General features: G+C 37.7%; 1 pseudogene across 1 annotated transcript; it reads left to right on the top strand.

Annotated features, from left to right (window-relative positions):
- The first annotated feature begins 14,233 nt into the window (after nt 1–14,233).
- Nucleotides 14,234–47,157, top strand: LOC311606444 (glutamine--fructose-6-phosphate aminotransferase [isomerizing] 2-like; annotated as a pseudogene). The gene is made up of 3 exons: nt 14,234–14,245; nt 15,916–16,040; nt 45,169–47,157. The product of its transcript is annotated as a glutamine--fructose-6-phosphate aminotransferase [isomerizing] 2-like (transcript).
- Nucleotides 47,158–72,089: the final 24,932 nt, after the last annotated feature.

Here is a 72,089-nt window from a genome sequence, read left to right as displayed (position 1 = left end):
ACATTCTAAAATAAACATGTTTCTTGGGGACATAAATCTAGGCTTCAAGATGTCATTTTGTATTTGCTGGTAGAGAAATCAACATTACTGTTAATCAGATCTGGTAGCAGCATCAACTGACACATCTGTCCCCATAAATCTGGTTCCACAAATCTCTAGTCAAAACCCTGGTTTTCCAAATGTCTGCTCTTGTTTATCTCTCTACTCAGCTGAACAGAGACAGAAGGCAGGGCTCCTCACTCTTCTGCTGCGTAGTTATCGAGATGATCACCTCCTTTTGTGGGAATGCTTAGACTGAGAAGGACCCATGTCCTTCACTTGAATTCCTGGACATGTAAACTCTGTTTTGAATATTTTATATTCTTTTATCCTCACCATGGACATATGCATTTTTACTACCTATGGAGTTTTATGCCATTCCACAGATAAGGACGGGGGTCAGAGTTGCCTGACAATTTTGCCATTACTCTGTTGTCCCAGATAATCATTATTGCAACCCCTTTCTTGGCAAAGTTAATATTTCATTCTCTTCAACCTTACAGCTTTTACTTCTTCTGAGGGAGGACCTTTTGGCTAGTCTTTCATTACAAATTCTGTACATGACTCTGTTTCAAAAATCTGGCAAACTGTAGTCATATTAAAATCCAACAGCAGACATTAACGTTGAGACCATCGTAAATGATGGGGTAGAATGCTATTAAACTGATGAAATGGAGAGAAAAATTAAAGGGAAAAAGTCTCTTTTATCTGGTCCTCCAGAAAAATGCTCCTGTTATTATTAAAAGAAGAAGAGGCCTGCGGTGGGGATAAAAGGTGATGGGCAGAGTGCTCTGGAAAAACTAATGAACAGAACTGGTGGAATTGTCAGAGTGGTTTCCTAGACAAAGCTATAAATTCTAAGTCTCTCCCCTTTCATTTTCATAATACATAATGCCTCTGGGATGTCTTTATAAGATAAGAACCTTTTATTTTTCTAGTTTTAAAAAACATTATAAAATAATGGCAAAGTACTTTAAAAATGAGGAAGAAACTCCTTGCTATATACGTGTCACTCAAATGCAGTTAGCTTCATATGCACACATATGTTTCTTTGTATACAAAACGTAATTTGTGTTCCATAATATCCTTCATAATATCACAAAATAATTACATATACTATTCATAAGAAACCTCCACTATATTATATATCATTTATCTGTGTCAGTTAGACTTACTTACTATGCAATGGGACCTATATTTTATCTGTAATGGAAAAAAGTGAAACTCCTTTTCTTGTGAGAGGAATGAAAATAGTTATCACTGTGCTTGTGGGTAGTTTGTCTAGTAAAGCTGCAGGAACACTGATTTAAAGCACATATAACTATTCAGGAACTGAGTTAAGATAATGAAAAGACATGGATATATGCATAATTTCATATACTACTGTAGAAATGTCTATAATTAATCCCATTTAGTAATATACAACTATAGTTTGAATTATAAAATGTGTCAATAAAATGCTTATTTTATATAACTATCCTTGATGAGAAAAGTGAGGCTGGTAAGACACTTGTTAAAGGCCAAAGGTTTGATATGGATAGCCTGAGACTTTCCTTGAAGGATAGATAGGATTGTGTTTTAAGCCATAAACAAGAATACTTATAAACAGCTTTTCACTCACCACTGTACCTGGTACCTTTGCTCCAACCACTTGGCCTCACAGTGCTGATCTTCCCCCTGTCTCCTCCATCCTCCCAGAAATCTGAGTCTGTTAGTGGGGAACCTCCTAGGTTGGGTTGGGGGAAAGATCCTGAGCTAGCCCAAGCCTGAATCCTCTGTAGGGATTATTCACTGACACCTCATGCCTTCTGTGATCCTGGTGCTAGGGTGTGGCTAAGGAGAGCTGTTCCCAAGAAGAGAAGCAGCACAGTTTCCTACGGAATTCCATGGCACTGGGATCCCACAATACAGAAGACATACTGGTGACTGCCTCACCATACACATGAAAGCAGTTCCCATGAATAAAACAAGCAGTAACAACACACATGTGCGCGCGCGCACACACACACACACACACACACACACACACACACACACACACACGCTGGATAATTGGAATAATTTATATTCATCAGATAATTGGATCTTAAGTATAAGTTAATAATAAATTTAGAGAACTAAACAACATGTTATAAACCTCTATTATACAAAAGAAATCATACTTAGGAAGAAAGAAAATCTTTTTAAAAGTCTGATGCAGGTCTGGAGAGATGGCAGTACTGCTAAAGAGTGCTTACTGTTCTTACAGAGGCCTGGGATTTGGTTCCCAGCACCTAAATGGGGATTTACCATCATCCTTAACTCCATCGGGGTATCTAGTGCCCTCTCCTGGCCTCTGTAGGTACCAAGCATGTCAGTGCACATACATACATGCAAGCAAAACACTCAGAAAATAAACACATGAAATAAAATTGAAATGGCACAATCCATTTATCCACAAAGACTCAAATGGTATATACTCACTTATATCTGCATATTAGCGCAAGGGGCATGTCCCACGAAAGCCTTCACTTACCAGGAAACTGAGACAGAGGAGAGGACATTCTAGTGGGACTCTAGATGAGAGAATCATGGGAGAAAGGCAAAGTAGAAGGACCCAGAGGGTCCTAGAAGCCTACAAGTAGAACATTATGATAGGCAGATTTGGGCCCAGGGGTCCCGCTCAAACTAAGGCACCAGCCAAGGACAATACAGGCGGTAAACCTTAAGCCCCTACCCAGATCTAGCCAATGGACAGAACACTCTCCACAGTAGAGTGGAGAGTGGGATATGACTTTCTCACATACTCTGGTGCCTCACCTTTGACCATGTCCCCTGGACGGGGAGACCTGGTGGCAATCAGAGGATGGACAGCAAGTTACCAAGAAGAGACTTGATACCCTATGATCATATAGAGGGGGAGGTAATCCCCCTCAGGAACAGTCATAGGGGAGGGGAATAAGGGGAAAAAGGGAGGGAAGGAAGAATGGGAGGATACAAGGGATGGGATAACCATTGAGATGTAACAAGAATAAATTAATAAAGGAGGAAAAAAATTATAAAAGTAAAAAAAAATTGAAATGGCAAAAAAAATGATGCTTTTTAATTAAATAAAAAGGAAAAAGTTAAATACAAATGAAATGCAAGAGTAATACATGTTTGCCATAAGGAATTTAAATTTATCCTATACATTATTGTTACCTGCATGGTTGTCTGTGCCAGTTTTAGGGAAGAAACTGCAAATACAAACTGCGAAGAGTGTACATACTTCACTGAATAATATTAATCATTATATGTCTACTTAAAGATGTCAAGTTAGAATGGGTTTTGGCTCCATATTAAAAAAAACATGTAATCCATAGAAATTCCCAAATACATTTGAATGTTATTTTTACATTCTTTATTGAGTACAGCTAAAGAGGCTACTGAAAATGTAGACTTTTTTTACTCACAATGCTACATTCCTTGATTCAATGAACCCAAGGTAGAGTGAAGCAAAAGGTCACAATTTGAAACAAAATTCTCAGGCCCTTCTGATACAGGTCATCTGCACACTCTACCTCAGAAACACTGTCCTAGTTACTAGAATTAAATATGCAAATGTGTATTAAACACACACACACACTATATAATCATTTTGAGAAATATGCATATTCAAGAATATATGATATATGTCATTATACATCATAAGTTTATACAGCCATAATGCACACATGTTACTAAAATGGCATATTCATTATGTAGATACTTCTGATTATTCTATTTTCTTAATGTAATTATGTTTCTGTACTTCCTTTCAATCATATTTTCCAATGTGCTGCATAATTGTGGTAATATATTTTTTTCCAATTTTAAAGAAGATTTTAAAGACAAAAATAGTCATTAAAATATTTTTTTCCTGCCTTCCAGCTTTTATTCATTTTTTTTCTTTAACTGGGTAGAGAAATTCTTTCACATTTATTTTATTTACACCTGTTACCTCAACAGAAATAAGATAATGTCTACATTGCATGTCTGGTTCTGATATTTTCATAGTAAAGTAATAAGGCAAAACATGGGTATTCACATCTATAAAGTGACCTCACAAATGCATTCCTTGGGGTTGATGCCATGACTCGGAAGAATAATAAAAGGAGGGTACATAGTAAAAGTCCCACAAGTATATAGGATGATTACATGTCTTCTTCATGGGTAATCTACAGTCTGGCCCTGGAGGCATCTATAGGCAAAAGAAGATCATTGTCATGGGAAGAGCAGTGGAAAGACTTTACAGAACTGAAACCTTTCAGAAAAACAAAAAGTATACACTGACCTCAATGAGGGAGAGAGAGAGAGGGGGAGAGAGAGAGAGACAGAGAGAGAGAGAGAGAGAGAGAGAGAGAGAGAGAGAGAGAGAATCTACATGACCCATGAGAAGAGCAAGACAATCTTAAGAAGGGCTTGGATATCACTATTGTATGGACAGTACACTGGGGTAAAAACTATGCATAGACATTGATTCACAAAACCTGAATGAAATTATTGGCACCACTATGAAGTTATTGTCTAAAACTCAATAACTAACTTCTACACTGTGGATGTCCTGACTTTCTTTGTCTACGAAATGCTTCAGTGAAGCTGCAGCCTCTGAGGTAAGGAATTATCTAATGTAACATTTGGCACAAGATTACTCAACAATTATTTCATTTTTGGTTTTTTTTTTTAAATACAGACACTACTTGTTTTTCTCTTTACTTTTTCCTGGCATAGAAACTAAGGTCCTCCTAATAAGACCCAAATATGTTTACTCATTGTAAGATATGAAGACACACACACACATGCATACACACATGCTCACGCACATGCAGGCATGCACACATACACAAACATAGAATAATAGGGTATTTCTAGGAGGTCCCATCCACAACTAGAGTTGAGAAGAGATAATTGCAAGAGACAGGTGAATGTAAGCAGCAACTCTGGGAGCTGTAAAATGCATGACCCACAATTTTGCGTGGGATAGGAAACAGAAGGCATGTATTAGGACAACACAATTTTATATCACCTCTTCCTTGGCCATGGCCTGCTTTCTATAGGGCACTTCTCACAGCACTGTTATCCAACAAACCATTGTCTTCCCAGGTTCCCCCGTGGTTACTGCACACTAACTTATTAGCCCCTGGATCATGAAAAGAATGACAGTTCATACATTTATTAATTTAATCATATGATGGCAGATGTGTTCTCTGGTTAGAGTGAATTTGACTCAAATATCTTCTCATTTGTACACAACTCCCTGCTCTAAAGATGCATCCCTTCAAGTGATGGAGGTCCTTCAAGAAGACATGGCTTAGATAACTAGTCAGAGTGCATGTGGGAGATATAAAAAATGAAGCAACAACAAGAGACAATGGAATAAGTTTTGAACACCATCTTCTTCCAATCTCATGTTATCCACCATGGGAGAACTGAGTAGCCTTCTTTAGTATTAATGGAGAATTCATGTATGTAGGCCCTTTCATAAATTCTACCATGGAATACAGGTGAACCAAACCTTGACAGATGCATAAGATAAAAAGCTTTTCATAAGATCACATCTAAGCATGACTTTCATCCCAGCATTTAATCTATAATAAAACTGACACCTAAATATCTGGATGTACTACTAGGTAAAGGAACCATTGATTTGCAACCATGGTGAATGTTATATTCACTTTGAAAAGATAGCCTAGTCCTCAATTCAAAATTTGGAAGACAGACAGATATATATATATATATATATATATATATATATATATATATATATATATATATATATATATACACACACACACACACTTGTAATCTTAGTAAATAAACACAGTAGGCAGTTACATAATTCTTGGATGTTCAGAAGAAATGTTATATAAAAACAGAAATCACATGTCTTTTTATAAATTGACAGCGTGTTATTATAGGCAATACTGTGACAGAATGCCTGGCAGAAGCAACTTAAAGAGAAAGGGTGCATTCCACCTCATGGTTCGTGGTAAGGAAGGCAGCAGTTCACAGCCGGAGGCCTGAGGCAGCTTCAGAATCAGAAAGCAGTGCCTTCAGCTTGGAACCAGCATAGGCTAACTCTGTCATCCTAACTTGTATTCCTGCATCTAAGATCTAGGAGCCATGGCAAAATTTTCATGATCTCCTGAACAAGCACCACCAGCATGAATCCAAGCATTGAGGCAGACAAGCCTGTAGGGTCACTTCACATCCAAAGTTGCACGTAGAGGTAGGAGTTTTTAAAGTTGTTCGTACGTACATAAGTTAATCTTGTTTATTACTATAACATTGGTTTCTACTGTATTAAAAGATATCTAGAGGAGCTTGGAACATGGCTTCGTCAGTAAAGGACTTGCTCTGTCAACATGAATTTATGAATTCAGATCACAGAATCCACTTAAAAATTAGGCACAGTAGTACAAGCCTACAATTCTAGTGCTAGTGAGATGGAGACAGAGATATCCCCAGAACGTGCTGCCTAGCTAGTTTTTCTTCGGATCAGTGAGAAATACCTGTCTTAATAATTAGGTAAATAAATGAATGCATATGGTGGAAAGCAAGAAACAGATACCTGACATTGATCCCTCACCTCCAAGTGCACTTGCATCTAGGCACACTACACACTCACACACACATGCACACACATGTGAATACACACACACACACACTCACACACACATGCGCACACATGTGAATACACACACACACACACACACACACACACACACACAGTATCTAGAGCCATGGGATGGGATAGAAGCACAGGTTTGAGTAATGTCCTTAATTTCAAAATGCGTAAAAGCTGACATCATAATTAAGTTGCTCAGGCTATTTGACCACATCCACAAAAATCCTGGTTTTATAAATAAAATGCAAACTTAAGAGTCTTGAGTTTCAACAAGTATTCATTTCATAGACTTAATGTGAATACAAAGGTCAATTAATTTCAGATATGTTGTGATTGGAAATTTGTGTTATTTATGTTATTTCCACATTTCTTTTTATTTCAAGCTAGTCAGCTCCATGCGCAAAGGTTATGAAACAGTAACTGTGTAATTCAGTATAAAGATGTGGGAATGTTACCAAAATGTACATGTTCTTACTGTGTGTTCATGCATATGTATTATGTTCTAATTCATAAGTAAAAAACAACATTTTTGAAAGCTTCTCTATTCCCTGATTGGGACTTTAACTGTCTATGCCTGTTAGCCTTACCTGAGTTTGGATTTGACTGTTTACTCTGTAACATGCTCACCTGTCCCTTACCTGCCCACTTTCTGTTTCAAGGCCATCTGCCCCTACAGCAGCTTAGTTTAGATATTAGCTGCTGGTGCCTTGTCAGTGCCTCTAATTAACACTGCTAGACGTTATGCCATGGCTGAGGTAACTCTGCTATCATGGACCCCTACATAAATATAAATTCTTGTCTTCTCCAGATTTATAGGAAAAAAATGTGAGGCCATAATTAGTTCTTGGACTGATAGAATTGTGCAATTATAGACTTCAATATCAGCAAATAAAGGAATCCTAAATGATTAATATTATGAGCTTCTACTTGTTCTGTTAGCCATAAAGATATTGTCTTCTTTCAAATATGTCAAAATCCATTGTCTAATAGTTTATAAGCTAGGTGGGGGAAACTTGAGTTCTTTATTTATGGTTTCTAAAAAAGACATCAGCAATGTGTTGGCCTTTTAATACATATTCATAAGACATGAGAATTTACTCACCTCTTAGGGAAAAATAATGTTTAGACTTTTTAACTTATCTCCCTCAAAAATCAGAATGGAACAGGAGAAATAGTATTCAGTGTACTTACTAATCTTGTTTTACCTATCAATTGTCCATCGCAATTTGAATTCTAGGGAAACTTGAAACTTAATGAAAGCCCCAGATGAAAGGAAATGCGGCACTTCCTCCCACATCCTTCTGACAGTGGCTAGCTGAATGAGGAACTACACTCTCCCAGACTCATGCATATTCTTACATTACCTGTATTCAGATTTTGTCCTCCCAGTAGACGCATGTGGTAAATAATTCATAAACTATATTCACAATCTTCTGCCAATTAATAATGCAATAACTGAAGCACAGAAATAGTCACCATAAGTGTTTATTGGTAATAGATATCGTAGGAGAAGTTTGGGGATATAAAATTCATATAGAAGTCTTTAAAATAAAACTGAAGGAAAAGGTGAATGCCACATCATGATTCTTTTAGAGAAACTTCCTAATCTAATCTGAAACAATAACTTACAGACAATTGCATTTCAAGTGCTGAAATCCATAGACGTATTTACATGTGATATTTGTTAGTTATACTGTATAAACCATTTCCTCATAATTTAAGAATTATACAAACATTGTACCATTTCTGAAGCAAAAACATAACTAGCTTCATAATAAATATGAAAGCGCATACACAATTTCATTGCTTTACAACAAAAGCAGCAAAGCCAAAAAACTAAGAAATAGCTTTTACCCTTTTACCTCCCCTATGGAACTCCACCTCCTTATTGGATCATCTGAGCTGCCATATAATGAATGGTATAGCTCATATCTCAATGCATCTTTCATCAATCTCTCAAATTTCTGCCTCTTAGATTCCATGTCCATGAGAAATTGAACTGTGATTATAATTTTGTCACAGGACAGAGAAGGATATCTTAAATAGTCTGCAATTGTCTGTAATAGGCTGTGCACAAACCCAGTGTAGTTATACTCTATGTGTACCCAAAGTGAATTACAAAGATTTAAATTCTATAATCCCAAATCCCACGTTAACTATAACGGTAAGGGCAGAGCCCTCCTTGTGCTACCTTTAAATCTTGGAACTGTAGGGTGCATAGACACCCTTGTTTTCTGAGCTCTGCCAGACTCGCCCCACCACAGTGTGAGAAATTTACATTTACTGTGATGTAATATACAAGGAAAGGTCCTCCATTGAGATGCTTTAGTAAAATTCATGAGGCTAAGAGAAGACAGAAGAAATAGGCAATCAAGCCACAGCCACAACAGTTGACTGGATGCAGAGGAAGAAAAAGCAGCCAACAGATCCACTTTGACAATTAAGTGAGATCAAGTATAAGTGCTTGGAACTTCAGCGGCAGCTTCTCGCTTACAGCAAGATCGAGACGGGGAAAGTTTCTAGACTAAGCATTGAAGAACGACGATAAATGTTTTATGCAAAAAAAAACAGGAGGCAAAGGGGTGTGTAGTGGGAAAGTTGGTTTATTTAAAAACTCAGTCAAGTCATTGTTTTTGTTTAAATTTTTTGTAATTGTTTTTGTTTTATTTTATTTTTTAATGCCAGAGTCCAGAGAGTAACAGTGGGACTGGGGGCCTGAGGAATAATGCTGCAGCTTCTGTTCGCATCTGATGCTCCTGGTTGGTGTTGGTGTTGTGGAAATTGGAGATATCCTGAAACAAAGACTGGACTTGCCCCAGGGAACCCAGTGACCCTAACCAGCAGTAATTAGATAAAGGAGCTATACCTGCTCTCCCCACTGATCCTCTTTCTCTCCTCCCTGGTGTTGGAAGGGGTTGGGGTAGAGAAGGGAGGAAGAGGTACAAGGAAACCCAATATAATTGATTAAAAAATAGACACCAATAGGGGTGGATGTTTAAAAGGGAAAATGCAAGTTCTATAAATGCAAAGGTAGAAGTTAGTGTGGTCCAACAGTAGTTTTTTATCCTCCAGAGAAGAGTACTCCGAGATACAGATGACAATGATGACAATATGCTGTGACTGGAATGTGGTTGCTTTCCTACAACTCTCAGCTTAGAAGTTAGCTTCTACTCTGAGGCATTAAAGAGGTAGCAGGGAGATGATATGGCTAAAGACACCGTACACCTGAGTAATAGAACATGGAGAAACCAAGCTGGTACATACTTAGAAGCCTTATCTCTTGTTTGTGGTGCTACTACGAGGGGAGAAAAATAATCTTCAGTCTCATGCAGCTATGCACACTGCATGCTACATATGTGGCTGACATTAGAAGATATGCCAACCGGTGCAACAGTGACACAAATTATATTAGAGTGATCAATCACTTTCTGCTTGGAAATAAGCCTATTTCATGAAATGGAACCCATACATGCCACTAACAAAAATACCAAGAATCTGTGGCTAGACAGATCATAGGCCCTAGATTCCTTTTTTTTTTCTAGATGGTTGTAGTACAGAAATAACTCCTAATGACTTAATACTATACCTACAAATCAGAACATTTCTCACCTTTTATGAGAGAAACATCTCCTTGATGTCAATGGCAGTTATCAAAGAGATGCCCCCAAAATGGTTAGCTCCCAGAGAATAAAATACTATAGAGTACTGACCGCTAATTAAGACATCCACCACTAATCCTTCTCTTGGAAGAGAAAAAAAAATCCTTCCCAAAGCAGAAATCATTGCATGCTGGAGGTTGGGGAGCAAGGAAATTATTTTAAAAGGGCATGAAAGAGACAACAAAATATGTCAATATAAGATTAGGAATGAAGGAAGTTAGGATTGAGAGAAGAAAAGAGAAATACAAAGAAATGATAGATTGTCACTGAGATTTAGGACGTAATTAGCAAGGTGGTTGGAGCTGAGTGGATGGAGGACAATAAAAGCAGAATAAAGAAACCTCAAATAAAGAAACCAGGTTGAATAAAGGAATATAAATAAGAAGAAGAATGAACATTTTATTACCTGCATTATTTAACACTTGGCCAACAGCTCAGACAGCAATTCGAGGCACTCTCTACGCTTCCTACAGTTAGTACATTAGCGTCCAGTTGTAAAATTGATGTTCTTCTTTATGTCTTCGGAGAGTAAATGAATTGTGAGGCAGGTACTAGTGGTCAGTGCTGATATGGGAAATCCTCTGCCCTGAACCATTTATATTCACACATATTGGATTCTCAGCAAGTATTTGTTCTTGAGTGTATGAACATGAATCATAAAGTTGATGAGGTGATCTAAGTTAAGTACAGCAGCCATGACCCACATCTGCTCCCATCTCTTCTATAGGTAGAATCAGCTCTGAGAGCAAGCATTCTTGCTGCTTCCTCGTGATTATGAGATTTTGTGTGGGATGTCTAAACATGGCATTGTTCACAGAAGGGGCCAGAGAACTCTCCATTGGAGCAGTAGGGGTCCTGTTTTCTATAGAGCTTTCAACAGCCTTTCTGATCTCCAACCATAATATGTCATTAGCATCATCACTAAATAATAATAATAATAATAATAATAATAATAATAATAATAATAATAATAATAATAAAACAACATGGAAGAATGGCAAAGTTGAAAGATCCAGAGGATCCTAGAAACCTACAAGAAGAACATTATGATAGGCAGATTTGGGCCCAGGGGTCCCGCTCAAATTATGGCACCAGCCAAGGACAATACAGGCCGTAAACTTCAAAATCCTACCCGCATCTAGCCAATGGACAGGACATTCTCCACAGTTGAGTGGAGAGTGGGGTCTGACTTTCACACATACTCTGGTGCCTCATATTTGACCAAGTCCCCTGAATGGGGAGACCTGGTAGCTCTCAGAGGAAGGCTAGCAGGCTACCAAGAAGAGACTTGATACTCTATGAACATATACAGGGGGAGGTAATCCCCCTCAGTCACAGTCATAGGGGAGGGGAGTAAGGGGAAAATAGGAGGGAGGGAGGAATGGGAGGATACAAAGGAAGGGATAACCATTGAGATGTAATATGAATAAATTAATAAAATTTTTTAAAAAAAGAAAAACAACAACAACAACAACAAAACTTCTTCGGATATTGAGATAGGTCTTCTGAGGGTCAAAGGTTTTCTCCCCTGTGACTCATGAATCCAGTGGAAATGATAAGAGGTTGACTGGGGCCCCCACAGCAAATCTCGCTTATCTTAACACCATAAGGAAGTGACTTAGACACAAGTGAGGCTGGCTTCATTCTGCTTTCTCTTTTGTCTCCGTTGGTTCTTTTGTTCTTTTCCACATGGCCAAATTTAGGGTCTGAGTCTTATCTAAAGGTAGATAATGACCAAAATGGTTATCTAAGAAAGTGAAGTCTCAAAAGATGTTTGTCTACAGCAGACATGGTAAATAGCAGCAGATGACACCGGAAGCACGGAGAAATTTAAAGTTGTTTCCAGGAATGGTGGGTTATCCTCACCAAGAGCAGCTCATACATGACTTTAGAGATTGGGAAATAAGGCACAGAGACAGTAAGGGGTAGAGGGGAAAATAAGCAATGAGTGTGGGACAGAACACAGGCTGTAACTATGCAGGTTCTGGACCTACAGGCTTCTGCAGCATCTTGCTAGCCCTGACTTATTGGCATCTAATAGAGTTACAGACTGAAGACTTTTCCACATGGGATCAGGAATGCCACACTGTCTTTTCAGTGAGTTTCCTTGGAAATGACACCTGAAATGACAGACTGTGATTTACTAACTCAAAGTATATAATGTCCCTGACAACTGATCCTTTTCGCAAAAACTGAGAAAAACAACTACAAAAAACAAACAAACAAACAAAAACAACAACAAAAAAACATACTTTCATGAATCAGGCACCAATAGAGGTTAAATTGTGGCACATTTTTAACAAAGGCTCTTCCAAAACTACAGTTATTCTTCTGCCTTTGTTTATCACACAATTACAGTCACTTATATGAAAGGGAGATGTGAGGCAAAAGAATTGTGATGCTTTTCACAATGCACCATGCATACAATGGTTTCATTTTTGATATTTATAAACTTTGGTAAAATAATATCATTCTGGTTCAACAGATAAAAACATAGAGTTAATGCCGTAAAATGGATAATTATATTACTTGTAAGTCACATCCTGGGATATGACAACAAAATTAATGTGTCGGTTACCCCTTGCATACTCCTTAAGTGTTGTTCTATAGGAGTACAGGTGTTAAGGATAGGTACACTATGAAGTGTAGGTAATTAGCATGGTGCTTTGACTATGCCTTAGAATATTTGAATTTTAGGGAAAGACTTGCTATCCTGCTAGCAGGTGAAAGTAGCCAAGTACTTCTAAAAACTCATAGGATGAATAATTGCACAAACACTGTCCTTCTAACTCTGTTCCTTGTGTTATGAATCAGGCATCCGACATCACCATGGTGGCCTCCACATTTTACACAGGGGTTAAGAATCATTTTTAAAAGTTGATTCACTTTCAGTTTGCAAACTGAAAAAAAAAATATGAATAAGAATGAAGAGAGAACCTACTCAAACAGCAACTCTCTTTATTAAAATGTGCAAAGTAAATTCTGAAACCATTGTATGTTTGCAAATATCAAAATCAGGCATTCCTGCTCACAAGCAGAGCAGTCACTTACTCATTAGGGGAGAAGGAGAGTACTTGCATCCTTGCGTGAGCGGGTCAGGCTCCAGGCAGGTTGTGGGGAGAAACAAGCCAGAGGCAACCTTTCTGCATTACAGTTACTGCAGAGAAAGGCTTTCTAAATGCTACTCTTCTCTTTACATAGGAGCATGTCCCCTCCCATTAAAAAGGATATTCACTCAGCTTTTCAGGCATTAAAATATTTGTAGAAGCTCATATATCATAAGGCAAATGTTTGCCCTTTTCTACCGTTGTTTTCCTTGGGAAAAAGGAAAAGTTGAATGAACCTGAACACTTGGTTAAAATTGTGTTTCTTCAAATTGCTATATCTTAGTCTTTGACATTTTATCAGTACCAGGCATAGAAGAAAAAAAATGTTCTCTAATAGGATAGGATTTAAAAAGAAGAAGCCGCAGCCTCGTCATTATTACTGGCACAATAGAAAGGCTCGCTGGAATCAGCCACCGGAGCTATGGTGGGGCTCGAAGTTAATTACATCACCTTAGACAATAACTTGGTCTTTGTGGTTTCAGTTATCTCGACACACAGTTGGCTCCATTTTTTTTGTTGTTGTGTAATGTCCCATTAATCACAGCTACATGTGTTCCCTGTCATGTGATTCATCATCTTATCCCGCCTGAAACCACTTCCATTCTCCAGGACTCAAGATAAACCCCTAATTTAAAGTGGCAGTGGCCATCCTTGGCTATCATAATGATGTAGCGTCAGTGAGGAGGGCCAATGGCAACAGGCACAAACCCCAGGCCTCTCAGTCGATTCAAATTATCCCCAGTGATTGCATTTGCCCTCTGGAACAGAGATCAGGTGTGACAGTTAAATGGTGAACGCTTCGAATGGAGCTGAAGGTATGTTGGAGTTTCATAACTTTCCTAAGCACCATTCATTTAAAACAAAAGATGGCAGAGTAAAGGCAATGAGGGACAGAAATGCAGAGGAAAAGCCCTGTGCTAGACAGGACCACGTGCTCGAATTTATCTTTGAATGCCATACATCTATGCTCTTGAACAAGTCATTTAATTACTTCGAATCTTATTTTTCTTTGATTGATAAAAATTAGGAACTTGAGGCAAGTAGTATGTGTTTATTTGTATATTCTCCTAAACTAATTTTGATGGATCTGGGAAATGGTAAAGGGAAACATTCTTTTAATGAAATATTAATAGCAAACGCATATACAGCATACTGAAATGTTTTGAATCATTAAAAGTTACTACTTGGGGATAAAAGCATCCCTGATCCTTGCTTTGGGAGATAGCTCGTTTCACCTATCAACCCTAGAATTTTCAGTTTAACAGAGTTCTTTTGATAGAATCCCCATACCAGTCAATGTTAATTTGCTGCTTCTGCCAACTTTCTCAAACAGCCAGAAATCCCTCCTTACTCTCTAGTCAATTATTTGTACAAATTAGTACCATAAAAATTTGCTGATATGAATTCTTGAAATTGAGTATCAGACTTTGGACATAACGTAAATGTTCAACTAAGGGAATTTCAACAACAAGGGGAATTTCCAGAGCCTTTATCAGTTGATAGAAACTTTATATTCACAGACCAATCACAGTTTTATAAAAAGTAATACTATTTATACAAATAGGACACACAGATAGGACTTTTATCATATCTTGACATGAATAGTTACAGAAACATTGCCCCTCAAAATCTGTTTATTGTGCTAGGCCAATTCATATATTTATTACAACTCATGACTCTTTAGATCATCATGTTTTCATTTTCATTTTTCTCTGCTAACGGGCTTAGCCTTTTGGTGTTTTGTGTAGCAATTTCTTCCTAATTAAAATGTCCTGTGCTTAGAAAGTAGGCAATACTTTCCTGGCTTGTGGAGGTAAACAACTCATAAGTCTCAGAGAATCCCTGATACTTAAAAGCTTCATCCTTAACTTTATAGAAACTAATGATAGCTTGGGGGGCAGAATACTAATAAAGCTAACTGCAAGTGCTATATAGAGGTCCAGTGTCGTAATTTCATCATCCATGACCCCTGCTGGGGTGGACTTTTTGGTACTACAGATGCCTTTGAATAATGTTTTTCTGTAAGTAACCTCTCATTCTTTATCCTCTAGGCACCCATAGCATGCTCACTACTCTACCAAGATAGTGCTGTTTGTGTGTGTGTTTGTGTGCATAGTTGGAGTAGAGGGTTGGTGTGCATGGTGCTTGCTTATGAGTTTGTGAGTACATGCACCTCTGCATGTGCAAATGAAACATTGAGTGTGTTCCTTTATGACTCTATGCCATGTTGCCTAGAGACAGGTCATGTAACCGAAAACTTGCCATTTTGGCTAGGCTACCTACTGGGATATGCCTCTTTCAATCACTCAATAATGGGGTTTCAGGTGCAAGCAAGTATGTATGTCTATTCACATGGGTACTTCAGATTCATACTGAGGTTGGCATGCTCTTACTGATCCATCTCTCCAGACACTGGTGAAATTATTTAGTTGGTCTAGCATTTGTGATCTCCCAAGTGTGAATGTGTTTTTTCACATTTCCCCAGGAAAAAGCTCAGAACATGATAGAATATGGATCTCACTCATTTGAAAGCACATCTCAAGGGATTGTCTCTAATGTTTGTGGCAAAGAAAATAAAAGTATCGTTCAGGGAAGGGCAAATCAAGAAAGGTAAACTTTTCACTCCTTCACTCCTTTCTTGAGTTTCATGATGAATTCTCAGTTGTCTTTTTTTTTTCTTTTTTTTTTTTTTATCTTATAAAGACAGTAATGAAACCTCAATTATCTACTGATTAAAGTAATCCAGGACAGGACATTGATCAGTACTAGGCTTTATAACATGCAAAGGAGCTGCTTCCATTTGGTTCCTAACAAATGATAAAACTGAGCCTTGGTTAAGTGATGTGTATAAACTCACACTTAACCTCTACATTGAGTTAAGCACCTTGTCCAGATTCTTGGCCCTGGTGTCTGCATACTTTCCATTACTCAGTTCCTACAGAACATAAACTGGAGGACTTAGAATCCTATGTGAAACTCTAAGAAAATCGCTTGACCTGTCTTTTCTTATAACCATTTTATTGCCTTCTATATGATCTTCAGTTGAAAACCATTTAAGGTGCAATGGAATATAGGAATCATTTATATCAAACATGACATGGCTGTGTGTGGCTTTTAAAAAGCTGGCTGTGGCTCCATAAATATCAATTCTTCTCAAATAGGGGGCAAGTCTTTGATTAAAGAAACACTTGAAAACATTTGTAGAAATTAATTTTTATAGCTATCACAACTAAAGTTTTATAGTTATCACAACTGGGTTTATAGTATTGGCATCTGTGATATGAAGGCCAAGGATTCCTTTAAATAACCTAAAATGAGTAGGAGAACCCTCTAAAACAAGATTCTATTGTAAAATGCTAAATATGTTAAATTCTTACTAGAAATAAATAAATACTCTCTTAGCATACATAATTACAGAAAATGAAGAAACATCCACTAGCACAATTTAAAAAAGCCATGAAATGAAAAGAGACAAAAGTAGTATGACTATTTTTAAAAATAATAAAATTTTCTTTTTTTTTAATTTTTACATATACATTTATATTATTACACATATTTACCATAAACTACCTGCATAAAGAAGAACCATGACACAATCAGGAATTATGTAAATGTTACATTCACAGTGTTTTGGCAATTTGTATTTGGCAACCTTCAAGAAAACATCTTTCCTATCTTGGTGTATCTAAAATTCTGAATATAAATCAGTTATTTATCATATCTCATCATTATCAATTTAAAACATCTATCTAGACCTAAAAACACTTTAAACCCTAAACAACTAAGCTTAATTGTAAAACTAAATTATCTGTTCTTCAACTTCATCAGAGACTTGAAAAGGAATAAAATTAATTACCTGAGTAAACAGGAAATGCAGACCAACCACTTCCAAATGAAATGACAGAGACAGTTTGCTGCCTGAATAGTCACCCAAAACTCTCTATAACATTGGAGTATCATCATCAGCCTTCTGGTCCATATATTTGACAAATATATTTGTGAGGTAAGAACTATTGAGGACTTACATTGTCTTGGCAGAGTTTGGCCACCAACTTTGCCTGCATCCAAGCTTGACCATTTTTAGGCAGAATTCTGCCTGTGGTAGAAATGTAGACATTTTTCCCAGTGTCTTGTTTGCCACATTTGAAGCCATTTCTTTAAGTAGTTTCTTTGATGTTCGTCATATTCTTTGAATTAGGCTGGGTGTTGCCAGGAGTTAACCTGTCTCATTGTCAATGAATCTTTAAAGTAATGAAAATCGTCTTTAAATACAATATTTGTAGGTCTCTGAGGTTTTTGAAGACCCTGTCTAACTATTTTACCTTATCTTTCTACAGAATCATATCTCTCTGTTAAGCTTAGGATATATATTATTGTGATAAAGATAGACTAATAATTGACATGACCATGATTTGACCAGTTAACAACTTGTATATCTTACTTACACTAAACAGCCTGAAATAACACTTTCAAAGTGTTGGAAGTAAGCCTTGTATTATAATGGGGTTGGATGTATACAATACCTCATATTAGAGTAGAAATATATAGAATGTGTGTGAAGAATAATCTTAAATTTGGTCCCTTACAAAGGTATTATTCATCCCAAATCAACTAGAAGAAATCTTAAGAGAACAAGATCCATTTCTCTTATGGGGGTTGGGTAGGTTTTTGGTTGCTTTCTTGGGCTATAGATGCTTATTTTCATTGGGAGATGGTTACTATTGGCCATATGTACAGAGAGAATGAGGTTGGAGTAAGGGATGTCTCACTTTTCCTTTATCTTTCTTAGATTTGGAGACAGTGGTTGAAAAGGAAGAATGAGAATATAGAAAGTTATAGAGATGATAGGACAAAAAGTAGATTAGTGAATTTACTCTTCAACTTAATTCTTTAATTGTTATTTACAAGGTCATTTTTAATTCACTGGCTTATAGTTTTATATATAGATGCAAAATAAGAGTAATGTTGACACATTAGAATAAATTCTTAAAATTATATATTTAGAAAAATAGAATCACATATATAGCTATTTCTATATATTTTATTAGAACATTTCAGTAACATAAATACTCTAAATTACACAAATTAATATTTAGAGCTATTGGCATAACAAAAACTATAATATGACATTGTAGAATAAGGGGAAGAGAAGCATATAAAAGATCAAGAAGATCACCGTACTGAGGCAGAAAAAACAAAGACTAACACATTGTTGAATTTTTAATTTTCTTCTCTGGGAGAAAAGATGACCCTAGAAGATGGAAGGAAGAAGATGGAAGGAATTGCTACTTTTTTAAAAGTTGAGTCAATCATGAAGCTTTGTTGAAATGTGTTCTCTCTCTCTCTCTCTCTCTCTCTCTCTCTCTCTCTCTCTCTCTCTGTGTGTGTGTGTGTGTGTGTGTGTGTGTGTGTGTGTGTGTCTGTGTGCGGGTGTGTGGTGTGTGTGTGTCTGTGTGTCTGTGTGTGTTTTAAGATATGAAAAGAGCTTAAGCGAAGAGATAGTGAGATGGAATTATTATTCCAAAGGTGCATTTTGTCTTTTCGTCATGACAACAAAAGTTATGGATATTGATCACAGAAAATACATCAAAAGTTAGACTAAGAGCATTTGCCTTGTGACCTTTAAGAGCTGGGAGAGAAATTTCAGGATTCTTTTGTTTTCTTTTTACTTTCATTGTATATACCGGTAAGTTCAGGTTTACCATTATTTGAAGTAAAACTAATCACAACAGAGTAGATCGCTGTGGAGGAGAAAACCGGGAGGTTTATTTTGGTAGCATTTAATCTGTGACTATTTCTAAACATTGGAGGGATTGCAGAGGCCCTTGAATTATTTAAGTCTTCATGGGATAAATTAGACATTGAGGTGGACATTGCAAAGTCGTCAGTGTGAGGGCAGAACCTAAAGGGGTTTGTTTAATAAGCTGGAGGAAACATTCACAAGGATCAGTCTATGAACTAAGCCCTAGTACACCTCAGTGCATACAAATGGAAAAAACTGGCAAGGGTGCCAAATACAGTAACTCCAAAGAAGAAATTATGAAACCATAAAATTAAAATGTAAATAGGGTATTTTATAATCTCCAGGGTGATGACAAAACTGTCTCGGTGGACACTTTGCTATTTCCCAAGAGCAGAAACATGTCTTAATTTTCAAAATATAAATACTGGCTCAACTTGAATAAAAATGTACTTTATTCCAAAATACACTGAATTTACCTAAAAATGACAAATATGTCTGTTTTTATGAATTAATAACATATATGAATAATAGCCTCTAAGAAGAAGGAATGGTTAGATAAAACATTTATCAAAATAATGGTCACTATAAAATATTTTTCAAAAAAAGTAAGTATTCTACACAAGGTCAAATAATATAGTAAGGAGACAAGAAAATAACGTGTAAAGTATCATATTAATTTATTTAACTATGAAAATATAAACCAAGTATGCATACATAGATTGGTTATAAAACGAGGAAAAATGGACTTCAGAGTAGAACATTTAAATACTATGTTTTGACAATGCATTATCAGTTAAATCACATATCTGCTTATATTCCCATGTTTACTTCTCTCATTATTTAATTTTATTTTGGTTGCTTACTACTTGATGAGCTCATACATCTACACAATATATTTTGATACTATCTACTCTCCTTTGCCTCACTTCTCCAGGAGCCCTGCCATGTGGTTTCTTAACTTCATATCTTGCTTTTTCCTTTATAACTCACTGACTCCAATGAGTCCTGCCCATTTGTGCATGGGTATAAAACAATCCACTGATGCAACCTTGACAAGACCTATCCCTGAAGAAAATGGCCTCTTTTTTTTTTTTTTTTTTTTTTTTTTAGCAGCCATCAATTTCCAATAGCTACCAGCTATGGATGGGCCTTGGGAGGCTCTCCTCCGTCATGCTAGAATGTCAACTCTATTGACCTTGTGTCGGCAGAAAGAGTAGCTGGGAGTTCATGACCCTGGCTCAGAAGGGTATTTCAGCAGTCTTCTGTGATTTCTGGCTCTTCCAGTCTTTCTGCCCCCTCTTCCATGATTTTTCCTGAGCCTTGGGCTACAGAATGATATGGCTGTCCCAATGAAGCTGATAACCCCACAGTCACTTATTCTCTACATTTTGACCTGTGATTCCCTGTGTTAACCTTTGTCTGCTGTAATGAGAAGCCTTCCTGATAGGAAATGAGAGCTGCACTAATCTATGAATATAAAGGTAAGTATGTATAAGGTAGTTTGATGTCATGTCCCTTTAGCAAAATAACAGTAATAGGCTGTCTCAGAGGGCACATGACCTTCTCCACTACATGCTCCTAGCTAGATTTTCTTACCTATGAGAAGGCCTTAAATCCCATCGGAAATGTCTTAGTTACCCCACCCCATCATATTCACGTCACTATTGCACCAACGACCTAATCTTGCCAGGCCAGTCATTACTAAAGCATTCAGAATTGATGAGCTGGGTAAGACTGTTAATTTTCCTCCCTCCCCCCCCCCCCAGTGACCTGCTTAGCACCTCTTAGGACTGTGAAATTGACTCAGCATGGAAGAAGTTTCTATATTAACACTTGCTTGATTTCTCCTTATCTCATGACATGTGTCTGGTGTGTTCAGCAGTAGGGTCTTACAACTAAGTTCTGGTGAGTGACATCGAGTAATAATAGTATCCTATATTGTTTTGTGTTGACTCCTCCGATCAACAACTTAAAAAGAAGTATGCCAAACCCGATACCAGATTTTTGTTTGATCACCTGTGTAAGGTAACCATACATATATAAGTGTAACAACTCATGCAAAAAGAGACCATGAATTTAAAAAAGAGCAAGGAGGGAAATATTAAGGGTTTGGAGAGAGGAAAGGAAAGAAAAGAAAATGATGTGCTTATGTTGTAGTCTCAAAATATAAAAAGAAAATGATTGTTTGATATATATATATATATATATATATATATATATATATCATGAAGACACATATATATTTATGTTTGTGTATATATTGCCCAGATGAGATTAGCTTGGTGAGTAAAGATACTTGCCCAAGCCTAATAATATGACTTCAATTCTCATGACCCATATGGTGAATGGAGAGCACTGACTTTATCAAGTTGTCTTCTAACCTCCACATGAGGGCATGGAGCACTCCTGAGTACATGAATGACTGCTGTTTATATGTGAATATTTATACTTAGTATGTCTCTATATAACTTTTTAAAGCACTTTCTTGTTAGCTGCCCATTTCCTAGCACTCTGCTTCGCCATAGCCTCCATTTTCCTTTCTTACTTATACAGTTCCCTGTGATTAAAGTGTATTTTAAAATTTACAATAAATTCTGAGTGAAATTGTGTATTTTTCTATAACAATACTATAAAATATAATACATTATTATGGTCACAAAATATGTTAGTTTTCTTTTATTATTGTGTCTAGGATGATATTCATGGCATAATAGATAATTTAAACTGTATTCTATTAAACTAGCCCATATTTGAATAATCCTCTCATATTTCTAGTGTGGTTCTCTGTCCAATGCCACTGCAATTGTGAGAGCTTTTATGGGTTCTATATTTTACAAAAGGGTATTTTCTCATGGGATTTATTGCTCAACTGTAAGAATTGCTTTTCAGTGATGAACTCACCCCAAGCAAATAAACATGCAAGGAAAGACTGGAAACTGGTTCAGTTTGCCACCCCCAAGACTTAGCTACAAAAACTATCATGAACTATTTTACTTTCTACTATTATAAAGCTGTATTAGTGAAAAAAGACTAAACCACTTTATCATCATTCCTTTTGAATATGAGTATGGGATTTTTGCTGTAGCAGCAGCACCAGGAGTTATGAGTAATAAAACTTTCCCTCAAAAGACAGGGACTCACACAGCCATGTAGCTTGTCGAGGTGTTGGATGCCAGGTACATCCAGGAAGTCCTCTGTTGAAATGGGGATACTTGAATATATTTGGGGAAAAGGGTGAGGAAGATGGGAATATCCCTCTGAGAATGCAATACTTTAGTTTAAATGAGTATAATGGAGAAAAGAATAAAATGTACAGAAATGAAGGCATGCTTTACGTTCTGTTTAACAGGCTAAAGACAGGGCTTTCCCTATTAGGGTTAAGGTGATGGGAGACAGTCACCACACCAGATATAGCTGCTAGTGTGTTACTAGGAACAATATTGCTATTGCTATTGCTACAGGGCTATTATAGTTACAACTAAATTTTATCAGCATATGCATGAAGCCTCAAGAAACAGCTATCAAGCTTCTTGACTACAAATATGAGGACCACTGGCACCATATTTATTTTCCAAGTCAGGCCTTCTGAAACATGCTTTTGTAAACCCAGCCTTAGAGATGTAAATATCCTTAATGCTCAGCCAATCAAGCTGAGTCCTCAAGTCAAGAGGAGACTCTGCCATAGAAGCAAACCACAGACTAACCATGGTAAAAATTTGTTGTCCATTGCATGTAAAAAAAAGATCCTCCTCAAGACCCCCGTAACAAAAGTGTATTGGGAAAACTCCAATTGTTACAGTCAGTCCCTGGCACACACCGATTAGGGTAAACACATTCTTCGTGAAAGTAAACACAAAATCAAGTTCACAAGCTCTTTCACTACCTTAAATTCCATCAGGATATATCTTCGTCTTCCAGACTTCTTTGAAATGTAATTTTATTGAGTATTTGGAAGGTTTATTTCCATTTAAAACAATGAAAGATAACCTGTTATAATATTTTCTGTGTCAAACAAAATGTTTAGTTTACACAGATGCACTTAATGAAATGTAAATGTCTTCACAACTAAGCTGTATTTTTAAATTGGTGGTAGCATGTTTTAAAAGTAAGTAACCACAGAAGAACATTGGTTGTTAGTGGTTATTTTTTTCATTGTTACTGAAAGTAGCACAACTGTCTTAGTCAGAGTTCCTATTGTTGCGATAGAAACACTATTACCAAAAAGCAGGCTGGGGAGGAAAGGGTTCATTTGACTAATTCTTGCAGATCATAGTCCATCATTGGAGGAAGTCAGGACAGCAACTCAAGCAGAGCTGAAACCTGGATGCAGGAGCTGATGCAGAGACCGTGGGTGGTTGTTGTTTACTGGCTTGCTCTCTGTGGCTTGCTCAGTCTACTTTCTCCTAGAACCTAGTCCACGGATGCCAGCACCCTCAATGGTCTGATCCCTCCCCCACCTCTACTGATGACTAATTGAGAAAATGTCTTAACAGATTGATCGCCAGGAGGCATTTCCTCAGCTGAGGATCTTCCTCTCTGATGACCGCACACTGTGTCAAGTTGTTGCACAAAGCTAAACAGTGCAAAAACCTTGTGGGTGAAATGGGCTAGTATTATGGCAGGAGAGTAAAAAACAGCAAGATCGGTATAGGGGGAAAAGCCTGTAGGCAGAACTTTTGGAGATTTCTCTAACAGAGACACATATCAGAGAAAGCATGCACCAAAAAAAAAAAAAAAAAAGAACAGAATATGCATATATGGATGGAAGATGGTAGAAAGTACATTAATAACTCATAAAGCATCAAAGATGCGCATGGCCCAGGAGCATTTTAGTTTCTAACATGTCTCTGCTTTTCCACCCACTGACATTCTTCTGTGTGCCCTTGTATGTCTTATTAGAATATCAACTTCAACCACTGTTCACATGTCTCAGGGCCATCCAATTGCTCTGGAGTACAAGAATATGGAATCTGGAAATTTCAGCTATTTCCTCCAGACTCCTGTCCATATGTATACTATTAGAATTGAGCTCTGAATGACATTGTTGACAATGGAGGACTAAAGACCTCCAAATACTCTGCATAAAGTAATAAGCACACTGTCATCATGGTTGTGATCCAATATTTTGTATATTCTGGTACCACAATGATAAAAAAAAAAATTAAAAGTATGTGCCAAAACACTCTTAAAACTGGAAAATTATTCTAAAGAAATTCTTAAATAATTGATGAATCTAAAAAGAACTCACAAGGAAAATAAGGAAAGAGGTTGAGATAAATGTAATGTAACAAATTACATTAAACTCTTGGACTACAGTAAAAGTCAAGCTTTTTGTTTTACAGGTCTGCCTTAGAAACAGTTCTGCTATTAGTTCTATTAGTTGATTTAGTTGATTGTGGCTGTGCTTGTTTGACTAAGAATGGCTCCTATAGTCTCATATGTATAAGAAATAACAATACAAAGTTGCCAATGAAATAAGGAATTAAAGATTTTTGACCTTCCTTAAGTAATAGAGTGAATTTTAGATACCATCAAAAGTCCCAACAATAGAAAGTGATAGTGAAACAATTTTATATCAATTCAAAATAGAAAACTATTGCTTGAAAAGATGATATAAAATAAACACATTTTCAAATCCAGTATTTGATAATGATATAATGCCTAAAATATGAAGAATGTGCAGTTGCCAGCTGGAATGCTAAATTTGACTTTCAGGTTTTGGCTGGCATTAATAAAGACAGTTCTAGTGTCTAAAAAAAAAAGAATATTTTCAACTCAGAAATATAGAGAAACTCAAATAGCACCTCATTCTGCAAAACAGACACTATAAAGAATACAGAAGGATTGGTGATTGAGAAGTACTTCATGGGAAAGGCAAAAATAATAAGTAAATCTCTCGTGTTAGTTTTAGAGCAATGGGAGTATTTAGTTTGACACCATAAACTGTGGGTTTGTTTTGTTAGACATATGTCTAATCTCATATAATTCCCAAAGTCAAGATGAAAGGTAATATAATGTATAGATTTTAGTGGCTATCAAAGTTAAAGTGGAGCAAATGTGAAGGAATTCTCTGAGGGAGATTAGATACTTGTGAAAAACATAAGTATATTTAAAACTACTGCACCTCCTACTGAAATTGGCCTTGAATTTACAATATAAAAATATGAAATATGAAAAAATAAATGTGATAGAATTAATAAAATGAATACAGTACCAACCATCCAATTTAATAGTCTAAAATTATGGACAAAGATCTCCAAAGATGACATAGTAATAACCGGTTTGCACATAGACAAAAATATCACTAATTATCATTAAATTTCAAATAAAAATTGAAAAACATTTTTCATGTGCTAGAATAATTAGTATAAAAAGAAAAAGTGCTGCTGAGGACGACAAGAACACAGAGCCTCATACATTACTAGTGGGAAAGGAAAATTATACATCCAGTTAGCAAAACAACTTAGCACCTTCGCAAAACCTTATCCTTGATGCTGTTAAGTGGTCTAGGAAACATACTTGTGGACAAACATCCAATGAAAAATTGAAGCATATATCCTTATAAACAACTATTCAGAGATGTTGGTATTATTTAAGTCGGCTAGGCGATGAATGGATAGTGCAATGTAAAGCCTATTCAGTGGCATATATTTGTCAACAAAAGGATAAGATTCTGATGAATGCAACACTATACAAGAATCATGAAGATAACGAATGGTAGAAATTTCACATGGTGTGAAAATCTAGTGAGATATTTGTATAAAACATTCAAAACAGTTTGGTGTACTGTAACTGCACCCTGGTTTGGAAGTCATATCTGTGTGCGCACTAATAATCTATGATGGTGGCTATAGTTTACATAATTATATACTCAGAACGGCTATAGGATGCCAGTGTAGTGATTTTGATTACGGCGTCAGTAAATTTTCTTTACCTTACTTTGTGATGACAATCAAGACTCTTCTCAGTATTTGCCAACAAGAAATATTTTTTTTCTCAAAAATCTCAGGCTCTCTTTTTACTCTGCAGCCAAGCTTTAAGAATCACACCTTATTTTACCACTATAGAAAAAAAATGGAATAATATTTGCACCACAAACAATGACATAAAGTTTTTGTCTGTATGTTACAGAGACATTCCAGTTGCCCTTCCACTGGCCTCAGGTCAAGCGTGGATCAGTTTTGTGAGGTGTCAAGGGAACCAAGAACCATAAATTAAAAACGAAGTGAAACTGCACGTTTTTTAGAGAAGAAAACAGAAAATATCTGAATGCCCAAACAATTTACCGTATGTGTGCTGTTGTTCTGATATTTCCTCAGTATTCAGCTTCTCGCTTCCTCTGCCCAGGTAGACAGCCAACTTTATAGCATCTTTTCTCCAGTGAAACTCTGGAGAATATCATTTTCTCTGAAGAATATCATTTTCCTAAAGAAAATTTCAATTTTTTTCTGTCAATACAGGATTTTTGTCTAGGATACTATGATTAAAATACTCGACATATCCATTTTCTGTTGTCTTAGTTCTGCAGGGACTCATTAGCACTGCAAAGCAGCTTTACCCATTATTCAGACTGACCAGATTATACTTAGACATCCGTGTGTGTAAGCATCTACATATATGCATGCAACACAACGAAAGAAAAAAGAAGTCATGAATCTGAAAGAGAACAAAAAGAGAAATTTAGGAAGATGTGGTGGGGAGGAAAGGGGAAGAAGAAATAATGTGATTATAATATAGCCTCAAAAATAAAGAAAAACAAAAGAGAAGTTTCTTTACCCCCATAGATAATTTCCGGATGAATAACAGGAGTAGGAAACCACAACCCAGCAGCTCTATGTCCTACTAGCAGTAGAGTTGCAGTTCTTCCTACGAACTGATCCAGGGACATTGGATGCAGTTATCTTAATTGTAGGATGTTATGTGAAGTTATGAGTGGATTAACTTCCAGAATTCTTTGTCTTCTGGCTGATACATTTGCTCTCATTATCAAACACTTCTCCTTCATGGGTCACACGAAGCAATCATAAGCCCATTTTCTAAAATGTTTTCAACTAATATGTTGGCTTTAAAACAACCTGTAACGTATTATTATCAATGTTCATCAAATCGCTATTATCATCTTGACCCCAGCAAATTATACTTGCCACCAATCTGTTGGTTATTAATTCAATAAAAATTTAAGACTGTTAACGGTGCACTTTACCCCTGGAGGACTCATTTGGCTGGAGATAAAATAAGGGCTAGTCATAAGAATGAAAATGCTTCTGGTTTAGTGCATAAAGAGAAATGTAAACTGTTTTTGGAAGAAGACGGGGTTCTTTAAGGGGGAAAAACTGACTTTATACTCACACAATTTGGTGGTCAAAAAAAAGTGTACACGTTCTGGCATTTTGTTCAGAATATATAAATCTGTCAGAAGACTAACTATAATAATATATAATATATGATTATAATATATAAGTTCATTATGATGACTATATACAAGTGTAATATTCACTAATATAACAAATTTAGATTTTTAAATGTAAAAACAGAATTTTCCCATAATTTTAGTTGAGTGGCATGTGACCAAGACAGCACATAGACCTATCACCTGAACTCTTTGAAACTTTTGAGGAAATAAAAGGTCTCACTTCTCTGAAACAATTAACTTTCCACACTCGAAGTCATTTTTACATTTTGCTATTGTAGAAAAAAAGTTCCATCAATCTGATGGCTATATAACCGATGAAGGATTAGTTTGTCACCACCTCTCGGAGACACCACTGAGACTGGAAGTTGGCAACATGGCCTGTGATCTACAAATCACCACACAGCAAATAGTCTCAAAGCTTGAAGGCGAATACTGAATTTTCTTCACACACACACACACACACACACACACACACACACACACACACACACATACACACACACCAGTGTGTATCTCAGGTATTCAGCGTGGATTAGCTAGCAAATTATCATCTGCAGTAGTTAGCCTTTCTCTTTTTGTTCTAAAATACATGACAAAAGAAACGTGAGGATGGAAAGCTTTATTTTGGCTCACAATGTAAAGAACAGCCCATGACAGAGGGGAGATCATGGAAGCAAGCACTTAAGGTGACCAGGTCATTGGAATGCTGCTGGTCAGCTCACGGTTTCCTTTTAATCCAGTCCAGGACTCTAAGCCATGGAATGGAGTCTTCTACATTTAAGATGAGTCACCTCACTTCAACAATACCAATCGAGAACCTCCCTCACAAACAGGATCAGGAGCCTGTCTCCTAGGTAAGGCTACATCTTGTCAAGTTGACCACTGACATTAACCATCACCGTGTCTCTTAAATGTTTGCTGTCAACACACTGCTCATCCCTCAATCATAAAGCTGGCTGGAAATAGAGGGATGAAAGAATATTTCTCTTCCAAGATTCAGGTCTGATAGACAGCATTACGTGGTGGCTGACGGCAGTGGTAGTTATTCAAATCGTGAGCCTCACACAGGTTTGCTTTAATGAATTTAAGACTGTTGCTCTTCACAGAGCAAATGACTAAAGAAAAATTAGGGCAGGGTACAACAAATATTATTTCTGTCAAGCTACGTATATCACTGCATTTAGGCTAAAGTTCCCCGGCCTTTTAAAAACTTAATACTTTAAGTCAGGTTAACTAAAGCTTTCCAGAAACTCTCCCACACATTAAAAGGTGATTGGCACCATTCCTGAAATGGTGCTCCACTCCTGAGGTGCAATTAACATTCCTTCCTAAGGGTGGATTAACCAGTGGCTCCTAGAAAACAGAATGCCCCTAGTTAAAGAATAACTGCTAAAGTCCCTTAGCAAACCCTCTGCTTCAACTAGTCCTAGAAGAAAATGCAGTCAGCAATGATGACAGTCTGGTTTAGAGAATTGACAGTTAATGTGATCATGAAAAATAGGAATATAGAAGTTATTCTCAATAAACTGATATCATAGCACCTTCACACATACATTGATAGCTCTTCTTTCAATCTGGAATAAGGACAACTGTGTTTAGAAATTTTTAAAGAGCTTCTGTTTATTTTCTGAAGCTCCACCAATCACAACTCCCAGTTACACAAATACAGAATAAGGGAACGCTAGTTGAACAACAACAACAAAAATCATTTAAAGGAAATAATTTCCAACCACACATGTATGCACAGTTTATTATGATTTGACATGACAAACTAACCACTGAATAAATATTTTTACTGAAAACTGGTATTACTGTGAATCAAAAATAACCTAGAAACATAAACCTGGGATTTATTCATAATAATGATAATGATAATGTGTAGCAGAAAGGCAGAGAAAGAAAAGGAATTGAAATATACTACTTACCATTCCTGGATTGATTGCTAAATATAAATTTAAATTTGGATTTTAATTTCTTGAAACCTACATAGAAATAGGGAATATGAGCAACTCGTATATATTCATGGAAAGATTTTACTCAATGTAATTACCATCAATGATTTCTTTCCTGTGTTCTCCCTGAAGTACTGATAAAGGTTGAATTGAAATAGAAAGAGTGAAATTAGTTTCCTGAGCTAAAGACTGATGACTGTAACCACTATTAATTTGGTTTTGTGCATTGCTTTGCCATTTATTTGAGTTTGAGTTCAAAGCAAATAATATAGATATATATGATTTGGAGTTGAAAATATGTCTTTTTTTCTGAAGATTAATGAAGGAGAAACATACAGCTAAAATGTTAGAAGTACAAAGCATATAAGCAATAGGGAAGGATGGAGAGGTTGCTAATGCAGTTAGCGCTGAGAGCAGGGACAACTCCGCAGATAGTCTAAAACGTACTGATTTTGACACATTAATAAACGAATCTTGTGACGTGTCATGTGGCTTTTGACCAGGCATCCAGTGCCAGGCATTAATTCTTGCATACATAGTAGCCTAAACCCCAATTAAAAAGCAACTGGTTACCCTCATACCTGTCATGTCACCATTATGCCATTAACACATCTTGTTTGAAAGGTCAGAGCTGTGTGACTGAAGGTCCACAGCTGGGAAAGACCACTAACTGTTTTTCTGACCTAGCAGCCTGCAGAGCACCTTCCGGAACTAGGCAAGGTAGCAATAGGAAGCTTCAAGTTGAGTTCCAGCTTAATTTCTCTGCGTCGTGTAACTAAAGTAAGTGATGCCTTCAGCAGTAAGGTCTTAGCAGGTAAGTTGTGCTGAACAATAGCAATAACCTCTATTATTTTAGGGACCCCTAGGGGTCTCTCTAGCCAACAATTCATAGGAACATATCCCACACTTGGCACTGGGATTTAAATTTCATAACCTTTGGCTTCTGGAATCAACATTATTCAATCATCATTATTTTGTTCATTCTTTAATAATAGAATTTTAGCTAGCTTAAAAAGTAATAGGTTTTTGTAGAATTTTTATAAATCCTTAATTTTATCTACCCTCTCTCCTACCCCTTCTCCACCACCTCACCACCAGTGCCACTTTAACTTTTCATTCTCAAGTATTCCCTCTCCTCGCTGTGATTGTGCCTGTCTATACATTCCAAGAGTAACAGAAAAGGCTTTATTTAATCTTATGCCTATATTACATTCTTAAAAACAACTTTTGACTTTTGTTACCAAAGTAAGAACAGGATATAAGGTATTATAAGTAGGTTATAGGTTGGTGGTATAGCATATGTTTAACATGTATAAGACTCTGAGTTTGTACACACATACACTCACACATGCACAAACATATACTCACGCTCTTTTCTCTGTCTTTCTCACATACACAGTCACACACACTCAGCTTATATTTTCTGAGTGAATTCTCTTTTTTGTTTTACCATTTTTGGACCAAAAAAAAAAAAAAAGACTTTTGCATCTTCTCAAAGTGACCAGCAGAATTTGTTTAACAGAGGGCCTGTCAATTGTGAACTTAGTGACAGACAGTAGACATGCTGTGGCTTTAAGGGTTAGAATTTAATTTGATAGATTTAGCTAGATGCTCGAAAGCCAGTAGCCATAATGCACTTGATTTTTTTTTTTAAAAAAGAAGATTCCCATAGCTTTCTTTATACACACACACACACACACACACACACACACAAAAACAAAAACAAAAACAAAAAAAAAAACAAAAAAAACAAAACACCCCTTGACTGCAAAGGAGAATTCATAAGAAATCATAAAACTGAGCTTCAAAATTGCTTTGAAATTATTGATGTCATTAAATATGCTGGTAAGGGACATGGCTACACACAGAAAGACTAACATTTCAGTCTGAACGAACTACTTTAGCTAAGCTTTCGTTCTCTAAGCTATGACTGGTAAGAATTCATCTGTATTCTTAGTTAAGCTCAGAATTTTTCCCCTACTCTAGCAATATTTTCCTTTCCACCCTCTGCAAACTGCATATTAAACTTTGTCTGTACCCTTAACCTGTCATTATGGATAATTTTTCCTTAACTACCATCTAATTCATGAATATTCTCTTCATTTGTATCTAGTCCACATTATCACATTCAAAGTTTTGATATACATATTTTGAGGGTTGGTCACTACTAGGTATGCTTTGAGGTGTCAAGGTTTGGACTTGTACTGGCATAGGTTTTATCCACAGACCCAACATTCTGCATTAGTGAATTCTGAGACCTCAGGAAATTCCCAGTTCTTATATTTTCCATAGGTAAATATGAAGAAAATGACATTTCACAGCATCATCATACGAGTTTATATTAGTATATTTCTTCTGAAATGAAGATGCTATAACTATAATTGCCTAAAGATTTAATTAGGGATAAACCATTGACAAAAATCACAGATCTGGAAAGGCTAGGAAAGAGAGCTTATTATAGAGAAGGTGAGACGGAAGGGAGAATCTTAGAGACATTTTACCACCTGCTGATTAAGACGAGTATATCAAAGCCACTCTCAAGGTACCTTGATGTTAAAGCAGCCACCAGCCGACAAATCTGTGTCTAGTCCTGAAATGACATTCATATACTTGCCCCACTCAGGCATTGGCTAAGAGAATGGCCTTGGGAAAAGTGACTTCCATAAAAATGAGAGTCCAGTTCTGTTCTCCTTAGTTAAGTAAGCAGCTCTGTTCTTAGATGCTTACAAGTCACACTTTCACAACCACTACAGTGCAAATTCTGCATGCATTAAGCAATATCCATAGGGCGTAAAACAGAACTCTCTATTTGATGCTTAGTGTTGTCTATTATTATTTATGAATTAGCAAGATTGCATTGCCACAATGGCATATGGTTACTCAGCCTGCTAATAAAAAAGAATGTTCCTCTCTGGCATTATCAACGTTTCTATATAGCATCTTCATAGGGACTGTTTCATTCCTGTGAGATGTAGGGCATCATCTGTCATACCCCTTAAAAGATCTTTTCAAGTCTCTCCCAAAGTCCAGAGAGCAATCAGAGTAGGCCAGGCAAAAAGAACAGGATGGAGATGGTAGATAAAATTAACTTTGTCCCTGTACATTTGGGAGTAGTCAACTGGTGATATCTACAAAATATACTTCTTCCCTTCATGAATACTAAAGTCCACAATTTCAGAGAACTCTTGTCATACAAGGACAAAGCTAGCTAGCAAGCTAATAACAGAACTGCTTATTCACTCTAACATAAAATTCCCTCTTCTTGTGAGAAAAATTACAGTAAAGAAGAAAGTACTGTAGAACAGCATACAACAACTATGCTTTCCACCTCCTAGTATTTTTCTTTTTTTTTTTAATACATTTTTATTAATTTATACATATTACATCTCAGTTGTTAGCCCATCCCATGTATCCTCCCATCCCTCCCTTCCTCCCACTTCCCCCCCCTACTCCCCTCCCCTATGTCTGTGTCTGAGGGGGATCTCCCTCCTAGTATTTTTCAAGACCTTATACCTTATATGCTTTTTCTGGATGGATATACTTAGGAAGTCTTCATGTACAAAGTTGCATCAGCTTTTGTTGCAATTAATGGGACCATCATGGTGATTCTAGACCATAGAAACAGTGCCGTGAGCCACAGTCAATAGCAATATGGAGACAACAGTGACGAGAATATTTCTATGGAACCTACGCTGGCAGTGATTCTTACTGAATGTTGGGAAATGATTGTAGAAAATGAGGTTAGTACAGGAGTTTGAGTGTTCAGAAGTGACTGCACAAGGGTCGACAGGGCAAAGAGTAAATCTTCATGCTGTCCCTATGTGCCAAGGAACAAATTCTACATGACACTCAGCAAGGAAGCACTGAGCCTGTAAAACAAAAAACACAATGAACAATGAAGCTGTAGAGTGAAGAATGCCAACATCTCTGTTATAGCTGTCTCTGCTCTCTCTCTTCATATGCTTGAGCAGGGGTGTGTTATCTGGCTCTCTGAAATGTTTTTTTTTTAATATACTTATTGAAGTGCTGTGTCATGGCTGCTGTGCCATGGCTTCTACTAACTAGAAGAATATGACAGTGTTTCCTGAGATGGTTTCTAATTTCTGCAGACACTAAAGATTTCTAAAATAAGTGTTTTATCCCTTTCAGTTCCATGATTCTTATTTTCAATTCTGGAGGTAGAGGAATAACTACTGCTATATATGAAAAGTGAAAATCACAAATCAGTGAATTGCTCTTAAATGTAGTCTCATCAACAGGAGGTTAAGAAAACAGCTGGATCTGGGTTGACAGCGTGGACCATGCCTTTGATTTACTGTCTTTGAAAGGAATAAGATATATTTTTCAAAGTTGTGTGGGAAATAATCACCCAGGTATATCACTCGCATGCTACAAAAAACTACTTGGCTATCAAACATGGCTTGAGTTTGTACCAAAAGCAATCATGAATAGTTAAACATCAAACCATAATCAAGAAAATGTGTGGGAATTACACAGCACCCTGAAAAAAGGGGTAACTAAGTGGGCAACACCAGACCTTAATTTTATGGCTAATCCATGACCACAGTATGGGTGTGATTTGTTTGCCTCATTCATTTTCCCTTTAAAGACATAGCAATATCATACTTCCCATCTTTTCTGGGGGAACATGTGAACAAGATTGATCAATGAACATTTCCTCATCTCCTTTTGACCACACTTGACTTCAGCTAAAATGTCAGCTTCCTCACCCCAAACCCTAGTAATCATAAAATGTCCAGGATTCAAGTCTATTTATTTCTGATGAGCACACTTTACCTGGGTCCCTGGATTTAAAGAAACATATGGAGCGGTCAGGCAGAGCAGGACGAAATTAAAACAAGGGATCCTGTTAGCAACAGGATCCCTAGTAATGTCTCCTCTTAAGTGGAAAGGCTGTTATATAGAATTTTTTAATTTTTTCTTTTTTAAAAAATATTTATTTATTATGTGTACAGTGTTCTGTCTGCATGTATACTTGCACGCCAGAAGAAGGCATCAGAACTCATTATAGATGGTTGTGAGCCACCATGTGGTTGCTGGGTATTGAACTCAGGACCTTTGGAAGAGCAAGCAATGCTCTTAACCTCTGAGCCATCTCTCTGGCCACTATATAGAGTTTTAAAACTCATTATCTTGAGCCTGGATAAGTCACATCTGAGTATCTCTATCAGATAACTTAAAAGTCGGTAGAAACAGGATGCAACAGATAAGCATGATTGGACAACTTAAGTACCATGGATGTCTCATACTTTAGTCATAATTCTAAAGAACTAGTGATAAATAAAGGTATGTGTGAGTATATAAATACATCCACATCCACCCAAATGTATACTTGTATGTGAACACACTACAGATTACTATGTACATAAACATATATTATTTACATTCATTTTAAAATATATTTAAAAATTCATTTAAAATACTTTATAAATATGAATAACATGTGCATACATTTATATAGTATATCTATGCATATAAAGAGATTAATGTTAGCCATTGTATCTCAAGGTTGGGGGGAATGAGAAATCCTCAGTCTTCTATATGCAAGCTGGTGATATGGAAAGCTTATGGAATACTTGAAACACTTTTATACTTGAAGGGCCAATATTAACCAACACAGGTCAGTGTAATAGTTAATCAGACCCAGGGAGCCCCAATTCCTCCAGCCATAGTGAGATGGTATCTTACTGTGTAGCCCAGACTGGCCTCAATAGCACTTCTACCAAAGACATCTGGGTGCTAGAATTATAGAAGTATTGACCAAATCTTGACCAATTTGGATTTTTAAAAATTATTTTTGAATTCTTAAATATACATTTTTACTGTAAAATTAAAATATAAATTCATTATTGGATAGGTTATATACACCTTCACCTAACCCTGTATATGTGCATGTACACACACACAAACTAAAATAAATGTGTATATGTGTATGTATATAATTTAAAGTTGTGTAGTGTGGCACATAAAATTCAGGAATGATTCAATTAATATTCATTGCTATCATCATTTTTAGTACTATTGGTTTTCTTGTTGCTTTATTTGACATGACATGTTTTTGAATCTGAGACTAAATCCTTCATTATGGATTATGGATTTTCCCGAACTCTGCAAAGCATTTGGGACATATTCCTTCTGGCAATTTTTTGGTCCAGTTCACTTATACTGTTTCTTGATTTCTAGTACTAGATTGAGAAGGACTGCAGCTCCCTGGCAGCCTGTCACTCACTCTTGTGACTCAGATTCAAGTATAATAAACCAATCATCATAAATTCTGCTTAGACATAGACATCCATCAAAGCTGATATAGGGCTCCAGAATTCTGATTATTACCTAATTCTCCCATCATAATGAATAGAAGTGTTTAATACTTTATTCAATAACATATATGTTTGGTATCTGAAATAGCCCATCTAATCCTATATAGGTATCACAACTACCTGTTTCTCACTGATAATGCAACTAGGTATTGAAGAGGTTAATATACTGAAAGTAAAATCAAATCACTTGGGTAACTGAAAGACATTGGGTTTTAAGCAAAGGTTGTCATCTGTCCAAGTTTTATCTCCGTATCCTTCCTTTTGCTTTGTCCTCATGATGTCACCTTGAAGTTAAATCAAAGCCAAAGAAGCCACTTGTTCCCTTAGCTGCTTCCTGCTTTGTGTTGCTTCCAGCTTCTTACATTAAGGATACCCATTTTAAACCTTGTGTTTTGGAATTGTCTAGGGAATATTCTTTAGTTCCTCAGATGTTCCCTTCCACTTACATTTCTGTTTGCTGAGTAATCAGTTGTACCCACAGTGTGTGTGTGTGTGTGTGTGTGTGTGTGTGAATACTACCAGCAATACACAAGCATAGCTTTTTATAAACCACAGGCCTGAATCAAAGCTTCTTCAGTTCACACCTTTGTGTCTATACCTCATTTCTCTCTACCTACTGGGAATTGCTGAAATGCTTTCCAAGATGACGAAGAAGATTTGTTCTCTAAGTTTGTTCCTATGATCCCAGTAGCAACATGTAAAACTTGTAAGACATATAAACTGTTGGATGCTCTCTAGACCTCTTACATCAGACACTGAAAATAGGAACCTCCAGATAACTCTAGTGCACTTTCAAGATCATAATCACAGTGTTAGTCCCCGGTACCCAGCCCACATTCACAGAGACCTACCCCTTAGTGTAATCTGTTCCTGTTTCCAATTCATGAAATTGTGACTTACACATTTCTAAGCTAGCCTAGTGAAAATTGAATGCTTCCATCAATTATGTGATTACAGTAAAACCAGGTCTTATATGAGCGCACATAGAGAGCATGTGAGGGACAAGAGAGGCCGTTTGACTGTCTGGTTCCTGAGCCCTAAAAGAAATTGATAGGTGGAAAAATAAACTCACAGACTGTGGAACACTTACAGTTTGAAAATACACAGGATTTGTTCCTGTATCAAATTATAGTGTATGAGCTTGGTTGCTACTTACTTTCTAAAATGAAATTTGGCATATCCTTTGTAGTTTCTTAAAGAAAGCTACAGATCAATGTGAAAAAAAAAAGTAGAGAAAATAAATCCTGGAGCCATTAGAAAAATGTAATAATGGGGTAATATAAATGACTTAAGGCAGCAAAGATGCAGGCCAGTACTTTAAGAACGCCAGATGCCATGAGAGGAGGACTGTTCAACTTGGAAGCAGTCAACAGAGTTAAGTTCAGCATAAATACTACAGGTTTTATTTGTCCACCTTTCAAAAAATAACCCAGTGCTTTGGGTAGGAAATATTGTTTTAGTATTGCACAGACAAACCAGGACTAGTCAGATATATAAAGAGAAACTACCTTTCTCTTCACGGTGGCAAGCACTAAATTATTCTTAAAATTGCTGCTGGTGGTGGTTGGATAAATTCTATACGTTTACATTGTAACCACCCATTCTGATGCTTGTTTTTTTATAAATAAGCAAAGATACTGGGAATGGTACAGTTTGGTGCTCTGGTTAGTATCTACTAGGTTCTCCCCTCTTTCAGAGGCTACCTTGATCAATAGGACTGGCAGGATGACACTCATCAGAGAGTTATCTTTATTTTGCACCAGCCATTGGGCATATTATATGAATGCATTGAGACAGCTATGCTAAAGACTGGGGCTTCTTTCTTGACATCCTGAAGGTACAGCCAGAGTTATTGGTACCAGACATTTAGCAGTCACAAGGTTGGATGATCCATGCTTCCTTGGGCTAAGGGCGGGACCATCCTCTGGTGAGGTTAATACTGTGTGCCTTGTGATAATAACCAAGGCCATGATTGGTCCAAATTGCATGGTGATTGTGACTGGTCCTAAGCAGCAAGGCTGTGATTGTTTCTAAGTGAAGAGTTGTGATTGGTCTGGACAAGTGGATATGGTTGGTCCACTCATCTCTTCTTGGGTTACACCAATAGGCGTCTCAGGATCTCAGTGAAATGAATGGACAATGTTCCATTCATGCCTCCTCCCCTGATGTTGCAGCATGAAGCACATTAAAGGTTTTGTTTTGTTCTGGACTGGTCCTTCTTTTCAGTAATGCAGAACAGTCTCGAAAAAAATAAGCAGCAGCAGTGAGGGAGGCCAGCACAAGGTGATTATTTCAGTGCCACAGTTGGGAGGGCAGTGGCAGATGATACCTGAACAAGTTTTGGCATCCCACTTCCTCCAGCCCCATGCATCCCTAGGCTCGTGCTCTGGTGTACCTAGCGAGAAACTCAGCAGTCACTTTTTTGCTTATTACCAAGGCAGAGTGGCATTCGCTGTTTACCTGTAGATGTGAACCAAATATCTTTCACACCATTCATTGACTTGGGAGTGAATCTCAGAGATGGAACTTGAAAAACAACTTTGAGATTGAGAGAAAGTCATTCAGGAGTAGTTTCGGGAGTGAGCAAAGCCTCCATCTGCATGTTCATGAGTCTTCAAATTCTAAACAAATGAGAGAAACAAGACTGTTCTAGCCCAAAATATCAGTGTTAGTCGTATGTTTTTTAAAGTATCTTTAGAGATGGGCTTGAGTCAGTCTTCTATCCTAAATGTCTCGCTCATTTTCAGCTTTTATGTAGACAGAGGCATCATTTCCTCCATCGCATTTCCTTCTCCCTCTCTGATTGTCCTCCTACTCAGTCTTTCCATGGTTTTCTATCATCATATCTATTTAATATACCATTCAAACCTAAGAATGTCCTTCTACCATGGGCAGCTTATGAGTGAAAGATTTAATTCACTTGTAAACTGTTCATTACTCTTATGAGAAAGAATCTTTTTTTCTAACCACTTTCATCACTAAAGATACATTGAATTGCTTTATAAAATTGCAGGTAGTTCCTGCCTCACATCTATGTCTGTCAGATATATACTTGGCCAGAAGGCTGAAGATAATGCTCTAACTTTATAGAGAGTTTTGGGTGACAGTTCAGGCGGCAAACTGTCTCTGTAATTTTTTTCATCTTGAAAGCTGCTAACTTGCACTTCCAGTTTACTCAGGTTAATTAAGTTTTATTCCTTCTCAAGTCTCTGATGGGGTTGAAGACCAGATTGTTTAGTTTTACAATTAAGCTTAGTTTTTTAGGGGTTAAGATGTTTTGGGGTTTAGTTAGATGTTTTAAGTTGATAGAGGTGAGATATGATAGATACTGGTTTACGTTCAGAACTTTACACTCACCAAAGTTAGGAAAGATATTTTCTTAAAGGTTGCCAAATTCAAATAGCCAAAATATTATGAATGTTCATATATATATATATATATATACATATATATATATATATATATATATATATGTATATATATTCCTGATTGTTTCATGGTTCTTCTTGCTCTATGTAGTTTATTTATGTGCAATAATATAAATGTATATGTAAAAAAAAAAGAAAAAATAATAAAAATTTAAAAATCATGGAGGGCTGTCTTTAATGTTTAATTATAGGAACAACTCAATATTTGTAATGATTCAACATCTTTCAGTTTCTGAAATGAATTTTTTGATCCTTTCTAGGCTGGGAGGAGACTGTGCAGTCCATTGCCTTTAATTCAATTCATCAAACAACACAGCATGTGATGCACACACACCCTGATGATGGAAGCAGGAGACAACTGGCTCTAGAGAGAGGTTGGCATGCCTTTGTCAGAAGATGGTTGTACATAAAAGAGAAGTGTTTCATCTCTCTAATAATAATCATGATGGCTAATATTTATAGAAATCTTCCTTTAGGTACAGCTTAGCAGTTCCTTCAAGTTTCTTACAGCCACATGCAAATGCACAAATAGTTTGTTTTGCAGAGGAAGAATCTGAGCCACAAAGAGGTCAGCCAACTAGCTGAAAGAACACACAGCAGATGAGTAGAAGACCAGGATTCAAAGCCAGGCAAGATGTCTCCAGAGTTTACTCCTGTGATGTTCTTTTAAATGCAGGCTGAGGATAATAATGCTTTTGTCCCTTGGGCTGCTAACCAGATGAGGAGAAACAGAGGTGACAGGATCCACAGCTTGACCCATGATGTCCTAATACTATATAAGCATCTGTTTACAGAGCCAATGTAAGGAACCTCCCAGAACACAAGCAAATAAAAAGCTAAACTGTGCAAGAATTTAATAGAAATGCTAAAAAGTGGTCAAGGATTTTGAGAGGATTTGGAAGTTGGGAACACCTAAACATGAAATTATGTAATTAAAACCACAGTCTGTGATAGCAAGCTTTTATACATTCACTTAAAATTCCAAAAACTGAAGTATTAATACATTTATTTTCTCACTCCTTCTTGGACACTAAAGTGCATGCTGTTGTTTCTCTGATCCTTAGTTTGAGATATAATATCCATGTCCTGTTTGGAAGTACTCTCAACAGTGACAATTCTTATCAGAAGTGAAGTTACTCCTCTTTTTACTCTGATTGATGGAGAGATTAGCACCTTCTCTGTAAGAGACACTGCACAAGTCCTTAATGCAGTCATCCAGTCTTCACAACTCTGAAACAATGTTCCTCCTAGCCCAGCATAGAGTACAGCACTTGCCTTCAGTCTGCAGAACTGGCCTTAAGCTTTCTCTTGCCAGAGAGCCATTTTAAACGAGATCTTCCTCGTTCAAATGGATGCCTCTTACAGCCCCATCAACAGGGAAAATTCCATTTATCATCCTACAGAGAACCTCTCCCATGTGTCTTCGTTTATTTATGAACATGGCAAAGTGCTTTCCTTTCTTAACTCGGTGTGTACATCTCCTGGGAAGAGAAGCCCCTTCTGTGCTCCTTGTGCTTGTAACCTCAGAATGGCAAAGGGTTTAATGTGCTGCCTTCCCCCATTTCACCTAATTCTACGGGGTTTGAGCCTGGGATCTGGCTCCCAGGCCTCAAGGCAGTGATTTCGATGGAGAGAGTCCAACATTAGAACTGTGTGTAGGACTCACATACTCAAAATGCCTTCCTTAGTATCTCAGAGGCCTGTCTAGGCCACTCATAAGATATAGACACAGGGAGCTGAGGATTCCTTCTCAAAACTGCCTGTATGTTGTATTTGCCAGAAGCATCATCCAGCTTGCCCCTTCAGGCTCATACATAAGGAAGTCTTGCTAACTTACACCACTTCAAATCATAGATGCCTGTTCGTCCCACAGATTGGTTTATTCTCTTCTGATTCTTCTTACTCTCCCTTTCATCTTAGGCTAAAAGTAGGTCACTTACTTCCAGAATGGCATAGTTTTGCTTTTTCTCTTTCCCATTTCTAGGTTGCTAGCAATAAAAATAATAAAAGCCTCCATCTTTAACATGAGAGCTACGGGGAGTCTGAGATTCTCCTTTTATATCTGAATCACAGGCTCCCTGGAGGCTGTACAGGGCTTGCGTTCTGTAGCTAACATTGTCTCCAGACACAGTCATAGAATAGAGCGTTACTGTTGAAACCATTTTAAGTATGTGGGTAGGTTAATTTCAAAAAGCTTCAAGTGAATGTCTAAGGCCATATAATACCACAGAGGAAAAGAGTCTGGGGGAGAGAGAGAGAGAGAGAGAGAGAGAGAGAGAGAGAGAGAGAGAGAGAGAGAGAGAGAGAGAGAGTCCTGAAGCACTTAAGCCTGGGAAGACTGTTTGCAGGCATAGACAGGGGTAGAAGAGTTAGGACTTGAGCTGCACAGATCTGGCTGGAGAGTGTGGCCTGTAGAATGCAGTTTCTGTCAGCCTTGTGCAATATATACATGGTCCTAGCTAAGGTGAATGGGAGCATCCAAAGAGGAGAGAAGCAATTGTGCTCTTTGACACCCAGTCCTGCCTCTTCCTTGGGTCGTAACTGGAGAGGCCCTTGTGTAAAATGATCCCTCTGTTTATTTTCTATTTCTAGAAAACAGGCTTTCTAGTATTTTGTACCATCGAGGGCAATCTTTGTCAGTGACATCCTTTCTCACTATCTTTACCATAGCTAACTTGCAGCTTCTACAAAAATGTACACTTACCTGTCCCTCACTCTAAGGAAAACAGTGAACATGACATGATTACTTTTTATTTCACTCTGCTCAAAGTCAAGTGTTCATTGCCTTTCTCCATTCCACTTGGCCTGTAATCCTTTCTCCTACTCTCTACCTGTCTAATTGCTGATCTCTTATTATGAGGAGTCACCATAACCAAGGCAAGTTAATGAAGGAATCATTTATTTGGGTGCTAGCTCACAGCTTCGGAGAGTTAACCCATTCACCTCACGTGGGCCTTTGAAACTTCAAGCCTACTGCCACTGACACACCTTGTCTAACAAGGTAACACCTACTCCAACAAGGTCACAACTCCTAATCCTTCCCAAGTACATCCACTGCCTGCTAGATAAGCAATCCAATATATGAGCCTCTGGAAGTCATTCGCATTCAAACCAGCATACTATGCTGGTCCTTATCTCCCCCTTTCCAGGCTTATATAGTATTATTTAAATGTCCTGATTTTCTGGTTGACTACTAGATCAACATTACTCCTTGAAAAAATATTTGGCGACTCTAGCTATGACTGCTGAAATTTTGGTACATTTTTACTCTCAGTTTCTGGGCAGTTGTGGTTGTTATTATTTCATTTTTTTTCTAACCATTTTTTTTTTTGTTCCAAGTAGTGGCCTTTCTATTTCTTCTTTAATCTCTTAACTCTGTGTGTCCGTGTGTTCTTGGTGACTATTACTCAGGTGGGAATACCACTCTATCTTCCCTTTTTTTATTTATCTTTCTGCTGCTTCCCCTAAATGTCTGCTAGAACTAAATCTACTGTTTTACTGTAAATATTTATAACATCTACTTTCCCTCTTGAAGATATTATCCTGTTGCTATAGTCTTTATGTTAAATACTCCCAAAGGTCCATATTTTAAGTTTAGTCTCCAGGGTGATGCTACTGGGAAGGATAGAAACTTTAAAAAGTTGTGTTTGGCCCCTACCCAGATCTAGCCAATGGACAGGATATTCTTCACAGTTGAGTGGAGAGTGGGGTCTGACTTTCACATGAACCCTGGTGCCCCATATTTGACCACATCCCCAGGATAGGGAGGCCTGGTGGCACTCAGAGGAAGGATAGCAGGTTACCAAGAAGAGACTTGATACCCTATGAGCATATACAGGGGGAGGTAATCCCCCCTCAGGAACAGTCATAGGGGAGGGGAATAAGGGGGAAATGGGAGGGAGGGAAGAATGGGAGGACACAAGGGATGGGATAACCATTGAGATGTAATAAGAATAAATTAATAAAATAATAAAATAAAATTCTGAATGTAAAAAAATAAGATGGGTTTGGTGGAAGATTTTCATTCTTAGAAGTATGTTTTCTGAGATGACTGTAGGAGTTTTAGCTTAACTTCTGACTCCCACAGAGTGTAGAGCACTTACCTGGTATGTTCACAATGTTCCATCCTTAGCGTGAAAAACAGAGGGTGGCACAAGGACACCTCCATGTCTTCCTCTTTCTACTTGATCTCTGGATCTTAAGGTATGTAGTTTTGGTCTAACAAGTATTCTACCTATTGAACATCAATAAAGGCACCAAACAATATTATCATGATCTCTGAAACTACAAAAATCTGAGCCAACAGAAATGTTTTTTCTCTGTAGCTTAATAATTTCAAATGTTTTCTGATTATGACAGAAAGCTAAGACGCATGTCTTCTCTCTCTCTCTTTTTTTTTAACAAGGGTTCTTCTTAAAGATTAACATCAACTAAAATGTGTATTTCCCTTACCTTTTTCTGTCTCTGTTGAAATTAAAATGAAGATGTGTGTATCTGTTTGCTAATGTTGTCCATATTCGTAGTAATTATAACATGGTATTTCCTGCACATATTTTTGGGAATATGAATCTTTATGTTTGTCTTTTCCACCACTGACTTTCTAAGCCCAGTTCTCAATAGTAAGCACATTAGATTTTTCTATCTATGGATACCTCTGACCATATTCCACTAATGCTTATTCTTGTAAATTCTGTTGCAATTTAAAGAAAATTGGCTATAAAGTTTTATGAATTAATGGTATTATATAGGATAAATATTGAGGGGAAATATTCCATTCATGGAATGCAGGATACCAAACAGATGCTCTCATAACCAGCAATATGTGTATGCATGCATTTATAATTTACAAGTTAACCTATCCTACGGCTGGTGAGATGGCTTACTTTGTAACAACACTTGCTGAAAATTTTACTCTGATATCAGTCCTCAGAATGCCCAGAGTAGAAGAAGATTGCACATGCACACACACACACACACACACACAAACACACACACACACAAACACACACACACACACACACACACACACACACACACCCCTCTGAGAGGATAACCACAGAAGTTATCCTCTGACTTCCACATATATGCAGTAGCATGAAAACACACACACACACACACACACACACACACACACACACACTAAATGGATAATAAAAATAAGTTTCAAAAGTTATAAAAAGTAATTATTTGCTCTGAATTTTCAAATATGATAATGAATAACAGAAATTTCAACTCAATTATAGGTAACCCAATCACAGCACTGGATGCTTCATTTAGTGGCAAGAACTGGAGAGTTGGAGGATGTGTCTCTACCATTACTTGATGATTCCATTTAAATCACTTATGTGGTAGTTTGAAGGAAAATGACTCCATAGGCTCATAGGAACTGGCACTATTTTGAGGTGTGGCCTTGTTGGAGTAGCTGTGACTTTATTGGAGGAAATGTGTCTTAAGGGGACAGGCCTTGAGGTCCACTCTTTCTGGTGTTTGCCACAAAGATGGACTCCATGGAAATGCGTGTAGATTAGAGAGAAGATAGAATGTGGCGTAAGAGCCATGCCCTGTGATCTGTTCCCTCTGCTATTGTGTTACTATGCATAACAGTCTGTAAAGATCATTATTTATTCTAATCATTATATGTTCTGAATCAGTACCACCAGTGCTTCTCTTTGAAATTTTCCAACTACAGATGAAAAAATAACTTACAACAATTTACTTCTATCTCCTTTCATGTCCCGAACATTAGCTTAAGATGCCACTGAGCTGAGCCTGAGTCAGGGAGTGCCAGGCACAGCGAGTCTTCTGATCCTGGCGAGCAATCGTAGGCACCATGTGCACAATCTACGTACATATGAATATAGAGTTCCCAAGACAAGGAAGGAGATTTTCAAAACCCTTATCAGGGCCCTGCAGAGGCTGGAGTACAGGGGCTATGACTCAGCAGGTGTGGCCATTGATGGGAATTACCACAAAGTCAAGGAAAGACACATCCGTCTTGTGAAGAAAAAGGGAAAAGTAAAGGCTCTGGGTGAAGAATTTTACAAGCAAGACAGCATGGGCGTGAAGGTGGAGTTTGAGACACACTTCGCCACTGCCCACACATGCTGGACAACCCATGGGGTTTCCAGTGCTGTCAGCAGTCACTCACATCGTTTGGACAAAGACAATGAGTTTGTTGTCATCCATAATGGGCTCATCAAAAATAACAAGGATCTAAATAAATTTCTGGAAAGTAAGGGCTACAAGTTTGAGTCAGAAACTGACAAAGAGACTATCGCCAAGCTGATTAAATATGTATTCAACAGCAGGGAGACTGAGGACATTACATTTTCAACATTGGTTGAAAGAGTCATTCAGCAGTTGGAAGGAGCCTTTGCATTGGTTTTCAAGAGCATCCACTACTCAGGAGAAGCTGTTGCTGCAAGGAGAGGCAGGCCTATTGCTCATCAGGGTACAAAGCAAATACAAACTGTCAAGAGAACAGATCCCCATCTTATATCAGACATGCAATATTAAAAATGTGAAGATTATCTTTAAGACTAGGACGAAGAGACTGAACAGCTCCACCTTCCTGCATGTTAAAGCTGTGAAATTCTTCTTTGCTTCTGATGCAAGTGCCATCATAGAACATATCAACCGGGTTATCTTCTTAGAAGATGATGACATCGCTGCAGTGGCTGATGGGAAACTCTCCATTCACTGAATCAAGCGCTCAGCTAGTGATGGCCTTTCCTGAGCCATCCAGACCTTGCAGATCAAACTACCACAAATAGTGAAAGGTAAATTCAGTGCATCTTATGCAGAAAGAGATCTTCTGGTAGCCAGAATCAGTTTTCAATACTATGAGAGGTCAGGTGCTCCTAGGAGGCTTGATGAACCATCTGAAGGAGAGTCAATGATGCCGAAGCTTCATGTTAATTGGCTGTGGAACCATCCATCCTGCAGCTGTGGCTACATGGCAAGTTATAGAGGAACTGAATGAGCTACCTGTCATGGTTGAACTTGCCAGTGATTTTCTGGACAGGAACACACCTATGTTCAAGGGATGATACTTGCTTTTTCATAAACAAATCAGGTGAGACTGCACACATCCTCCTGGCACTGAGATACTGTAAGGATTGAGAGGGAGCTAAATGTGGGCATCACCAACACCATGGGCAGCTCTATTTACCGGGAGACCAACTGTAGTGTCCATATCAATGCAGGGCCAGAAATTGGGGTGACAAGCACCAAGGCTTACACCAGCCAGTTCATCTCTCTGGTGATGTTTGGTTTTATGATATCTGAAGACCAAATTTCTCAACAGAACAGGAGACAGGAGATCATTGGGGCCTCAGATCTTTACCTGAGCTCATCAAAGAAGTGTTGTCTCTAGATGAGAAGATCCATGACCTGTCCCTGGAGCTCTGCACACAAAGGCCTTTCCTGGTAATGGGACGGGGTATAACTATGCTACATGCCTGGAAGAAGCCTTAAAAATCAAAGAGATATCTGGCATGCACTCAGAAGGGATCCTGGCTGGAGAGCTGAAGGACAGGCCCCTGACACTAACTGACAAACAGATGTCGGCCACTGTGGTCATCATGAAGGATCCTTGCTTTACCAAATGCCAGAATGCCTTGCAGCAGGCCACTGCCCACCAGGGTCATCCAATCATACTGTGTTCCAAGGATGACACCGAGAGTTCCAAGTTCGCGTGTAAAACTATTGAGTTGCCCCACATGGTGGATTGTCCCCAGGGCATCCTGAGCATGGTCCCACTCCAACTTCTGTCCTACCGCTTGGCTGTCCTCCGAGACTATGAAGTTGACTTCCTCAGAAACCTAGCCAAGTCTGTCACTGTGGGATGAGAACAGCACCTCCATGACAAGACCATTGTCACCTCCAGTCTAATTCAAGACCTGAACCAAGTGCAAAGATGCCACATGGGGAAAAAATAGTGGGCCTTCCACGGGTCTCTTGAACTCCTGGGAGAGCTTGACAGCTTAAATGTGCCTTGTACTCAAGTGTTTTCCTTATAGCAAATGCTGTGTCTCTGTCCTGAAGTCACCAAGGAGAAGGAATTGTTTATACACAGGGGATCAGAGCAGACTCTCCACTACTGTGCAGTAGCGATACTGTGAACCTTTCCTAACCAACACTAGCTTGATTTAAAAGACAAAATATTTATGCTGATGATTGTATAGCTTTTAAGTTACTTTTCTAGTATGTAGCTTTTGGTAGCCATGGTAATGCCAGGACCATGCAGCTGGGCCACCCAGTATGCTGTCTCTGGAATCACTCCTGGAGAGTATCATTCATTTCAGTTTTGGGCACAAGACATGAGTCCTTTGTTTCCTTTCTCCTTTTCCTCCCTCCAGAAGCTGCTCTTGGCTCCTGTCCCTTGACATCAATGTGTTCCCTCTACCTTCTTCCTGTGCCTCCTTTGAGCCCAGTGAATAAAGTCTCTACTTCTTTCAATATTCTCAGATGGGCTCAAATCCCTCAGCTCTCTGACTTCTGCTTAGTCAGATCATCATTCTTTTTTAAGCCCTGGCAGAACCTTGGTCCCTGCTCCCTACTCATAGTAAACCAGCCTGAAATGTCCCATGCAAGAGGGAGGTTTCATGGAGCCTGCCTTACCCTATTCAAAACCATGCACAATCAATGTACTATGCAATTGTACAACAATGAAAACAGTGCAACTGTTTAGAAAAAAAGATTCCACTGAGCTTTCATAAGTGTATCATTTTGTTTTTCTGTTTTCTTTGCTTGTATGTCTGTTTTGTATGTAAGCATTTCTTGGGATTTTTATTTGCTTTTGTTTTCTGGTTTGTTATCTGCCTGTGTGTCTTCTAAAAAAGAATCATTGAATTGTATGGTGGATGCAATGCGGAGTACATGAGAGAAGATGGGGGAAAGGAAACCATGATCAGAATAAGTTTGTTGGAATTTTTCATTTTCATTTAAAGATTCCACTATGCATTACACACCCATATATTAATCTAATCAACAGGCTGTTTTAATATAAGCCATTATTTTTCTTAATTTATCTCCATGGTTATAAACTTAGAGACAGAGAGAGACAGAGAGAGAGACAGAGAGAGAGACAGAGAGAAAGAGAGAGAGAGAGAGAGAGAGAGAGAGAGAGAGAGAGAGAGAGAGAGAGAGATTCCCTGTGGACATTGAAATTGCTGCTCAACAGCCTCAATGTTTTCAGGATTAGATTTTTTCCAAGGCTGAAATGTAAGGCAGGTCACACAAGACATGCTTTGGTTTGAAAAGAGAGATCAGGGCTCACTGGCCTGTATTTCAGCCCATTTGATCTTAGCAGAGCAACAACTCGGAGAACACGTTTTTTTTTTTTAAGTGTCATTCACTCACAAGAAAAGCAAACAGTCTTACCTCCCGGAGGTGCTAGCATGTTGAGAAATATAATATCCTCCTAATAAAATCTAGATGATTTATAACATGTGCACAGATGAGGCCGATTCGAGGTAAAAATTGACAACTATGCAAGGGTCTGAAATGCCAGCTGCTGTAAGGTGGTTCCCCGTGGAAAGAGATTTTCCCTCTTGCTGGGAACCATCTGTGTAGAAGCAGGGAAATGCACTCCCTGGAAATAGCCCCATAGTCAAGTGCTTAAAAGGCATCAGCCAACATGTACAAGGTCTTCTTACACATGTTTAATAATAATAGCAGTAATTGTACATTTCAATACTGAGTCAGAATGATAACTATAGCAACTGAAATTTCAGTAAAGAAGTAAAACTTTGACATGTATACACTCTTCCTTTAAGTCCTTCCTCTCAGATCACTCTCCACTCCCAAGTGAACCAGGGGCAACTTCTAAAGATACTTAATGAATCATCCTTTGCTTATCTTGCCCAACAATGAACATGTATTTTAATCACTGGTATTATTTTATGCTTTCATATTGTATTTAACATGATTCCCAATATGGGGTTTAGTTTCTGGTGTAATGACAATTAATAAATGGATAAATGAATACAAATTTACAAAACATTTGTGCATGCATTATCTCATTTGACTACTATAGTTACTCCACTGAGAAAAATTACAGAAAGTTTTATATTATCACATCCACCTTTGCACACAGAAGTTAAGAGAACACTTGGAAGCTTTATTGTGAAGACTGTAAGGCAAAAATGGAGGAGGGTGCGTCGTAAATTCTGCTCTTACAGGCTGTGAGCTCTGTACAATGGAAGGTTGCAGGTAATGCAAGTGTAGTGCACAGCTCTTCCCAGGAGCTATGGGAACAGTCAAGATTCTGTCCTACTTGTCTCATACTTTTTCAAAACTAACCAATCCAGTCACTCAACGGTATCTAACTAAAATCAATAAGCAGGTGGTGTGTTATCAATCAAAACTCCTAAGTAGACCATTGTTGAAGCTACACACCATCCATAGAGAATTCCAGTACCTAATGTGGTCAATTACTTGCTCATTCTAGGCTATCCATTTGGCGACCAATGGCCTCCAGAATTCCACACCCAATACCCATTTCCACACTGTAGCCAAGGACTCTGATATTTGAAAATGACCCCTACACAAAACACAAATCACCAGTTGGATCTGTAACAGGTACTTGATAAAGATGTATCTTCTTGTTTAGTCAAGCCTTGGAGTGTGCAGAAAGGGGCTGATAACTCACATTAGCATCTTTTAAGACTTTTCCTCAAATGTGTTGATGATGGGATAGGTAGAGGATTCCCTTTTTATGATGAACATAAACCTCAAAGTACAGGTGTCTCAGGGAGGAGAGTCTGGATGAGAAAGCCACCAATACAGGCAGTACTGGTAGCTAAGGATGAATGAAATTACTATGGAGATTCAGGTGGGAGGTCACAGGGATCAATTGCAAACTAATATCAACTAAGGTTAATTATAAACTAAGATGAAATGAATTTATGATGGAGATGTAGGTGTGTTGTCATAAGGGTCAGTTACAAACTAAGATGGGTATTGTTCACCTCTATAACTTCTATTTTACATGTTTCTATCACAAAGAGAAAATTGGGTCTAAAGAGATGGGTTGTGGGTTATGAGTATTTGTTGCTCTTGCAGATGATCTGGGTTTGCCTTCCAGTTATCAACAAGGTAGCTGACAACTATCTGAAATCCCAGTTGCAGAGGTTCTGATGCCTCAATGGCATTAGGCATGCACACGGTGCCCATACATATAGGCAGACTGGAAGAAAAGGACATAAATGTTTTTAAAAAGAGAAACTTACCAGAAACCTGGAGCAGTTTTCCCCTAAGTATGTATAGACCAATGCTTGTGAAGCACACAAAAATAAATATAGACATCTGGGTAAATGACAGACTCACATCCCAGCCTTGGTTATTGTGGATGAGATAACAATAATCTTATTTTCTTTACAGTTTGCATCTTCTATATTAACTCTTTGACTGATGGACTGGCCTTCTTACAATACAGCTTTCATCTGTTCCTTAAATGCAGTAAGGTGATGCTACAGCAGCCAAACAGATTACAAGTGTACCATGGATGTTCCCTGAAGCACAGATGCACACGGGGGTGCTTCTGACAGACATGCATCAAAGAAGTCCTTCCTAATAAAGAGTGATTTAGAAAGCATATCTGGTTTCCTCCTTTGTAGGAAAAGACAAGTTCCCTGGGGTCAGAATATACGTGACATTTGAACAACTGTAAATGGACTTTCTGTGTGGTGTAAGTATGGAAGGCTAAAGACAAGAAAGTAATTCATAAGCCAGTTCTAGATATGGAAATATGGATAGGCAAGACAGTCAAGGAAAGCCACAAAATGGTAATACTTATATGAGAGATGGCTTTCTTTCATCTCCCCCAACTGGGGAATTTGTCATGAGAAAAACTATTTACTAGTCAAGGAGAAAAGTGCCTTGGCCATTCTGTCTAAGATGTTTTGTGTCACTTGTTACCTTAATTCCTACAGAAAAGAATATAAACAAAGAGACCATGGTGATAAAAAACAAGGATGTGCACACACCCCTACTAATCAAAGCTAATCTTACTGCTATAATATCAAAACTATAGTTCAATGGTTTCCAAGAAAACACAATTTGAGCCTCTTATGTCATAATTTCTGAAAGACGATAAATAGTCTCTTGGTAGGAGTTGGCTATTTGGAACTACTTCCAAACTAGAAAAATGAGACATATATTGCCAAGACAGATACATGGATGCACATGTATTCTTTGTATGATTATGAGTTTGTTTTCTTCTTGTGCAAATAAGGTTTCTCTAATGAAACGTAATTGATAGAATTATTATATGTCTATTGTAGATATGCATATATGTAGATAGATAGATGATAGATAGATAGATAGATAGATAGATAGATAGATAGATAGATAGATGATTTACTGGAATGATTTACAAACCTGTGGTCTGGGTAGACCAACAGTGGCTAACTCAGTACAGAAAGGCCAAAAATCAATAGCTGTTTAATCAAATAAGAATGAAAGTCTCCTCAGTCACAATATGATGCTGGAGCCCTAGAGAATCCCTAGTGAGCTGCTAGTCTTGAATCTATGTTAAAGTGGTGAAAGGGGTTATAAGGCCAGGAAAGGAATGCCTTGGGATGGGGGAACTTGCCAGTGAGGGTAAGTGAAAGCATGCAAAATAGAAAAGGCTTCCTTTTTCTATGTCCTTTTGCATTAGCTGCTACTGGAAGGTATGGTCCAGATTTAGTGTTGGTCTTCCCACTTCAAATGATGCACTCATGCAAATTTCTTGCAGGTGTGCGCAGATCCTATGATTTTAGTTGGTTCCAGATGTACTCGACTTGACAACCAAGTTATCTAACATAGACCTTGAGAACAATTCAACGGAGGTCAAGATTCTAGGACCCACTTGCCATATTACATGTGTCATTTAAAAACAAATCAAACCCCATTGTATATTACAGTTTCTTCAATAATCATAGCATATGACACAGAGAACCCAAAGAAATAGAAGAAGGACAACTACCTAATATTTCTCCCAACAGGAGACCCTGAAGTACAGCTGGTTCCACTACCAGGTCTCTCAGACCACAGCCACAGCCTCACATGTAGACTTCTCAGGATAGAAGAATGTGGTGTCCCCAGGGTTTTAGATGTTCAAGATAGACTGGCAATTCCCTGATCATTTCACTTGAAGTCAGAAGAATGGATGAAGCTCATGATTCAGTAAAAGGAATAACAAAAAGACCCTGGAACACACATATTCTATGAAATACTTCCCAATAAAGACTAGCCTTGAGAAAGGAGGCAGGGGAAACTAGTATTCCAAGAAGAAGCTCATACATCATTCTATATTTTGTTCTTGATTTTTCAGGTACCTAAGAGAATAGAAAAACAACCCAAAACCTGCTAATTTAATGTCATCAGAAACAGTGTCTTCCAGAAACAACAGGGTAGATATACACATGAACTCACAGAGACTGTGACAGAACAAACAATACCTGCACAAGTTCAAACCAGACAAAATCCCAGCATGGGGAAGGGGACGTGAACACAAAATTGCATCCTAGACCAAGCCTCTATTTGCAATTGATGCCTCTTTGGAGAAGGAAAATCAGTGTTCTCCAATGGAGTTGCACTGGGTAAGTCACCCACAGTCCAGGGCAAGCACTATGACCAGGATTTAGTTGTCCAACACAAAACAAACTCAATGCTTTGTGTGCTTTAGCTTTGTGTGCTGTGGGTTTTTACTTTTGTCTTACTATGTTTTTGTTTTGTTTTGTTGTTTGTTTTCAATTTTGGTGAGTAAGGAGATGAGGAGGATCTGGGCTATGGAAGGAGTTTAATGAGGAGGAAAAAGATAATCCAAACATATTGTATAAAATTGTAATCTAACATTTTTCTTACACAGATTATAACCATGATGAAGACAAGTAGAGCCTTTGATTTCTAAAGACAAATAGTTGAAAGATTAAAAAGTCTCCAATTACAGGAGACACTGTCAAGAGAACAAAGCGACAGCCTACAGATTGGGAAAAGATCTTCACCAACCCAACATCTGACAAAGGTCTAATATCCAAAATATATAAAGAACTCAAGAAATTAAACACCAACAAAACAAATAACCCAATTGAGAAATGGGGCTTGAAACTAAACAGAGAATTCTCAACAGAGGAATATCAAATGGCTGAGAAACACTTAAAGAAATGCTCAACCTCCTTAATCATCAGGGAAATGCAAATCAAAACAACTCTGAGATTCCATCTTACACCCATCAGAATGGCTAAGATCAAAAATTCAAGCGACACCACATGCTGGCGAGGATGTGGGGAGAGAGGAACACTCCTTCATTGCTGGTGGGAATGCAAACTAGTACAACCACTTTGGAAATCTATCTGGTGCTATCTCAGAAAAATGGGAATAGGGCTTCCTCAAGACCCAGCTATTCCACTCCTTGGAATATACCCAGAAGATGCTCCAGCACACAACAAGAAAATTTGCTCAACCACGTTCATAGCAGCCTTATTCATAATAGCCAGAACATGGAAACAGCCTAAGTGTCCCTCAGTAGAAGAATGGATAAAGAAACTGTGGTACATATACACTATGGAATACTATTCAGCTATTAAAAACAATGAATCCCAGAAATTTGTGGATAAATGGATTGAGCTAGAAATGATCATAATGAGTGAGTTAACCCAGAAGCAGAAAGACTCAAATGGTATATACTCACTTATATCTGCATATTAGCCCAAGGGGCATGTCCCACCAAAGCCTTCACTTACCAGGAAACTGAGACAGAGGGGAGGACATTCTATTGGGACTGTAGATGAGAGAAGCATGGGAGAATGGCAAAGTAGAAGGATCCAGAGGGTCCTAGAAGCCTACAAGTAGAACATTATGATAGGCAGATTTGGGCTCAGGGGTCCCGCTCAAACTAAGGCACCAGCCAAGGACAATACAGGCAGTAAACCTTAAACCCCTACCCAGATCTAGACAATGGACAGAACATTCTCCACAGTAGAGTGGAGAGTGGGATATTACTTTCTCACATACTCTGGTGCCTCACCTTTGACCATGTCCCCTGGAGGGGGGAGACCTGGTGGCAATCAGAGGAAGGACAGCAAGTTACCAAGAAGAGACTTGATACCCTATGAACATATACAGGGGGAGGTAATCCCCCTCAGGTACAGTCATAGGGGAGGGGAATAAGGGGAAAATGGGAGGGAGGGAAGAATGGGAGGATACAAGGGATGGGATAACCATTGAGATGTAACAAGAATAAAGTAATAAAGGAGAAAAAAATAAATTAAAAATAAAAGTCCCCAACTAACTTTGAGTACATTCACTACTGTGTATGTGTGTGGGGGGGTATATGTGTGGGGGGGATGTATGTGTTTGTGGGGTGTGTGTGTGTGTGTGTGTGGGGTGTATGTGTGTGGGGGTATGTATGTGTGTGGGTGTGTGGGGGGTGTATATGTGTGGGAGTGTATGTGTGGGGGAGTATGTGTATGTGGCGGGTGTATGTGTGGGGGTGTATGTGTATGTGGGGGGTGTATGTGTGGGGAGGTATGTGTATGTGGGGGGTGTATGTGTGAGGGGTATGTGTATGTGGGGGGTGTATGTGTGGGGGAGTGTATGTGTGTGGGGGTGTATGTGTGTGTGGGGGGTGTATGTGTGTGGTGTATGTGTGTGGGGGGGTGTGGGGGGGTGTATGTGTGGTGGGGGGGTGTATGTGTGTGTGTTTAGTTTTTATTTTGTCCCTGTTCACTCATTCTATAACAACAGAAGAAATCTCACGGCACAGGCTATTGGAATCCTAAGGAACACGTGTTTCACTGATGTCTCAGATAATAAATCAGCTGATAGTGATCTGATAACTAAAGTCTTCTAGAAATACTTTGTTTTATTTTTATTTTTTAGATAGAACCAATTTCAATCAGTTTTGTATTCCATTAGAAACTCCATATCCCTCCAGCGTAAAGTTGATTTCCCTCTGAAGGCCACCAGGTGTACCTCTCTAAACTGCAGCTGCACTAATAGGATATTAGCAAGCACCGGAGTGAATGCTTATCAGCTTTCATCCATTCTAACATGAAATGTTCCCTATGTTTTCATGTTCTACCTGTGTGGAGGCAATTATTCCAAGGAAGAGTCTGCTTTTCACTTGTTATCAAGTAACTAGCACACCTTGCTTCTCTCTAGTCATACTGTCCACATGGGGCATACATACCTGCATCCCCAATCGACTGCTGGGGCTTAAAGTTCCAGAATCAACTATGTTTTAATAATTGATGGTGTCTAACCAACATAAAGTTAAATGGAGAGAAATTCAAAGCAATCCCACTAAAATCCAGAACAAGACAAGACTGTCTACTCTTGCCATACCTATTTAATGTAAAATAAGAACTCTTATCTAGAGCTTAAAGGAGATCAGCGGTATATACATCAGGAAGGAAGAAACAAAACTGTTCTTATCTGAGATGACTTAATAGTAAGTGACACATAATTGACCATAAAAATTCCATTGTAAAACTCCCACAGCTGATATATACATTCAACAAAGTAGTAGATACAAAATAACCTCAAGAAAAACAATTAGTCATTTCCCTATATACAGAGTCAAATGGACTGTGAAAGAAATCAAGCAAACCAAACCTTTCACAATAGCCTCAAATAATATAAAATATCTTGGGAGTAATTCTAACCAAATAAGTGAAAGTGTTGTATGACAAAAATGTCAAGTCTTTGAAGAAAGACATTGAAGAACATATCAGAAGATGGAAAAAGCTCCCATGCACAAGAATACATAATACAAATGGCCACCACACCAGAAGCAATATACTCATCACTGCAATCTCTATCCAAATTCCAAAATAATTCTTCATAGGACAATTCTCAACTTCATGTAGAAACACACACATACACATACACACACACACACACACACACACACACACACACACACACACACACACACCAGGATAGATAAAAATACAACTCTGAATAATGAAAGAACTGCTACAGGTATCATAATCTCCTATAGAAAATTGTACTACAGAGCCATGGAAATAAAACAGTATAGTATTGACACAAAAAGAGGCATATTAATCAATGGAAGCTTACTGAAGACAAAAGATATAAATAAGCATACCTATGGACACCTGGTTTTTGATAAAGAATCCATAAATACACACTGAAACAAAGACAGCATCTTCAACAAACGGAGCTGGACAAACTGGATAGCTGCATGTAGAATAATTCAAATAGATCAGTAATTATCACCTTGTCCAAAACTGAACTTCAAATAAATCAAAGACATCAACATAAAAGCAGATACAGTGAACATGATAGAAGAGAAAGTGGTAAATAGCCTTGAACTCATTGTCACAGGAAAAGACTTTTGGAGCAGAACACTATTAGCACAAGCACTTAAATCAACAATTAGTAAATGGGACCTTATGAAACTTAAAAGCTTTTATAAGGCTAAGATCCATCATTCAGACAAAGAAGCAGCCTACAGAATGTGAAAAGAATTTTACCAGTTCCACATGTGATAGAGGGCTAATATCCAAAACACACAAAAAACTAAAAAAACTAAAAAAAAAAAAAAAAAAAAAACAATACTAGATATCAAGAAAAAATAATTCAGTCAAAATGGAGGGATAAAAGGACCAAGAGGGTCCAGGAGCCCCAAAAGAAAAACATCAAGGCTGGTGGATCTGAACCCAGGGAGACTTGCACAAACTGCTGTACCAACCAAGGACAATGTGTGCAATAAACCTAGACCCCCTACTGAGATCTAGCCAATGGACAGCTCATTCTCTATGGTTGTGGGCAGGGACTGCTTCTGACATGAACTTTGGTGCCACTGAATTGATCACTTCCCCTTGGTGGAGAGGCCCAGTGACACACAGTGGAATGTGAAGCAGGCTATCTGGATGAGACCTGATAGACTGGATCATATGGTAGGGGAGAAGGTCCTCTTCTGTCAGAGGTCTAGGGGAGGGGAATAGGTGAAATGGGGGAGGGGGAACAGAAAGATATAAGTGAGGGGATAACAATTGGTGTGTAATTTGAATAAATTGTAATAAACAATGTGACATATATCTAAACAGATCATTCTCAAAAGAGGAAATTCACAAGTTTTAGAAACATTAAATAAAATGTTCAACATCTATCGGTATATTTTAAGCTATTTTATTTGGGTTCTTATATCTTTTTTTAAATTTTTTATTAATTCTTGACCTATCAATTCTTATTCTACCTTAATCCCATTCAATCCCCCAACACTAGGTAGGCAAGAAAGAAGATTAGAGATCAAATGAGGTATAAACTTCCATAAGCTACTTCCTGCTGATTAGGAATATAAAGTTTTTGAAGCAAGTCCAATCTTTTTCAACAAAATATCCAGCAGTCCATCAAACCATCAATCCAGCAATAGCAAACACAACAGCAGGACGAATCACCAACAGCAAGAGCAATAACAGGAAGAGCAGCAGACACCACAGGCCCTCTCAGGGCTCTTTCATTTATACTATCTCCAAAGTCCCTAGAAATTAACTACCTATAATGGCAAAGATGATGGCCCTGCTAGTACATAAGTGAAATCATAATCAACTGCTGTGATGCAGCCTCTTATCCTATACCTGGGATTAAAATGAAAACATATTAGAATGACATAACTAGGTTTTTAAGAAATTAAAACTCTCAGTACAAACATCCTTAGCCTTCAAGGAAATGTAAATAGAAACTACTTTGAGATTCCATCTTATACCCATCCAACTAGCTAAATAAAAAGGTGAATGCCCATGTAGGCAAGGATGCAGAGTAAAGGAAACACTCATCCTCAGACTGCAAATTTGAACAGCTACTGATAGAAATCAGTGTTGTGGTAACTCAGGAAGATGGGACTAGATCTACCTCCTGATCTATCTATACCATTTTTGTGTGACTACTCAAAGAACTCTTCTTCCTATCACACAGACATTTGCTCAATCATGTCTATTGATGCTCTATCCATAAAACCAGAAATTATAAACAAACTAGATGCCCCTCATCATATGAAAAGGTAGAGGAAATATGGTCCATTTACACAGTAGAATATTACTTAGCCATTAAATTAAAATAAAAAATGAATTTCACAGATAAATGGATGGAAAAGGGAATAAAAGAATCCTGAGTATGATAACTCAGACTCAATTTAAAAAAAAAAAAAAGGAGGGAGTATATTTGCTTAAATGTGGATATGTTGTAGAATTTTTGGTTTAACAATTCATTTTTATAGACATATTTTTGTCTTAATCCCAAGTGTGGGATACGTGGGATGCACCAGTTTGTCCCTTATGAGGGAGCATGTGATCTTTGTCAGCAGAAGACTGCCTCATGTGGGGGCCCAGTCTTCGCCAGCTAGAAAACATCGTGGGCAGTCTCTGAGAGGGTATAAATATGAGAGCTCAGAGAGGGGGAGCATGCTCTGAGAAGAAGACCCCTTGGAGGAGACAGTCAGACGAGGAATAAAAGACTGTTGCTGTGCTTGTTATTGCGGGGCGAATATCCTCACTACAGAGATTGGTATTGCCCCAACGAACCTGATGACCCTAAACATCAGGAAGTAGCCAGAGAACTATCCCCCTTCTCCCCATTAACCTTTTTTCTCTTCTACCTGGTGTTAGGTTGTTGGAACAGATTGGGGTGGAGGATAGAGAAAGAGATATAAGAAACCAAAATAAAGATAGATTTTTAAAAGAATGCCTATATGGATATAAGATGTTGTTAAGTCAATCTATAGAACTTCTGAGGTTAGGTACAGAATAAAGGAGTAGTGGGAGGTGGGAATAGAAAGATCTCCCTAGGAAAGAAAAATGAAAAGAATTGTTATGAATGGATGGGAATGGAGACTGGAACTAAAGGATCAAGTGGTAAGGTGGAGAGGATAAGGGGACTAAGACGGAAATAAGGAAAGGAAGTTAAAATAAAGGTCCATTGTGTGATAATGTGGAAAACTAATACTGTAGAAGCTTCATAAAATATATACACATATGAAGATTGTCTTAGTTAAGGTATCTATTGCTGTGAAAAGACATCATGACCATGGCAACTTTTATAAAGAAAAACATTTAATTGAGACTCATAGTTCCGGAAGTTTAGTCTATTATTATCATGGCAGGAAGCATGGCAGCACTGAGGCCTAAATGATGCTGGAGGAGGAACTATCAATTCTACAACTGGGTTAGCAGGCACCAGGAAGTGAATCTTCCATTAGACATGGATTGAGCATTTCCCCTCTGTGATGCACTTCCTCCAGCAATGCTACACCTACTTCACCAAGACCACACCTCCCAATGGCGCCAGTTCCTAGGAAGCTATGGAGCCATTTTCATTTAAAGTTCTAAAAAGGCGATCTAAATGATGGCAGACAGAGCCCCAAATGGCTATTTGTTGTGACTAAATGAAGTTTCAAGTACTAGGATTGGGCTGCATCTAATAGAGTTGTAGGCCAAAGGGGTCCCAGGGCAAACACAAACATACCAAGGCTATTTCTAAGACTATAGGATGTTCTCAACAAATTGACAGCAATCTTCTATTGCTAAAGACAACAGCTGCACAACTAAGTGAACATGAGTAAGTTGAGCTGGTGCCTATATAGTCTTTATTTCACTGCACTAGTATCTTTGGTACAAGAAGGTCAAGCAAGTGCCTACACTGTCTTCAGTCCTATGTACTAGTATCTTTGGTACAAGAAGCTATTTTGTATACCACCAATGGAGAATTTTAAATACCAACACATCTACAAACTCTTTGATCTACAACTATCTATTGACTGCAAGATATCCTGATGCAATGATGGCACAAAGCTCATAGGAGTAATCAGCCAATATCGGATTTGATTTACAGACTCCTTCATTAGATAAAATTCATACTCACCACTGCTTAGGTGACCAAGCACCTGAGACTTGATATCCCAGGCAACCAAGGCATAATCAAATACTACTGCTTAAAAAGTACTGTTGACAACTAATAGATTATTTTATATTCAAAGATCAGTGCCTTGCTCAGCAATCAGAAATGAAGCTTCCTCCTGCAGCAGAAGGGCACAGAAACAAAGACCCACAGCCAGAATACATGCAGAGAGTGAGAGACCTTGTAACATACAGCCTGAAACAGAATATTTCCATCAAATCTCTCCCATCAGGGCTCAGAGATCAATATGGAAAAGAAAGCAGAAATATAAGATCCAAAGAGGAAAGAAGATACTAAGGAAATAAGGCCCTCTCTACCTCAACTGGATCTATTCACATACAAACTCACAGAAACTGCGGCATCAAGCACAGAGCTCACACAGGTCTGCACCAGAGGGGGTTCTTGAGCTAGAAGGAAAAATGAACACATACGTTCATTCCCAACCCAGAAGCTATTTTGAACTGATAACCACTTTCAAATGGCAAAGGAAAATTTAGTTTTCTTCAACGGAATTTTATTGGGGGAAACAAATTACTCATAAAGGTAGGCTGAATGCCTAGCAGTAGATGGGCAACAGAAAACGATCTCAACAACATCTTTAGAGGTTCCTTTTCTAATAAATACCATGTAAAGGCCTTTCTTTGTTTTTTATTTTTTTTAATTCATCTTATTTTTATATATATTTCCTCTTTTTTTACACAACAGGTCTTTTGCATATACATTATAACTTCCAGTTTAGTGTCTTTGTAGGACTCCTGAGTGTGTGAATGGTGAGTCTCTGGGTCTATATCTCTTTCTTAGCATGAGCTTGCTCTCTTATCTTTCTGTTTGTTCCCTATTATGATGTGTTAATCCTTGTTTTAGTATTATCATATTATATTATATTTATTATATTATATTATATTATTCTAATCCATTAGAAGAAACAGAAAGGGAATGGATCAAGATGGGAGGGAAGGTAGTGAGGAGTAGAGGGACAGGAAACTATAATAAGAACATGTAATATGAAAAAAAATCTGTTATCAATAAAAGGAAAAAATAACCAATGGTTCTAGTAAGAGAACTGTAAGGGTATACACATTAGGTTTGTACACAGGTGACAGCACTTATTTTGTTTTGTTTTGTTTTTGTTTTGTTTTTAAAAAGCCTAGCTATCCTTTTTTTTATACTTTATTAATTTATTCTTGTTACATCTCAATGGTTATCCCATCCCTTGTATCCTCCCATTCTTCCCTCCCTCCCATTTTCCCCTTATTCCCCTCCCCTATGACTGTTCCTGAGGGGGATTACCTCCCCTTGTATATGTTCATAGGGTATCAAGTCTCTTCTTGGTAACCTGCTGTCCTTCCTCTGAGTGCCACCAGGTCTCCCCCTCCAGGGGACATGAGTGGAGAGTGGGATATTACTTTCTCACATACTCTGGTGCCTCACCTTTGACAGCACTTATTTTGGACAATGAAAAATTGATCAATATTTCAGAGAACATAGAAAAATATAAATAAATATAAAAGTAATATATTGTTTGCTTCGTTTAAAATCCTAGAGATCTCTTGACTCTAGTGTTTCTGAATCATTCTAAATTCATCTATCAATTTGTGATATACAGATGCATCTTCCAAATTTTTAATTTTACTTTTTGGTTCATTGAGTTCCCCAGTTTTAACAGTTCTTCATAGTTGAAAACATGCTATATGTGTGTATGTATGGGAATACTCTACTGAATTTCCTTTGTATAATTAATGTTCATTAATAATAAAAATAGAGCAAAATAATTCTAATTCAATAATTATTATCTGATTCAAAATTTTATGATGTTCTAATCTTCCAAAAAGATGTTTGTTTATTTTAAATAATAGAAAAATATACTCAATAAGTAAAAACTTCATCCAATTCAATAGTAAGTATACAATATAGAACCTTTACATTCTGGTTTCAGGTTATTTCTATAGCACCATTCTTTCTTGGCTCACTAGTAACTATTTCCTCAAGTGCTATGGCCCAAAGTAGGACACTGTATACCCAGAATTGCTTTGTCCATTTCTCAAAGGCACTCAGTCTTCTCAAATCCCTTTATAACCATAATGTAGAGTCATAGTTAAAGATTTGGAACAGCTTTATGCTGCAATGATTCTCTCCCTGGGGATATAAAAACAAACATCTAACTCCTCTTTATCAAGCCCTAATAAATTACAGTTCTACTGAAGTCAAACCTGAGAACCCAATGACTTTATTTGGTCCATAAGTGAGAGTTTACTTAACGGGTGTAGGTGACCCCTAGGAGTTATACCAGGACAAATTCTCATGAAAGCATGGATGCAGACTTCCTCATAGCTGCATAGATTGGGTCCTCTACTTCCATTAATATTTTACCTGTTATATTCTGGTATCTCTGAAGGACAGAGGCTATGTACAATTAGTGGAAACTTACATACAACTGATCAAAAATGGTGAGAGTTGTTCTACCACCAAGTGCTGCAGTTGCTGTTCCCTATCAGAACAAGACAGCTCCCAGGACACCTTCCAAGAAAGCTTCCAATCCCAACTGGTCAAGCGTGTCATACTCTTCCACACAGGACTCTTATTAAGCCTGGAATTACTCAACATTTAGAAACTTGACCACAAATGCTATTCCTAGCTAGCTTAAGCATTTCCCCAACTTTATTTGGGTCCATACAAAAGTATTATTTGTCCCAAATCAACTAGATGAAACCTTAAAAGAAGGATGTTCCTTGTCCTTTAAGGAGTGTCAGGTAGGTTTTTTATTGCTTTCTTGGGCTATAAAGGGTTATTTTCAATGGGAGTTGGTTATAAGTTATTATTGGTCTTATTGAGAAAGAAAACAAGTGTGGGCTCAGGGATGTTTCTCTTTTCCTTTATCTTCCATTCTTAGGTTTGGAGATAGGGATTGAAAAGAAAGAAGGGGGAATATAGAAATATATAGGGAAGATAGAACAAAGCATAGAGTAGTAAATCTACTCCTCAACTTAATGCCCCAATTGTCACTTACAATATTATTTTTTATTTACTGGTATAGAATTTTGTATATAGAGGCAAAATAAGTTTAATTTTAGATACAGTAGTATAGAATTAAAATGTAAGATTATTCTTCACACACACTATATCTTTCTACTAGAATATGAGGTATTGTTCCCAAATAACTCAATTATAATACAAGGTTTACTTCCAATACTTTGAAAGTGCTAGTTCAGGCTGATAAGGATAAGTAAGTTATACAAGTTAATTGTAGTTGATCAAATCATGGTCATATCAATTACTAGTCTATTTTTATCACAAGAATATACATAAAGTTGCAACAGATAGATATGATTCTATAGAAAGATAAGGTAAAATAATTAGATAAGGTCTTTAAAAACCTCAGAGACATACATAATATGGCACTTAATATGCTTTTATTATTTTAAAGATTCATTCGCAATGAGACAGGTTAACTCCTGGTAACACCTAGCCTACATCAAAGAGGATAATGAGCATCAAAGAACCTCCTTATGGAGATGGTTTTAAATGTGGCAAACAAGGCACTGGGAAAAATGTCCTCATTTCTACCACAGACAGAATTCTGCCTAAAAAAGGATAAGCTTGGATGTAGACAGCGTTGACAGCCAAACTCTACCAAGATAGAGTAAGCAAGTCCTCAATAGTTCTTGCCTCACAAATACGTCTGTGAGACATATTGGGCCAGAAGGCTGAAGATGACACTCCAATGTTATAGAGAGTTTTGGGTGACTATTCAGATAGAAAACTGTCTCTGTCATCTTCTCATTTGGAAAGCTACTAACCTGTACTTCCTGTTTACTCAGGTAATTAATTTATTCCTTCTTAAGTTTCTGATGGGGTTGAAGTCCAGATAGTTCAGTTTTACAATTAAGCTTAGTTGCTTAGGGGTTAAGATGTTTTTATGTCCAGATACATGTTTTAAGTTGATCATAATGAGATATAATAGATATTGATTTACACCCAGAATTTTAGATGCACCAAGATAGGAAAGTTGTTTTTTTCAAGGATGCCAAATATAAATGATGAAAACACTAAGAATGATATCTCCTGATTGTGTCATGGTTCTTCTTGCTATAGGTAGTTTATTGTACATATGGGTAATAATATAAATGTATATGTAAAAACTAAAAAAAAAGTAATAAAAGAGAGAAAAAGAATGGCAAGAGTAAATGGATATAATCTCATGTGAGAAAGCAACACTCCTCCACTCCTCTTCTCTGAGAGAACATTAACAGGCACCAAGACATCCTGTCTCTTGTAAGCATTCAGGGATGTTATAACATAGATGATCCTGTTATCACTAGAAGACATTATGATACTGAAATTAGAAGATGATGCAGAGAGCAAATGTGGGAATGGAGAAAATGATATGTGAGGTGGGGAAATTATATCATAAGAAGCCTTACCTTGGTGGATATCTAGGCTCAATGCTTCTGAAAACCTTCTACAGAACCTTCTAGAACAAGCTTCATCATTATTTGTCTCAACTTCTATTCCCCAGTTGTAAGAAAGTTTTTTGTAAACGGTAATTTGTTTATTAATATGAGAGGCACAAGACACAAAAGCTAAATGATCTTTGATGACTTCAAATATCTCCCTGAACAGAACCTTACACTTAGCTTTGGGTGGAAGAATGCAGCCATATTTATTAGCATATTCACCTGTGACACTGAAATCTGGGGCATGCAGGAGAGCAAAGCATAGAGTAGCAAGAATATTCTCCCATCCTTGGTTAGGATATTAGAATTCTTTCCACAGAGGCTTAGTTTTGCTCTTCTTTCATTGCTGACTGCATAACTACTACCTATTCTTCAGTGTTTGTAGATCTTTAGCAGTTCACTTTCATAAAAATAATTATTCACTGTGTGTGTGTGTGTGTGTGTGTGTGTGTGTGTGTGTGTGTGTGTGTGCAGCCACATACCTTCCTTCTTGTGAATTCAGAGGTGAAAGGATAACTCTTGTGTGTTGGTTGTCTCCTGCCACATTGTGGGATTTGGTGACATAATTCAGTCCTCAGACATAAGCATCTCCAGAATTTTAGCCATCTCACTAAGTCCCTGATACTTTTATTAGTGTCTAAGGCTGTCTTCTAAAAAATTACAGCCCCAGGACCTTCAGTTCCTAATAGTCTTTCTTCTAATGGACAGAAAGGACTCATGCATTTCATATGTTTATAAACTATGTATTCCAATATAACAGTCTTGTCAATTATTTAAAAACAGTCTCCATATTACAGAGCTTCTCAGAACTATTTTTCTCCAAAAAAAACTCAACTTTCTCTGCTAGTAGGAATCCATCCAATGGTTCAAAGTCTTACCAGTCTGAAAATTGTTGCTTGACTACATGTAAAATGATCCTTAGGTTAGTTATATTCATAAGATTGTAACAAAGAATGCCTTGCCTTGGTATCAAAGTACCCATTGAACTATCCTTTACTGTAATATTCAACTGCAATCAGACACTGTCCCACACATCCTAGAGATCATAGAAGCAACAAGATACGTTGCAATGTATATATCAATCATCAGCTCTGTCTCCTCTGAATTAATTGCATTGAAGGTTTTGCATGTGGTATATACTCAGAATCATGTCAAAACAGTAGTGACCCACAGCATTCTTCTCTTGAGTCTGGTGGGGAAAAAAAAACTCCATCTATTTCAACTTGTTATTTATAAAGACTAGCAAAGCTTCAAATGTATTAATGGAATGTAAATTTTTCATTAACCATTTACTCAAACAGGCATTCATATTTTGTCCATGTCAATAAATATCTCTAAGTCATCTGGTCTTGCATTTTGTAATCTGTCTCTTTTCTTCAGTCTTTTTCGCATTTAGTTTGGACCTTCTCAGTCATATTGTCAAACACCAACTTCCAATCACCAAGGTTACCAAAATATCTACTAACATATTGACCTAAAAAGACAATTGTTTCCCTTCAAGGGATACTAGTATAAGTTTGGAAATAGTAACTTTGCTTTCAAGATGTAGATAGCAGTGTAAGGCAGACATGAATCTGGACATAGTTGGAGATTATTCTCAGGGGTCCAACTGTATTGGCAGCATTCAAACACAGTGAGGCGCTACGAGGGTGACCAGATGCATAACAAAACAAACCCCCATGTGTGAAGTGACATGTTATCAATACACAATGAAAGTGTTATCATCTTGCTGTCCAGAGATGTTCATATCTATTATTGAATCATCTTCCCTTGTGGACATGAACATGGGAACTCAAATCACAACAGGAAGCTGTTACAATTACTTAGTGATCATTATCATAAAGAACAAAGATGTTCAATGTCTTTGCAATCAATGTTACAATCTCTTGGTGCCCCATGGTAAGCACAGAAACAATAAGGACTGTGAGGAGATTTTTACCAGTCAAGGGCAAATCGGTCTGGTGTATCCATGGTAAGAACTTGATAAAAAGCAATTGACTGTAAATTTCAGCATGAGTTCCTGAGATTTTCCTATTTGTACACTTCCAGTAGGCTCACCCCGTTCTGTCCAAGTGTTCAACAATACTGCCACCCATAGCTGTTATTCCTTATCAAAGAAGAGAGGAGTTGCTGAAAGATTACTGAAGATAATAAAGGTAATACACAATGGAGTTGGGAATTTGAACACAAAATTCAATCCCAGTGACCCCTGCTCTTAATCATGTGCTAGTCGGCTTCCTATTTAATTTATCATCGCATTAAGTTTTCTCACTCACACAATGGGAAAAGGTTTAGTACCAGAATGTATAGTGTAATAAATTTTACTTATTATCATTTCATTATAATTAAACTTGTAGCTGCTAAGCACTGCTAAAATATTAGAGAAGGTTTCTGCCCTCTCAAATCAGGTGTTATCTTTACCACAAACTACATGCATGGCTTGAGGCAAATCACTTTCTCTCCCTGGCTCTCATTTTTCTCACCTATAAAATGAAGCATTTTCTGTGATTTTTGCTTAAGCTTACTTTCTGCTCCAGGAGCCTATGATTCCTATGCAAATGTAAGGGCTATTTATTAAATGGCTCAGAGGCTCCACTAAGCAGATCTTAAAGACTTTAAAATTTTGTATACTGAATGTCTGGCTTTAGGAAGGGTTAGAGAGAATGCTAGCTTTGAAGGAAATTAATAATGCTAGAAGTATTTTAAATATTTATTTCTTCCAAAATTCTGGAGAAAAAGAAAAACAAACACAAAACCCCAGTTTTGACTTCTCACTGGAACCCCAGAGCTGAAGCAGTGAAGAGAATTTATTAAGTGTCCAGAGATATCTTAAGTGTCCTTTGAAATAAAATGACCAAGGTTCCTGACATATGTGATTTCAGTTTCAGTAATGGTGGGTCTGCATCTGCCAAACAAAGTTGACATGTATTACAGACTCATGCATGGATGAAAATGATTCTTCACATGAATACATTTGCCTAAAGCAATGATAGTCTCAGAGGGAAATCATAAACACAGAGAAAATGCTACTTGACTCCCCCCACACACTGGGGAAACCTACAGAGACTGAAAACAAGATCATTACACTCAGACAATTTTGCTTCTCTTTTTGCTTAACCTATTATAATGGCCTTTGCTAGTTCTCTGATCATATCTATCTGGAGCTTTATTCTCCTATATGTGCTCGTGGCCTCCTGCTGCAAACATTTGTGGTTGTCTTTCTGGGCTGTCTCAGACTGATCATAAGGCAAGTCAGGATGATGCCAAATAGTTTGTTGCCAAATACTTGATGCTCATGGGAACAATCTTCAAGAATTTTTTCATGGCACCAACTTGATAAGTATCTTTGCTTTATCGTCTACAAGACAAGACTAACTGAGGTAGGCTCACTGAAGATCTGGAAGTCCCTAGCATGCTGGAGCAAACCCAATCATTATGTCCACAACACATTTGAACTATGACCCTTTTTCTATGAACAGCTTACAGACAACAATACAGATTTACGGGTGCTAATGTATATGTGACATTCCTTATTGGAGAGTTGGTTATAGGCTAAGGGTACTCTGTGATCTTAAGCACATTTTCTTAGTAAAATAAAATATTTATACTCAAATATATTTCCTGCTTTCTCTCCTTAGTAAACTTTGATGCCACAGCAATGTGACTACACAGTCCCTTACAGATGTGTTTCTACATAATCATATTTTTACACATGTAAAAGTGGCTTTGATTTCAGTTTATCAAAGGACCAGGAGTAACCCAGCTTCCTTATCTTCTCTGATTCATTTTTGTGCTCTTTTCAGTAGTTTCTGATATGATTTATGATACTACTCACAGGCAAATGTTAGTTTATTTTTGCTCCTCTGGGAGAATTCAACTTGATATAGGTCTTCCGCCCTCAGACCAAAACATACCTTAAGTTAATGCTCTGCCTTCCTTCAATACATGTACATGAATCACATTGCAGATGTTTAATGAAAATACTTAGTGTGGGTTTACCTTTTGTGTAAACTCAGGATGTTAAAACACTAACTTGTATGGGGAAGATTCAAGAATTAGGAGAGTAATCTCAAATAATGTTAGTGAATGCTTCCCTAATCTCATGTATCTCCTTACCTATAAAGAAGAGCCACTTAACCAGTCCACCAACAACTACTTATCCAGGCCACTAAGAGCCACTTACCCGGGCCATTAAGAGCCACTCATCCAGGCCACTAAGAGCCATTAATCCAGCCATTAATTTTATTCCATGAAGCTCTTTATCACAGCCCCACCCATTACTCATAGCATACATATGTTGGAGTCATAGGATCTTATTTTTCACCTGGATAAAAAGACATAATCCTCCATGTGATCAAAAGAAAAAGTGGAGGTAATGTGAACAAATAAATTTAGATAAATGTCGAGTAAGGTGAGCACAAGCTATATGCATAGTGATATCGTTGCATTGAAGAGAGAACCCTCTCCTGTGAAATAAATGAACAAGAGCTGATTGTAAAGCTGGCACTCAACAACAGATGTATTATCTGCTAGAGGCTTAGACAAAAATAGCATAGCTGAAGTCATCATGCAATTTCACCTTTTTCCCTGTAATGTTGGCTTTACCTCAGTAATTCATTCTCTTGATTTACTGCTTACCACATGATGTTTTATCTTCTCTCCTGCTACCCAATAATTTGACAATCACAATAATTAATACAAGAGTTCTTATGATAAAATATTGTGCTTCAGTGGTCTTATCCCCCTGAAGCATTTTGTTCACAATGGATATATAATAAAATCCTTTTTGTTTCCTTTATCTTTTTTTTTTTTTGCATCCACATGTAGAGTTTATGGGTCAGGGGAGTTATGACATAGAAAAGTATAGACAAGAGACTATTGACTATCTAAAAATAACTAGATGTTGGCTATTCTACGAATCCCATTAAGTACAATGAGAAACCTCTTTTTTGTTCAGATGTGATACTTCTGTGCAGTCCAGGCTGCCCTTGAACTCATGGTTTTCCTGAACCACGTCCAAAGACATCCAACAGAACTATTGGATAATAAAATAAAGTAGTCTTGGCAATGGGAACTTAGAATTTTAGAAAGGTTAAAATGAGGTGAATCTTGTGGTCAAAATCATATTTAGCTGAAATTCCATCCAAGAATAATAATCCTAACAGTCAGGATGAAAAAAGATGCCTTGGGGTTTTATAAGGCCTCTAGCCCTTTGCTATAGGCACCCTTACAGCCAGAAATGTAAAATGTGAGTCTAATGACTAAGAATAAGTCAAAATCATTTCTAATTTTTATAAACATAAAAAAATGGCAGATAAAATAAGAGGTCCCACTCCTTTCTAGAGATATTTGAAGCATTCATATTTTTTTTAAACTTACCACTCCCCTCACCCCCTGTGTTTACATATACAGCTTCTGGTTGATTGCATATGGATTCAAGTTCTTAAGTGTTAAGATGGTACTAATCACGATAATATGAGGAAAGATGATGGGAGTCCAGCCAAAAATTACACACTGGGGGAGATGTTAGAGCCTCAATCAGGTACTTCGGGATGGAGTAAGGAGTAAGGAAGTCAAAGTCCTAAGAAAGGCTTAGAACAAAGTTCTTCTTGGGTCAATTAGGATTACATATACTTTGTGAGTTAGCAGCTACAATCTTATTGCTGTGATAAAAAAAAAAAACACCTGGCAAAAGCAGCTTACGGAAGAAAGTATCTATGTTGGCTCCCAGTTTGAGAGTATAGTCCAGTGGGGCTAGAAGCTGCAAAGAGGAGAAGCACTTTAGCTGTAGCAGCAGGTGCATGAGGCAGCTGGCCACATTGTGTCTCATCAGGAAACAGAGAAAAGAGTGCTAGTGCTAATTGACCTTTCCCCCTGTTTCTGTTCATGCAGTATGAGACTCTAGGCCATGAGACAGAGTCATCCATGGTCCTGGGGGTTCTCTTTACTCACTTAAACATCTATGTAAATGCCCTAGGACACACCAAATAGTCCATGGTGACAACAAAGATGAACATCTCAAGTCAACCCATTACAACTTAGTCTTTCCATATCCAACATCCTAGGACCTCCACTGAAACTTAAGCTACCCTGTCACACCTTCATGCACTGACCTCTCAGGACCTCCTTGCAGCAGATCTCACTCTTCAATACACTGACCACAAGGAGCACCTCTCTAAAAACACCCCTGCTGTTGTACATGTGGGTGACACCTCCAATTGTGCTCTGCTTCCAAATAGAAACTCAGTCTGCCCTCTCCTACCACAACTCTAGTGACCTCTTTGCAGCTTGCTGACTGGCTCTGAGGGGAAAAAACCTCCTTAGAGTGATATTTTGGGCAAGGAGTGCAAGTTCAGGTTTGTCTTTATGTTTCCAATGGATTGGTATTTTTGGAAATCATGGCTTTTGGTTGATAGGGTCCTTTATTAAGGATACCTTTGCCTAATTGTAACCTATGCTCCTAACATAGTGTGAGGGTTTTACTCAATTGCTTTGATCTCTTTAACAATTACATCTACTTTCTTGGCACTTTTCTTGCCTACAGTAGGCATTTAAAAATTTGTTTGCTCTACTTGTTCTTTCTCACTATAAATATGTTCAAAAATGATGAGTAACTATTACATGTACAGCCTAAATAGTATACACTCTTGAGATTTGTCTCAACAAACAAATTAGTCTATTGCATTTGAACTAAGTCTGACTCAAGGACTCAGGACAAGAAAGTCATACAGCTAAACTATTTGAAGACTATAACACAAATGGTCTCCTGCCCATACCTGATACAGTCTTTGTTCTGCTGTTAAATATCATGTGAATCCTCTTTAGTGTTCACATTCCTATGGGCACTCTGGTCCTTGGAGCTCCTACCAGAGTGGCCCATTAAATTCTGCCTATAGCACTTTAATACTTTTCTAGGACACTGCTTTAGATTCTTGCCCATTATAAAGACCTAAGAATCATATGATCAAATTGATCACAGCAGAAGCCCTACTGCTTTCTACCAATTTCTGTATTACTTGTTTTTCTACTGTGACAAAATACATGGTAAAAGTAACTTACAAAGATGTGTTATTTTGGTTTATATAGACCAACGTGGCATTACATCAAGAGTGGCACTAGCTGTTGCAACTGCAGCATGAAGCAGCTAGTCCAGTTGAATGCACAATTAGGAAGTTCAGAGTGATGAATTCTGATGCACAAGCTTGCTGTCTCACTTTTTTTTTCTGTCCGTTGTGTCCGGCACCTCAGCTGACATTGAAAAATGTATAACCTCTCCCAAGTTAATCCTCTTTAGAATCAACATCAGAGACACAAACCACAGGTGTGTCTCCTTGGTGATTCCCAATTCACTAAAGAAGGACAATTGACAATCAAAGGAAGACTTTGGTAACTCCCATAAGACAATAACTCATAATAGA

Source organism: Acomys minous, assembly GCF_964271855.1.
Source record: "Acomys minous genome assembly, chromosome: 10".
NCBI classification, from domain to species: domain Eukaryota; kingdom Metazoa; phylum Chordata; class Mammalia; order Rodentia; family Muridae; genus Acomys; species Acomys minous.
The sequence above is the reverse complement of the archived record's forward strand: the minus strand, read 5'-3'. Positions and strand labels throughout refer to the sequence as shown.